This window comes from Micromesistius poutassou (assembly GCF_964030765.1).
Source record: "Micromesistius poutassou genome assembly, chromosome: 2".
Classification (NCBI taxonomy): Eukaryota; Metazoa; Chordata; class Actinopteri; order Gadiformes; family Gadidae; genus Micromesistius; species Micromesistius poutassou.
This window is the reverse complement of record NC_140272.1, coordinates 21,108,031-21,180,119: the sequence shown is the minus strand read 5'-3', so window position 1 is coordinate 21,180,119 and position 72,089 is coordinate 21,108,031. Positions and strand designations below refer to the sequence as shown.

The following is a 72,089-nucleotide window of genomic DNA, read 5'->3' as shown; positions in this document are numbered from 1 at the left end:
TCAAATACCCGAGACAGGACCAATAGTCAAAATTTCGGTGTCAACCACTCTATTTCATCCTAGACAAACCAGAAATGGGGCTCAATGTTCAAAATATCAGAATTGTCCTTTAACCTCTTCATCCCGAAAGGCTTTAGCAGGCTTTTTATTAACCTATTCATTATTAGGAGACATTATGATAGAGTTTTTTCTGAAAATAACATACCCAAATAAAATAGAGTATAACTCCACAACTGCAAGGGATAGTATATGTTATCTTGGTACCAAAACAAAGATGGTTGTGCAAGTGAAATATTCAATGTAGATAGTAATTGGTTGGAGTGAATATAGCTAGAACGCAGCATGAGTGGAAGATATAATTTCCACCTGAAATAAATTATGTTTTAGATTAATACCATCTTGTGCATTATCAGTTGTTGGCCCTATAGTTATATAGTTATAGTACAACATCTGATGAGACCCTGAGTCAACATTTGATGCTAATAAAGTGAAGTACAGCAAAGATGGAGGTTTAGAGTAGAGGTGGGTTAAGGTGAAATCTCAATAAAACAATGAATCTGTTGCAAAGTGACAGTAAAACCTTTATGAGATACAAACAGGTAGATCTCTTGGGAACCCATTGTACAATTTTGACACTTGAACCCTGAATTGAAGGTCTGGGCGAATATAATTAAATGACACCAAGCCAAACACTCGCAAATACACCATATGCCCACCAGATGGCGATGAAGGACCTCTGTTATGATTGATGGCATTTTACCCATTTCCTCAGAAACACTCTCCTAGTCATTGATTGTAAACACTGTGGCCCAATTCGGAAAGTAAAATCTCCTAACCTTTATGCCACCTTTCCTTAACCTTTGTTGATAACGTCATCGGGTCAAGGCGAGATGAAAAGGTGCTTCCTTTCGAAGATAGGAAAAGACAGCTCTGTTTGGGTTTACATGAGTCTTGACTTTCCTTGATAATTTTCCTCAAAGCCAAAGAACTTCCAAACAGCGTTCCTGCTGTTTTCTTTCTCTATCAAAACCAGTCGCAGAGGCGTTGCACCCATCATGAATGTTGGCTAACACCATCGAGCACACAGCGACTACTGCCGAATTACTGCACGAGTGCAAGTTTTAGTCACTCTAAAACTCACCATTTATTTCAGGCAGAAATAAAATCTGCCACTTATGCTGTGTTCTAGCTTTGTCCACTCAAACCAAGTAGTATACACATTGACTATTTCACTTGCAGAACAATCTCACCGGTGTTACCTTTCTTGTGACCAATATTTTATATTATAGCCCTTGCAGTTGTGGAGATACTCTATTTACTTAGGTTCTTTACGTACGTTCTTTTCAGAAAAAAACCTTGAAATAAGCCAGTGATGAATAGGTCAAGTGACTTCAGGGGTATGTCAGTTGCAGAAGGCACAGCCTATGCACAGGTATTGATTTAACCTTCGGTGCCCAGCTGTGGCGGGGCACTGTCTTCTTCTTTGCATAGCAAAGATAAGCTCTGATGACCAAAACAAGGCGGCTCTTTGACTGGGATTCTGTTGCATGCAATCACAACTAGGGATGTCACGAGAACCGATACTTCGGTACCAAAATTCAAAAAACGTGACGGTACTCGTTTTTCTTAGTACCGTAGGTACCGAGGATTCAATTCCTCCGGACATCACGTGGGCAGCATATACACCTACACGGGAACATGGAAGACGGCAACTGCAGCTGCAGCGAGTGCGACGGCTCCGCCTCGACTCGTCGATAAAAAGAATAGCAAGAGTCGTGTCTGGAAGTACTTTGCGTTTGGAACGCTGCGCCGCGCGACTGTTTCAGACGGGACCCGTTTCAATGTTGCGCTTCTAAACACGCATGGTACGACTGCGTTCGGCATCACTTACTTGATGTTGTTTTGATTGAAGATCGGCAGGTTGTAGTGGGTGCGGCGGTGAATGTGTGCGTGCGTGTGCAATTTCAAAGTAAACAAATCAACTCAAAGCCGATGCATGCATCCAAAATTATTCGTTCAAAACCAAATAAACAAATCAAAAACAGCGTTGCTTAATCGCTTCAAATACTTTTTCTTTTCAAAACTTGGTAATTAATACGGCGCGGTACCGAGTGGTTGAAAACAATGTTGGCGTCTCCTGTGGCTGCCTTGCGCACCTGCGTTATACTACTTAATATTAGGTTGGAAGTTATGTTTTAAACCCCGCCATGCACGCAACTGTAAACACGAGCCGCATAGCTGCATGACTGCCTGCTTTCAGCGCGTATTCTTTTTTTTAAATTATTATTATTACTTGAACGCTACATGCCACTGTTCAATGTTAATAGTGGTTTATTTTTATTCATTACTTGAAGGCTACATGCCAGTGCCACTGTTTTTTGTAATGTTTAAATGTTTTTAATAAATAAAGTACATGGGATTTATTGTTTTGTTTTTGACCGTGGTATCGAATTGGGTATCGAGAATCGTGGAATTTCACTGGTATTGGTATCGACTACTAAATTTCTGGTATCGTGACATCCCTAATCACAACAATCAATTGCATGCAATCACAACAATCAATTGCATAAAAATAAAAAAACAAGAGTAATTTAACATGCACAGCTTGACCAGATGTTTTTAAAACGTTCCAGATACTTTCTCCTGCAGCACTTGCCCGTCAAGGTACTCGGAAGGACGATCGACTGGACAACTATTAAGGTTCAGCCCAGTTTATAAATTGTATGAGATAAGGGGTGCGCTCCTGGCATAGCCTGTGTTTGGGCCTCACCTTGCGATGCTCGTGGTCAATCATCACGTTGTGAGGCTTGACGTCCCGATGCATTATTCCCATGCTGTGGCAGTAGTCCAGGGCCTATAGAGGAGGCAAGTGCAAATAAAAAGTGGAATTCTGTGTTATTCACTGAAAATGTATGACCGTGATCCTGCTCAGACAGTCTTGAAATATCTGAATTCAAGAATTGAGCAGCCGTCCTCTGATCATTGACAGATGACGGTGTTAGGGCCTCACCTTGAGGATCTCGTACATGTAAAACCGGATGTCATAGTCGGTCAAGGTCTGATACAGTTGCTGGGGAAAAAACAATGGATAAGCTTGGTAATTTCCTTAAGCAGTGATAATATATAATAAAATAACAACATACACCACACAGAGCAGTCTTTGTTTTATACTACCAACTAGGGCTGCTCGATTATGGAAAAAAATCATAATCACGATTATGTCAATATTGAAATCTCGATTATTCAAACAATTATTTTTGGGTTTGAAAACATGATGCATGTTTACACTTTGTAAATGAGAACTTTGAAATTTCCCCTTAAAAATATACAGAAAATGGTCAAATAGAAAACAAAGTCCAGATACAAATCCAGCTGTTCTGAAATTTCTATTAAAAAATATATATATATATTTTTGATTAATCGCCCAGCCCTACTACCAACCATTACTACCCACAAGTAGGAATATTTTAAAGAATGGATCTCACCTTGAAGTCTGTGTTGTTGACGTGTTCAAAAACCAATGCTGGAGTGCGGGACTAAACACAAATACAAAGAATTACAGTTGGGTTTACATTAAACACTAGAGCTGGGGAAATACTCAGTCTACTCCTCTTACAGCGGGCCTACTGGGCTTTTTGCTATTGCTGCCTTATGGGATCCCTACTATACAGGGTAAGGGTTCAACAATAAAAACTGCCAGTAGCTCTTAACATCAACTCCTGAAATAATGAATCCACTGAAAGAAATGTACTTGCTCCAATGGATGCTCCTTTCGATGGATGCATCAAAAGATTGAAAAGTCAGCCTCACACACTTGCAAGTGTGTGAGGGGACAGTAGCTGAGGATGTAGAGCGGGTTGGCTGGTAACCAGAAGGTTGCTAGTTCGATCCCCGACTGCTCTTGACGAGCTGGCTGTCGCCCTGCGTGGTTGACACTGCCGTCGGTGTAAATGAATGGTTCTAGCTAGTGGTCTAACATGACATTTTACCATTGAACCCTGTATAGATATGGGAATGAAAGCCAATAAACATAGCTATGTACTTACACAGAGATATTTCCACAGTGACACCGATAAGCATGTACTGGTGGAGAGCTTGCTATGCTATTAGTACAGTGGTGTTACTCAATACTTAAGTCTAGTACAGGATTGTTATACGTCAATATTGTTGAAATGCATCTTTTGTTGGTCCAGATATATGAACAGGTATGCCTGTCACGATTTCTGGGCAATAAATTGTCCCAGAAATTATTGTAATAAGCAATAATATTGCTGTTTTGAGACCATTTTCTTCTAATATAATGATAATGGCATAATCATGCAACTACTAATATAATGATAATGGGATAATAATGCAAGTACACTCTCTCAAAGATCAATAAACTGTTTCTAAAGAATATTTAATACTGGAACTGGAAGATATTTTAAATATTCAAAATAAAAAAACAAAACAACCAAAAACAATAAATAAAATGGACTATAAAAAGGAAATTGAAATAAAAACTACATGAAGCGAACTACACTGAGTGTGCACCATTTGTCCTGTTTGTACTTTGTACTACCGTTTTACAACAAATGCGACATACCGGCTAACACAGGTTAAGTGGTTCACCACAGTCATTCGGTTTGAACCCAAAGTGCTCCCACGCGGCAGCCGTCGCATTCGGCTTTGAAACCAATTCCATCTTTGTTTATTATTATTTAATAATTATCTATTATTCCTCCAAATCTCAACTAGTGTTTTCTCTGGCTTGCTACTCCTCACGGGGCTCTCATGCGGCATTAGGAAGACTGGTGTAGACGGGCTCTGACTCTGTGCACCGCCTCCCCACACAGAGACCATGCAGCTGACAAGTGTGACACGACACAAGGGTTAACTCCTCATTAAGCTAAGGAAGCGAGAACTCTTGTCGTCTCTTTGATAGAGAGATACACAAGTAAAAAAAAGTATGCAAAGGAAATTATTATTATTATTATTATTGCGACGGACATGACTTACCACGGGGTCTTTCACGATATCAATGAGAGAGATGATGTTGGGGCCTCCCCGAAGGTTCTCCAGGATTTTGATCTCCCGCTTGATTTTCTTTTTCTTCACCGGCTATGGAGAACGATAAGAGCCTTTAGCTGCAAAGGAAACCAGTTGCATCCAAGAAGCACTGGTTTGCCAGAGTAGGCCCCTTACCTTGAGGATCTTCACCACCACCTTCTCGTTGTTGGTGATGTTGACTGCCTCAAAGACCTCGCTGTACTTCCCCCGGCCTAGCTTCCTCACCAGCTGAAAGTCATCCTGATTCCTGAAGCAAACCAAAGCAACATTAAGTGGAAGAACTACCATATGCTACCATTTATGCAAGACTAAATGGTAAATGGTAAATAGACTGCATTTATATAGTGCTTTTCTAACCTGTGGCCACTGAAAAAAGAGCTTTAGAATATCGCCAAACATTCACCCAGAGTCAACCACCCAGGGTGACAGCCAGCTCGTCAGGAGCAGTGAGGGTGAGGCGTCTTGCTCAAGGACACCTCAACACTCAGTTGGGAGGAGAAGGGTATCAAACTAGCAACCGTCCGGTTACCAGTCAACCCGCTCTAACTGAGCTGCTGCTGTGTGTGGGCACTAGGACTCACCCCCATTCCACCACGTGGGACTCGTAGTCCCAGTACTCCCTGGGCCGGTGTGTGTTGACCTCGGTGTACACGCGGGCCCGGCTAGGAACCGGTCCAGACATGTCAGACAGCTTGGCTGCAGTCTGGAGGCCTCGGGGTCTTGAGGTCCGAGGGGAGGAGGAGAGGAGGTAGGGGGGCTCTGAACCTCAAGGGTGTAAAGAGGAGTAGAAAGGGAGGCCTATGTGGAGGGTGGGGCGGGGGAGCGGGACTGTGGGCACCTTGGGACAGCTGACAGAGAAGAGAACCCATAAATAAAGGATTAGATGAGCAGATAAAGAAATTCAGATTCCAATCCAACTGAACCTAAACAGACCAACATTTGAAATGGCTCCCATCTTCTGGAACAGTTTAGGTCTCCAACCACTGATGATACCAAGCTCCCTCTAGTGGTATACGGAGGATTAGCTAAAAATAAATAATACCATTAAATACAATATTTTAAATGAGAATATGCCTACTGAAACTAAGATCACTGAAATCCATCATCAATAAATAAATACAAGTTTTCAGTTTTTTCTGTAAAACTCTACTGTATTGTACCGCCTGTCATAACGGTGGTACTTGGAGAGCCTAATATTTTCTGAGGTGGTATGTGGTGTCAAAAGTTGGAGAACCACTAGTCTAGCCAATAAGTGTTTAGAGTTGCACAACGACCTAAACGACCACTGTGGCACAGAACACAGACTATAGTGAAACACACGAATAGGAATCTTGCGCAGTTGTTCCAAAACTTTGTGGGCCTGTGACACGATAACTTTTTATCCATCCCAGGGCTTAAATTTCAGCACAGGATTGCGGATATTGCGCATATTTTTTTTCAAATCCCGCAACTCAGGCCAGCATAATGCGGGACAATCCCGCACAAATTTCACTTGGTTGTCTGATCAATTTATAAGAACGCGACGTTGTGAATTCGGATCTATTGACTTCACTTGACGAACCATCTTCCGATTTCGGTGGTGCATGTCCTTTGTACAATCTTTGATCTGGCGACAAGCGCTCGCACGCAGGCACATAGAACCCGGTCGCGCTTGCTCCTTCTCGCTCTCTCCCTCTCAAAGGTTGTACACGACCCATGTGCTGTTCTTGGCAATTATTTCCATCGCTATGAGCTTTCATTAGGCTAATGCAAAAATGGACCGCTGACTTAAACATACCTCTACAATTTCAGCGCAGGATTGCGGGCATTGCGCAATCTGTACACATTCATGGTACATCAGGATACTGATGTACGAGGAAGATGTGACCAAGAAAGGAGAGGGAGAAACTAATAGGACTGTATATAGTTCAGAAAATAAGTCAGCAACTCCTGTTTCCATAGTACATGTAAAAATATTAAAAGTTAATGAATTCATTGAAAACAAAGGGTTTGATGTCTTCTTTTCTTCATTTTTCAACGGAGCAAAAATAAAGCAGAAGACAGAGTACAGTACACAAGAGTTAAAATAATATTTCCTGTCACAACCATCACGCATAATATTTGCCATGCCGTTTGATTCAAATATATTTCAGAATTATAGGGGGCGTCTAGACTCTCCCTGTAAAATAACATGTGAATGGTTTAATTTATGTTGAACCAATAGTTTCTCTGAGAAATTGTGTCAATTTGAGCACAGATGTCACATCCATAACGCTGGAATCGGTCTTAAGCAGTGTTGTGTCATGTTCATGGTGCATTTAGCACGTTATCGGTACCATACTCACCAATAACCTTTTGCAGCAAAAATATAACATCATGATATGCATGCAATGATATAACAAAATGTGGCAATAGGCAAGGCCATGGATTGATCAATGTGTATTCTTTCACGTTAGGTCACCGAGACAAATGGTAAATTGTACTATAATTATGTTGTCCTGCTCCCAGTTCAATTAATTGCCATAGTTCAATCAACTCCCATGGTTCAATTAACAGATCAATCAAAATATCTGTTGGTCGGATTAGCAATGAATGGTAGTACGAGGCTACAGCTAGGTGGAAGGGTGAGGTACCATCAGACTGTTAACAACCTCATGTCCAAATGACCGGAACGGTGAGGTACCATCAGACTGTAGGTACAGCCTCATGTCCAAATGACCACACGAGTACAGAGAAGGATCGAGAAGGATTGTTAACGTTATATTGTGAGCGAAACAGACGAATGTATAATTTCCTTGACGAGTGGACAGAGCTGTCGCTAACCCACTTTAATCTCCCCCTCATGCACCAACGTCAGCCCTCTGAAGACCAGGTCCACACCAAGACCTGGTCCACACCAAGACCCGGTCTGTAGCAATTCAAACTAACTAGCTCAGCTTACGTTCGCAAAAACAAGTAACTGCGGCTAAAGATCTAGCCATCCGATTCTATAACCAGGTAGCATAATGCTATAATCAAGTAGCATAATGCTATAACCAGATAGCATAATGCTAAAACCAGGTAGCATAATGCTATAACTAGTTAGCATAATGCTATAACCAGGTAGCGTAATGCGCTGAACCGCTAGCTCACGGAAGCTAATACCAGCTAGCTCCTTAGCCGAGTTAGGTCTCAACTCTTTCAGATATTGTATTTACTGAGGAATCACTAATGACGTTTGAGATAGTTAATCAGTGAATAAAAATACATACCCCCTGGATCAATTGAATGATGGACAATCTCGTCGAGAGCTGTAACAAGCTAACAACAAGCGGTCCTCTCGCCGGTGAAGCGCCGTGCGGTCGGTGTCGTCGCTCCGCCCAGATATCCGAGCAGCGCCTCCTGCGGCCCGCCGGCGGTGTGACGGGTCGATGGAGGCATGCATCACTGTTATTCTGGGAGTTGGTTTGAAATGAAGAGTGATATCAATGCAGGCGTGAAGCCCAACGACTCATGAAGCAGACTACAAAATGCAAAACTAGGAATAATAAATAAAATGGCGAATTAAATACCTGAAGCATATTCAGATCAGAAATAATTATGTTTAGCAAAGCAAATACCCAAACTCAATGAAAATCGGTAAAGTAACTACTAACTCTTAAATCAAACTCAAAATGATGCAGCCTTCATATGTTTTTAGAATAATTAAAAAAAAGTTTGTCTCTTGCTTGCTTTCATGTGAGTGAGTTGTGGGGGGGGGGGGGGGGGGGGGGGGGCTATGAGGAGGATACCACCAACATATTTAAATAAATCAAAAGGTGTTGCCGTCTTAAAATAGCCAGTGGCATGAAGATGGAACAATAATTGTTCACTTTCGGACATTGTTCATATGACGTCATGGAGTTTCTTTGGGAGTGGGAGTTAACTTTGACAAACATAAAGTAGGCAGGACAAAGTGGTTACCAGGGCAGTTTCTGTAAGGACTCCCCCTCACTGTTTGGGAAACTTGATTGAGGATATCCTCTAAATGATTGCTTCAATTGTCAAAACGCGTTCAATGTTTTTTAAGTCTTCCTTCCTTAACCAATGGAAGGTGTACTTTAGGTCATGTCTACTTTTTACAAAGATTCATTCAATGTTGTTTAACATGATTTATCCTGTACACACAACGGTATTAATACTGATTAACAGGATAAGGGACAAAAGGTGCCTAAGCAGATATACAGGTTACACAGGCTATAATCCATGTTACCCTTACCTCCGATTCCAAACAAGTCTTAGCTATTAGGTGAGATGGATGTTAATGCATAACATTTTACGGTTAGGGATTTGCTGTCATGATCATATTGTCCTTTATTTGAGATGGTTGAGTGTTCTGCTCAAAGAAGCCGTCAAGGTGCTAATTAACCAATTGACCTGTCGCTAAGCTCCGCCCTTAGAATGCAGATGAGCCAATGACATTCCAGCCTCAACTATACTCAGACATCGGCTCGGACATTTCCATTGAAAACAACAGGGAGGAGGCATAATATAACAATTAATGGTGGATTTATGTTGTTTGTGTAAAAAAAAAATAAACATGGTCAAACAATGTGCTTGGGGAACATGTAACACGGACAATCTCCTGAGAGGCTGCAGAATGGGGTAGCCTATATTTCATCCCTTTTCCCAAGTCACAACGGGACAAGAAAAAGTGTCTAATGTGGATCAGACTGTGCGGCAGGTCAGAATTTCGAATTTCGATTGATCCTGGAAGAAATTAAATCCTTTTTCGCCCAAATCTTCTCCAAAATCTCCCTTGATATACTGTCCGCTGACATTTTTCCATATGTTTTTGTTATCGAGTCTGGTTTGTTTGTCCGAGTTCGTCCTGGTAACGACGGGGGGCGTGACTTAGCAACAGGTCAATTAACAAAGTGTCAAAGGAAAAGCCCTTATTTTAGGGAGGAATCATCCAGTTTCTTATTGTTATAAATATGTGATGTTTTGGACACACTGGTTAAAATATCACATTGTGATCATTCTAGTAGATATTCTGATGTCTGAGATATATATGATGTCTAAACTGGTCAAGTACTACATAGCACTGTTGTCTGTGTCAGTATATAGGAGTCAGATATGCACCTCTACATTTCATTTTGTTGAGCAATGTGATACATCATTAACATTTACTTCTCAAATCAATGTATTTATTGTGGGAATTATCATATTAACAACGATTTGTGTTTCATTCAGCCTTCAGTGATAACAGATATTAAAATGTTGTAATATTGACACAAATCCAACCCATTGCACAACTTTATCAGATGCAGACCTCAGCCTGGGCCGATTTTGTCCTTGAGGTCGTCCTTTTGACCTGGGCTTTGAGGGTCCACACCCAGTCTAAGTATATAGTGTGGGAGCCCGAGCCAGGTCGAGGGAGGTAGAGTGTTTGGGGGACCGCCCCGGTAGACAGATATTGTCTGTGCTAACGTCTCAGGGCATTCCAGTGTTTCCTGTCTTTGCACGCTGTGAGGCAAACAATAGTCCCAGGGGTGTCGACTGCCTGGAGAAGAGTGTGTCAACAGCATGATCAGTACAGTACAGTACACTACAGACACACACACACGCACAAGCACGCACTCACACACATGCACACACACAGTCTACACTGTCTAGCCCTGGTCAGGCCTACTTGGCCTCCTGTGGGCGTCCCTGATGGAAGAGAGACTTGGCAGCACCAGACCTGTCCCATGAAAGAAGCCGCACTGCGTGTCTGGCAGCCATTATCCGACCTGACAGGCAGGTTGGCCAGGAAGCTATAGGGGTGAACAAGGGGCGGAAAGTCTGGAGGGGGGGGGTCAAACTTGTCATGCACTTGAGATACTGCTCCATAAGGGTAGGGTAAGGTGATTGAGGGCGGGGGTATTGCTGTACAGTGGTTCTCCTTCCTATTTGCCCCATGGTGTCCTCTCCCTAATGTCTACCAGATGGGATCAGGCAGATTACTGCTGACGGCTTTGACACAACACTTTATGCCAGAGATGGATTCTGAGGTTATATCCTGTGCTGAGATGTGGCTAACTTTTATTAGAAATCCCTGCAGTCAGAGAAGAGCGTTCCAAGCATTGTTTCGTCCCACCTGGACACATACAAAAAAAACGACAGTTTCTAATAAACCCTTGTTCCATCATTTGTTTATCAGGCCGGGTTTGACAGGGCTTTGGTCGTTCTTGAAGTCAGATATAGAATCAACACGTCCCTGGTTGATATCCACGGTGGTACTTACCTGGGGCCCCAGAGGGACAGCCTTGATGGGGTCAACAATTCAAGCCTTTCTTCCTTCCTGTCCTGCTATGACATCTTCCTGCCTCATGGACCTCTGAGAGCCATCCACTGCAGGTCCATTGGGGCCCTCCTCCCCCCAGGCCACACTGGACAGGCTAGCATATGGTAGCTTATATCAGAGTGTAGAACCGACAAGTGGGGAAATTAATAAATAAGACCGCAAGGATCGGTGATGCACGGATCAAATATGCCCAGATGAGGTATCTCTAACCATTACTTCATGGGTGATTTAGAAAATTGTGAATGTGATTTAAAGGAAATATGTTGACACGTACTTAAACGCCCCTGTTGTTTGCGGTTACAGCTGAGCATGTGACGTGTGTAACATGGCAGATTATGGGGGACCTTTATGGACATTCCTGAACCAGGGAAGTGATAAATCATTAATCGCTCACATCAACATACTTCAACATACATGCATAAATGTACACTGCACATGCATTGAACAAATATCATTTATATGATACTATATTAATACAGAGTTTGATCAACATAAAATATTACTTCTACTGCTACTACTACTATATGACGACAACTACTTCTAATACAAATAATAGTTATTATAATAATAATCATTATTGTTAAATATATTACGTTTATAATACGTTTTATAATATTATTTTACATACATGCTCATACCCTTCCTCCTTTTATGCTGGAGTGATCTATGGCATATCAGCAGCTGTGTTTGTCTGGAAACAGGGTGTGAAGTGATATTAGCTGTGACTGATTAGCAACACATGTAGGACCACGACCCGAGAGATTTAGGAGTTGAGACAAGTTGTGTCACGTCAAAGAGCCAGAACACTCACTATACCTACAGAGAAAAACAGTTATTCACAACCTCTCTCCATTCACTGTCCATCTAGTGGGTATACCAGACAAGGTGAGGCATTTTGTCAAGTTTGCACAGCCAGTATAAAGGGACACTTATAACACAGTTTTTTGGCTACGACACTTGAAAGGAAACTCTGCCTTTTCTGTTGTAATGTTAATCTTGCTGGGCAGAAGTCCAGCAGTGTGATACACTTTCTCTGACCATGATCACCCCCATGGGCAAAAACCAATCACCACAACAGCCCCTGCTCGCTTAATTTCTTTCCTGTTTTGCCTTTTATACATTTTTAAACCCACTGGCTGGTTTGAGTCCGAGTCTGAGTGATTCATCCTTAACTCACTGGGCCCCTCTGTGTCTCACTGCCTGGAAGAGGATTCCTGTAGTTGGGAAGCCGTACATACATTTCAGAGAGAAACCCCACTGTGAGAAAGATTCATTAGTTCCTGGTTGGAGATTCCTTGGTATTGCCAAAAGGAAAAGGAACATCTGTATTGGAATTCCCCATGAACCTCCCCAAACCACCACCTAGAGATACAACACAATGAACCCAAACCACCACCCAAACTACCACCTAGAGATACAACACAATGAACAACCTCCCAACCAAACCACCACCTAGCATTACAACACAATGAAAAACCTCCCCACCACCCAAACCACCACCTAGCAATACAACACAATGAACAACCTCCCCACCACCCAAACCACCACCTAGAGATACAACACAATGCAGAACCTCCCCACTACCCAAACCACCAACTAGAGATACAACTAAATGAACCTCCCCACCACCGGAACCGCCACCTAGAGATAGAACACAATGAACAACCTCCCCACCACCTAGAGATACAACACAATGAACAACCTCCCCACCACCCAAACCACCACGTAGAGATACAACACAATGAACAACCTCCCCAGCACCCAAACCACCACCTAGAGATACAACACAATGCAGAACCTCCCCACCACCCAAACCACCACCTAGAGATACAACACAATCAACAACATCCCCAGAACCCAAACCCTAGAGATACAATACAATAAACAACCTCCCCACCACCTAAACCACCACCTAGAGATACAACACAATTCACAACCTCCCCACCACCTAGAGATACAACACAATGAACAACCTCCCCACCACCCGAACCACCACCTAGAGATACAACACAATGGTCATGGATACTATTCATAGTTAGCATGACTTATTATTATAGGGTAGGCTCTATGGCCTTGTATAGGCCTACATATACACTACCGTTCAAAAGTTCAGTGTCACCCAGACATTTCATGTTTTCCATGAAAACTCACACACTTTTATTCAAGTTTTCAGCTGTGCTAACATAATTGCACAAGGGTTTTCTAATAATCAATTAGCCTTTTAACCTGATTAGCTAAACAATGTACCATTAGAACACAGGAGTGATGGTGGCTGGAAATGGGCCTCTGTACACCTATGTAGATATTCCATAGAAAATCTGCCATTTCCAGCTAGAATAATCATTTACCATTAACATTGTCATATTAACAAGTGACATTTGAACGGTAGTGTCTATCTCTTTAATTATTGGAATTAAATTATAATTGCGATGTAAAATCTGTTTTCATGATTAAAAAAAAGCCTTTATCCTTTAAAATTATTACAATTTAATCATGTGGCTCTGCAGTGCACAAACAACCCATGGTTGGCCATCTCTCCACACAACACAGTCGTACTGGTTCGTACCAGGCCCAGTGCACTTTACCATGCCCGACCACAAAGTAAGTGGAACCGAGCAAATTACTTGACAACATATTTTATATTCCAAAATATATTTATTTGAAAGGAAAATAAAATAAATGAAAAAATCAAGCAACAACCAGCAAGTCTGTTTTTGAAATAGACCACACCAATCACTGTTGAAGAAAACACAACAGAATCTATGTGGGAATAGTCTTTGTTTTGGTTTTCATGTTCAGTGGTTATCAAACCTCTGTTTGGCTCGGCAAAGATATTCTTTGATTGCCAAAATCATCCCAGTTTTCCGGTTGTGTTAATTTCAGGCCAACGATCAAAGAGCCTTCAATCAGGGTGGAGGGTCTTTGGTCTGAGGGGACTGTGTGATGGTGAATGGTCTGAAGAAGGGTTCTCCAAAGCAGGCTTCACCGCCGACTCAGTCGTAGTGTGTTGCCTCTGTGCATCTTCACACAGTCTCGTCTGTCTTTGACCTGAGGACAAAGCAGAACAGGCTCATCAGTCCTCTTGTGTCTTTATAGGAACACCACTATGTTATTATAAAATTAATTAAACAGGTTTAAATTCGGAAATGCTTCAATTCACAAAGAGGCATAGGCTAGACATATATAGCCTTAATCCATAGTGCAAGTAGGCCTTCTTGCTGTCCTTTAATGATATGCAGTACAATCCAGTGCAATATAATGTCAGTGATGAAGACGCAAATCAAATCCACAGTGCAACACGTCTTCTTATAACATTTCGATAAATTGTTTCTCTATGGGTAACACTTACATAAGACTAAATGTACACAATCAAACAGTCCAATTTGGCCTCATACAAGGACGCATGGAATCATGGTCCAATTTTTTTATTTATCTGTCCAAAAACAATGAAGGTCTGAAATGTATCCACAAAAACCATTGTTCAGTCTATTCTTAATTTATAGCTCACCATTTTCCGCTGGTTACTCAGACAGAAGGTGCAGATGGCTCTGGGGTGTTTGCGCCCCCCGTCCCCTCCCTGGAGCACCGCGCTCAGGCACGGCTCACCGTCCCCCAGCAACAGCACGTTGGCCAGGTGCGAGATGTAACTAGACGCCAAGCGCAGAGTCTCGATCTTTGAGAGCTTTCTGTCCACCGGTTCGGTGGGAATGAGAGTCCGCAACGCGGTAAACGCGCCGTTGACATTCTGGGTACGGTCGCGCTCCCGCGCGTTGGCCGCGTTGCGCTGCTTCACCACCACGCCGCCGCCCAGCGCGCGCCCCACGCGGCGGTGCGCCTCCGTCTCTTCCGAGCAGCAGCCGTAGCTCCGGTCCGAGCTGCTGCCGTCGCTCTCGCTGCGGTCCTCGTCGTCATCGTCCGACAACACGTTTACATCAGCGTGGTAAGAGAAGGCATGCGTCGACACCGGCCTCAGCATGGTGAAAGCCATGTTTGGTTGGGTTGTGTTTCGTTTGTAATCCTGTTGTTGCAAAACTGCATGCAGGCCAAGTAGAAAAAAAGTATAGAAAACTCCCCCTCCCGTCGTTTAGTTGACACATGGAACTGTCCAGTATGCGGCTCTGCATCTCTGGGAGCCTCTTATAGCAGCACCAGTAGCCCCTCAGCTGGGAGGGGAGGGGTCATGGAGGACATGCTGGGAATATCCCGGCCCCCAAAAGTTGTCAAAGGATGATTGACCTTCACCTTCTGCGATAATAGCCAACATGCCACAATAAATAGCTAAAACGGTCAGGTCCAAGCACATCTGAGTGGACCCTATTTGTATTTATTTATTCATGTTTTGTATGTGCAGGTCTTTGCGTTGTGTCTTTGTGTTGCCGGGGGGACCTTATCACACTGAAATGGAATGTCACGATACATTAGCAAATTGAATTGGGTCACTTTGAAACAATAGGCCTATGGTGACACTGATAAAAGAAGGCACCACGTTGGAACCTTCCGCACTGTCCAGGCTCCTGTTCAGACCGGGCTCATCTCTCCATGATGATCCTCACCCTGTCTCTGATGGAGGCTGCAGAGAAATGCACTTTCGCTGTGGAGACGCAGCAAATGGCTTCCAGATTGACTGGGGATCTGAGGAGGATAGAAGGTACGGCAAAGAGAGAGCGACAGAGACAGTGCAGAGAGAAAGTGAGTGCAGAGAGAGTGACTCTATGTACAAAGGTGCCAGTTTTCACAAACACCCTAACAAACACACAACACAACAGGGGGGGGGTCACAGGCCTGGAGTGACCCCACCCCCCCCCTCCGGCTCAGCTGTACCAACAACAGTGACCCGGGCTCATAAAGAGGAGGACACTGTGGGGTGTTTAGCGCGCCCAGAGCACACCAAGCGCTCCTCCCAACACACGTCACCGTGGAGGAATGCCCTTAAACACCCTGTAGAGGGGATCACCCCTGATGGACTGTGTGTGTTTTTGTGTGTGTGCGCACATTTGTGCTTGTGTCTGCACACGTGTGTACGTGTACGTGTGGGCCTCTTCGTGTGTGCGTGTGCCCGGGGAGCAGGTGGGGGTTTCAGGTGCCTCGCTCAAAGACACCTCATCCATGGATGAGGACGTAGGAGAGTGCTGCACAACTACTCTCCCCGTCCATTTTTTGCCTCCCAGTCGGGATTCGGGATTCCTCCGGTTGCCGGTCCAACTCCTTAACCAGTAGGATGCCCCATTATAACATTACATGTGCCCCATTATAACATTACATGTGCCCCATTATAACATTACATGTGCCCCATTATAACATTACATGTGAGAGAATCTCTAGTGAGAGCACCAATATTCAGCACCAATATTCAATAACAACATTCTTACACTTCTGTTACATATTACTTTCAACATGGAAGTCATAACATTTTCAATCTCAGTGTAACATTTAAGTTTAAACATTACTACTCCCATAACACATTCTGCATTGTCAATCTCATAATATAAATTAATTTCAGAAGAACATTCATTTCATTCTTTCATTTCATATTTTTCTTACACCCTCCAGTATTTCAATATAACAGGCATATTCAATGCCAATGCTAGCCGTCAGCGCAGCCGTTAGATTTAGAAGTCTGTGACAGAATGTGTTTAGCGCTACTGTGCTGCTCTGACGTCATGACTTGTGACCCTCAACTTTCGAAAACGAAAAGGAAATTAAATATTTGTTCTACTTTATTTCGGGCAAAAGTAATCGCCTATGCTAGTAATTTGTTAAAATTTATTTTAGGATTATTTGATTTTTTTTTTTTTAATGTCTATTCGTACACCTGGTACTTTTTACCTTTTAGGAAATCTCCCAGCCTTCTTGGAACTCCCCCTTTTGGCCGGTCCCACTCAGAATTCTGAGAGTACACCGAGTTCAGTGAGGCAAACAAAAACAAAAATGGCTGCGCCCGTAAAGATAATTATTTTCTTTGTATTTGTACCACGTTGGTCATTTTAATGTTGATTTTAAATATTCTTACACACTTGATTACATTGCTACTTTATTACAGTCACCAATTTATGCATTGCACAGTCTTGCTGTGTAAAGTTACAATGTAAAGTTGTTTGTTTTCGAGCTGGTTTGCTAAAGAGGCTAATGTAGCTAACAATAACAACGACTAGCCAATGACATGACATGATCACAAAGACAAACGGGAATGCTGTTGCTAAGTGCTACGAGACAGGAAATTACGTCACAAGTGCAACTCGTAAGGCTGTAAGAGGCTTCTGGAACACACCATAAAAACACTTTATGGTGCACTTTATGTATTTATGTATTTTTGGTTTTATTATTGGTTAACACAATAAACTAATCTTTGTGTTGTAAGTACATTGACTTTTGACTTGCATTAATGAAATTAGTCTCATCAGTGTAAGCTACAATACACATGTAGTAGTGGTGAGCAGTAGGCAGAGGATGTAGCAAAAGCAAAAACTTCAGAAGTGTGTGGTGCTTAGTCAGTGATACTTAATAAAGTTTCAAATTCAGTGCCTCCCTGATATTCTGAGGACAAGCCCTAAGACTTGGAGAATACACATTACATCTGAATCGATAAGTCAAACATTAAAGTAAGCTGTTTTACTTGCGTGTTCTATTGAGAAGGCTAACCATGCAAAATAGTGTAGCTATTCCCAATGCTATCATAGGCAATCATGGGTGTTTACAAATGTATTTGAGGAGTCTGATCACCACACTTTAAAACGTTCAGGGAAGATCTTGTCAGGGTATGCCGCAGTTTTTTTTTATTACATTGTGTGATCAATATGCCAGGGTAAATGCAAAGGGGTGAACATAGCATACATTGAAATTTGCACGGGGGGGGGGGGTATTAATAGAACACATTTCTGTGTGCATATACTGACAATTGCACCAGGGTACAAATAGCATATACTGATAATTGCACCAGGGTACAAATAGCATATACACAGGGACAGGGGCACAGGTGACCAGGGACACAGGTGACCAGGGACACAGGTGACCAGGGAAACAGGTGACGAGAGACACAGCAGACGAGGGACACAGCAGACGAGGGACACAGCAGACGAGGGACACAGGTGACCAGGGACACAGGCCGGTGGGTTTGACAAGCTACGGAATCATGAGCACTCATCATGAGCACGAGCATGAGTTCTGGAAAACTAAGTGGTGTTTTATATCGCTTACTGTCACATCACAGCAAAGATCTTTTTCAGTTACTACTAATCTACTACTATTGGCATGTTTAAATGAACCTCACAGTGTGTTTTTGAAATCCTGCAATGATTTAAGACCCATGCATAACCCATTATTTAGACCTACCCAATATGAGGGATTACAGTAAACAATATATTAAAGTAAATGATGATTGACTTTTGGTTTTAGGGTTATCTATGAGATATACTTTTTGATACAATACAATTTGAGGGAAGCAAGGTAGAGCCCTTACAGTAGCAACACTATTATCTTTCAGTTGACCCTGTCGCGTGACCCCGAGATAAAGCCCGACCTCCCCCCGCCCCACACCAGCAGACACTGATCATCTTACAGCGGCTCTCTACAATCTGAGCCGTCCAAACAGGTGGCCGAGTCCGTCTGTCTGTTCACCCTCGGTTCAAAAGTTGAACAAATGGTCGCAGCCCCACACTCTCCTCCCCTCTTCACCTCTGGTTGGAAGCGTATCTCAGACCTATCTCCATAAAATGCTCGACCGCTGAGGCCAAAGGATCCGGGGTCTGGTTTATTAGTCATCATAATGGGATCCTTCGGGCCAGAGTGTGAGAATGACACACATGGCTCCAATTTTCCTATTTTTCCTTGGTTTCCACGTGAGGTTGTAATGGGTGACATCAGAGCCAAAGTCAACATCTCAGAGCCAACTTTAGACTAGTAGGAAGCAAGCAGCAGGTGCGTGGTGATCTCCTAGCGGATGAGCTGCTGTGTTATCTTCGTCCCCTAAGACTGCCCCCCATCCCACGGGACCCCCCCCCCCACCCCCATCTCCTCCCAACCCCCAAAGGATCCACAGCAACCCCAGCGCCGTCACCACAGGAAGTCTACTTGCACGCGATGATACATCTCTGTGATACATTTCTTTTCCTCTACAGCTGCAGGCTCCAACAGCTCCCGTTCCACCCTCTTCCTTCTCTGCGTCACCTGAGATCAACTCCCAGCCCCTCATGTTAACCCCTCAGCGGGTTACACTGGAGCTCTGGTCAGTGCAGGAGACATCTACCGATTGGCCCTAAGTGAACCAGTCCATCAGGAAGGTTTAGATAAGAGACGGTAAAAGGGCCATCCATTCTCGTGCTTTCCAGTGCTTTTGGAGGACAGCATCGCTGTTATATGGAATGACAATGTGCACTCCTTTGTTCATTGTGGACATGTTGTAATTTTGTACATGCGGTAAAGTCGTCAAGGTAGCCATATACCTTTCAAATGTCTAAAGGGTAAGGTAATGTTGTGTGTTACAAAGGTACACAGTCACTACTAATGATTCATTACATTTTTGATTCCTCTATGAATCCATTCCTTTTCTATAAATTATTGTTATGTTAATATTATAATCAATTACCATTTTTATGGGCATTTAGTTACCAGAGACCAACCGTATCTTACATATGCTTGCTTATTCTGAACAGAAGCCATTAAAAAATAAACAATTTAATTTCAAAGATTTGATAATTTCTTACTTTTGGAATTTTGTAATCTTAAGTAGAGAACATCAATCACAATTTTTGACTCGATTCATGGATGATCAAACTTGTAATTGCTACAAATTCTGTTGACCACACGGTATACATGGTGTCTGTGTTTGTTGGCTTAGCCCCATTCACTCATGCATGCGTGAGTACATGTGTTTTCCATGAATTGCATTGCATTGTGTCTGAAAATAGTATTTCCCCATCTCCCCAGTCGTCCACAGAGTTGCATAGTTGCTTATCCCCTAAGGGCCGATGTGGCTGGGGGCCAGGTTGAACCAGGGGCCCGGGTTCTCATGACACCTGACCCAGAGAACATCCTGTCTGCTCTACAGAGGGGCCAAAATGGGTGCCAGTAGGGGACACTTGGACACCCAGAACAGGTGTGGGTCGAGATACTGTCCACCACTATGTGCCCTGCCAAGGTGGGCCGATGAATTAATGCAGGAAGCTCAGACCTACAATTGAAATGTGCTGCGGGAATTGAGTGAAGGATTGATCCACATTTGAGTGTAGGACTGTAGGACTTTTATCATGAGGATTCAAATTTTCTACATGAAGTTATATTGTGTTAAATAGAGTGTCAATATTGTTTTTACATGCAAAATAAAAAAAATAAGATCTGATAGTATATATTAGGTCTGACAAGTTTATGTTTACGTGTGAAATTGGTTGAAGATAGTTAACAGGTAGACTGAGGTAGATGAAAGAAGCAATACAGATTGCATACTGTTCATTTCCAGCATTCACATGTTATTAGCATAACATTGTTTTATGACTAGACTGAGGTTATTCTGGAGCTCTGAAGTGGTTTCAGGTTTGGCTCCCCCTGTCGGCAACAAGATGAAGTGCAGTTATAAAACGGCTAGTTATTTTTTCTGAAATAATCTTTTGATAGCTGTATTTTGTCGAAAGATATCCTTGAATTTTTTTTTAGGATATAGCCTATTATGGTAACATATTGTGAAAATTATGAAATGCTAGGTGGAGGGTGGGTTATAGTCATAGACAGGTACAGAGACAATGAAGAAAACAATCGTATTTAATAAATAATGAAGAATTACAATTTGAATAAGTTCTAAATCAAGTATAAATAGTCTTTTAACTGGACAGGTAGTTCAGAGCTAGCTGCTTCAATAAAACAATATTTCATCTTGTGCATAGATTCATAGGGGAAAAAACACTTTTCGGTAATTATTTAAATGTTCTTTATCATAATCATCACCAAATTGAAGGAATACTCTGTTTCAGAAATATATTAACCTTTCCCTTATGTTCTTAACAAAAAAAATCGAATTATGTTTCTTATAAATACATGTGAAATTCAGAAATGCATAAACAATAAATAAACATCTAAATTCGTCAACAAATACTTAAATAACTTAATAAATACGAAATTAATTAGGAATAAATTAGGAAGTGTCTCAAATAATTTAAGAGCTAGGTGGTATACAAAATAATACTTAAATGCAAATTATTGCAATTGAATTAATACAAACAATACAAAAATATTTATGTGTGTGTTCAATACTTGCATCGTCATGAATTCATATTCATATTTTATTTACTATTTGAATTCGAAACAAAACCATCTAGTCAAGATTATTGCTGCTCTCATAAGGCAGAAAGAGTTAGAAAAATGCATGCATGTGGGCATCGATAAGCGCAACAAGTGACCAGCGAGTCTGAAGGCCTCCCCCAGCCTGTCCACCTCACTTAGGTTCAATTCAGTCCTAAAAAAAATGTTTTACAAAAGTGATGAAGTGTCAGTCGTCGGAGCCGCACTCGTCTGGCGTGCCGTCACTCTTGTAGCAGGCCGACTCGTAGTGCTTGTTCAGGTAGGACTTGAGCGCAAAGCTCTTGTGGCAGCGCTTGCAGGCGTAGTGCTTGAAGGCAGAGTGCGTCTGCATGTGAGCGCGCAGGTTGGAGCGGTCGGCGAAGGCCTTGCCGCAGTGGGCGCACGCGAAGGGCTTCTCGCCCGTGTGCGAGCGCATGTGGCCCTGCAGCAGCCAGGGCCGGCTGAAGGCCTTGCCACACACGCCGCACTCGTGGCGCAGGTCGTGGGTCAGCATGTGCATGGCCAGCGCGGGCATGGAGACGTAGGCCTTGTGGCAGGTGGGGCACTTCCTGGCCTGCTGGCCGTGCAGGCTGCGGTGCGTCTGCTTGTGGCGGCTCAGATTGGACGAGGTGGCATAGGACTTGCCACACTCGCTGCACGCGTGCCGCCCCTTCAACTTGCCGCTCTTAACTTGGACGTGGCGGTGCTCCTCCTCCTCGGCGTCCTCGTCCAATTGGCGCCCTCCCTTGCGCGGACATCGCTGCTTGATCTGGCGGCGGCGGGAGCGCCCGTCTGAGACCAGAAGGGCGTCGGTGTCACCTCGGCAACCAGCTGCCTCGGCGTCCAATGAGAGGCTGCTGCTGTCGGAGTCTGGGGTGGCGCTGGAGACAGGGCTGTCGGGGTCCTCCATGTCATGGTCTGAGAAGTCCTCCCCGCCGCTGCCCCCTCCAACGACCCCCCCCCCCTGGGGAGTAAGGGGGCCCGGAGGTGAGGCCGGGTGAGTGCTGCCTGGAGGCCGCATCCTTGGGGCCCGGGCACACCGAGGGGAGGGTGTAGTCATGGATGTAGCCTGGAGAGGGAATGAAAAGCCATGTCATATAACAGCATGGACAGGACCTCTCTGACCACACACAGGGACATGGCCTCTGTTGTTCTGAGGCGTGTTAGCAGAGTTCACCTGCACCGTCATCCTGTGACTATAATGCAGTTTGTTGTGATGGAAGGTTGTTGTTTGAGTTTTTCTTTGTATATGTTCTGCTAATCGAAACTCAAGGTTGAAAAGTGATCTTGATATACACAGGCTGGATCAATATGAAACAGTATACAGGAAACCATTTGTGAGTGGCAGGTGGGTGCGCTTTGCAGATTAAATATTAATGGCGTGATCTGTGTGCAGAGCGCTCAAACAGCAACACTAAAAAGCACAATCGTTCCTCTCTCTCAACTAATAGAACAGTGAACCTCATCCATGATGCAGGGCAGGGCAACCCAAACACTGATTCCCTAGTATCGAAATCCTGCAATAAAAGACTAAATGGCTTTAATCAGATCCTCCTCCATGTATAGCATAGAGTGTGTGCTTCATTCAGTGAGCATGAGTATGGTAATGAGGCCGAGTGACAGGTGGGATGTGATTTGGTGATGGAAAGAGTGGGAGGGGATTGGTTGGGAGTGTGATCTTGATCTCAAATAGTATATTGTTGCCCCCCCCCCCCCCCCCCCCGCCCCACACACACACACACACACACACACACACACACAAAGGGAGCCAGACAGCTGGCATCCTAAATCTGGGGACAAATGATCCAACCCAAGCGCAAGCTCTGTGAGAGTCGCGTGCATGTGGGTGTTTGTGTGTGTATGTGTGCGCTTGCGTATTTGTGTGTGTGACTCCCCAACTGCAGAAGCTGCAGCAGCTGAGTAGGACCATCTTATGAAGCTAGATTGTTCCCCAGATTGTACCCCCTAGAGACACACGCACATACACACACCCACACACTCACACACAAACCCACAGCCCCTCCCCAGGCCTGTGGACGTGGTTTACAGCTGAGAGTGTGTATGGTCTATGAATACGTTGCTCATGTTGCGTTTTATTGAATTACCTGCAGCACTCTAGACTTCCAGTCAATAACCATTCTCTCTCTCCCTGGTGCTCTCTCTCTCTCTCTCTCTCTCTCTCTCTCTCTCTCTCTCTCTCTCTCGCCCTATCCTCATCACTCAAAAAGAAAGAGACCAAAGAATTGCCATTGCTCCATCACCTTCCCCTGTCGCCACACGTGTATTGTGTTGCTGCAACCCTAGCCCTCCTGGCTGTCACACATCCTGTAGGATGAGATGGTAGAGAGAGAGAGAGAGAGAGAGAGAGAGAGAGAGAGAGAGAGAGAGATGAAAGGTGGGGGTGAATGGGTGATGATAACAGAGACTCAAGGGCAACTTCCCCATCTAAGGACAAACGGGTCTCTTGTGGTGATCTGCTCTCCTCTCCCCCTCCTTCATCCTGTTCTCTCTGCTGCTCTCACACTCCCCATCACCTCTCTAACGTCCATCCCCTCCAACCAACATTAGCTCCAGCTCCATGTGTCCTCATGTATATATCCAGTGTATCTATCTCTGTGCATGTACACAATGGCACTACAGCCTGGGTGGGTCTGCGGCCGTGTGATCTCTGCTGCTAAGCTGATTGGGAGGCTGTGACCTGAATACTATCAGCCCCCCGGTGGAGTTAGCAAACAAAAGTACGCCAGGCATAGGGTTCGGCAAGCGCGCGCGCGTGTGTGTGCGTGTGTGTGTGTGTGCGTGTGTGTGTTTGTGCGTGTGTGTGCGTGTGTGTGTGTGTGTGTGTGTGTTTGTGCGTGTGTGTGTGCGTGTGTGTGTGTGTGTGTGTGTGTGTGTGTGTGTGTGTGTGTGTGTGTGTGTGTGCATAAGTGGTGGTAGTGAGGGTGGGTGGATGGGTGGGAGGGGGGAAGGGTGAGGAGAGAGGGGGGGGGGTTAAAGGGGTCCGGGGTCACAAAGGAGGATTGAGTCCCACAACAACAATGCAACCCTTCTGTTGGAGTTGTCCTTTTCCCCGTTATTCCTGATCCTGCATCCTGCCCCGCTTCTCCTCAACATCCAAATGTGGATTTTCTGTGCCTAAAATCCACATTGCATCAGTGATGTTCCAAAGACAGCGGAACACCAGAGTGCACCATAACATACACCGTAGCAGAACAATGGAGGCAGAGCGTGCCACACACAAACACACACCAACACATACACACACTGGAAGCCATGTTGACTCACCATTTTCACTCAAGCGGACCGCCAAGTTGGCAGCGGACTCCCGGATGGCATATGTCACTGTGTAAGACCCCGCCGACTCCTGAGGGTAGTAGTTTGAGAAGGACGCATCGTGGACCTTCAACTGTTTCACCAAAAAGGAGCGCGGCATGCTGGTGATGGCTAGGACCGACGCTGCATGGGACAGAAATATGAAGACAAAAAACTGAAACCTGACTTGCACGCTTTGCTGCTAGTTTCAAAAAGGCCAGCACTTTCACCCCAAAAAAACTTGCAACCAAAAAATGGATGCAGAGGTTCTAAACAATGTTTTTTTTCTTTCACCAATCTACTCTGTCAACAGAGTCAGAAAGAAAGAGAGTGAAAGAGAGAGTGTACACAAGAGAAGGAGAGGACAGGAAAGATGGAGAGGCAGCCAGCAGAAAGAAATAAAGAAAGTGGCAGAGAGAGAGAGCGAGAGACAGAGAGTGAGAGAGAGGCAGAGTGATGGCAACGAGCTTCAGACTAGCTGAGCTCAGCACTCTGTCCTCTTATATAGACGGGCTGGAGCCGCTTTAGAATCAGGTGGTGCTGTGGAGGAGGAGGCTGCTTAACATTAATCCATCAAACATCCCCGGGGACAAACATCAAATTACCACGAGCCGTCTGTGCAACCGCCGCCCCTCCTCCCATACCGACCGCACGCCACCGTGCACCCTCTCTCCCCCTCACACACACACACACACACACACACACACACACACACACACACACACACTCCTACACACAGAATGAAAGGATTGCTCGTACATACACACGCACACACACACACACACACACACACACACACACACAGCCAACCCGCTCCCTCCCTCCCTCTCGTTCTTTCTCTCGCTCTCTTCCTCTCTCTCTCTCTCTTGCTCTCTTTCTCTCTCTGTCTCTTGCCCAGGGAAAGGGAGCAGACAATAGCAGTGCAGAAGCACGTGGGTGACACCACACTCAACATCTTGTCCTCTATTGTCTTACAATGAGGTAGCTTACACAAATTCACCCCCCCCACACACACACACACACACACACACACATCAAACCCCAGAGCATCCTTTTTTTTACATCTCAGTTCTCTCCATCCTACTTTTGCTTTTGGATCCGTCTCCCTAACATCAGCTTATCAGGCAAGTTTATCAAAGATAATGCAGAGGAAAATATGTTGTTTATGTTGAGTGCCTCCATCTCCTTATGTCTCACTCTCCTCACTCTCTCTCCAGGGGAGAGAGAGTGAGCAATTGTGTGTGTGTGTGTGTGTGTGTGTGTGTGTTCATATGTGATTGACTATATGTGTTACCATGCCTGTGCTAAGCCTGGACCTTAATACAGACCTTAATATAGTCAATTACAGATGCATGAGGTGTGTTCATGCGGATTACAGACAGGAATCCTCAACATGTTGAAGGGAGAGCAGCACACGGACACAGCAAATATCCGCTCGTTTCTCATCCCCACTGAGTGTCTGTGGCATTTTTATGCCCCTACCTAAGGGTCTCTCTCCATCCCCCACAAAGACCCCTCCCCTCCCCTCCCTCCCCTCCTCAGGCCATCTTGATATGACGGTCCCTGTGGTGACTTCCGCTCTGGGCTCTGACAGGTTGACCCCTGTGTGTTGCAGGGGTCGTGGGGTCAGATTCTAGGCTGGGTCATGGAGTTTGCAGCCTTTACAACGAGTCACTGGCCCCCAGCCCGGCCGGTGGCCCCAGATGGCTCTGAGGACAGATGTAAAGGGTGCAGTTTGGGCCGGATCATAAAAATGAATAACTAACTCAAATGTTTGAAATGCAGACAGACTCTGATGGGCTGAATTGACTGCCTAATATCAGTCAGTGGCTTGTGGGTGAAACCTTTGTATTGGGAATTTACAATTGCAAATATACAGTATTTAAGGTCTTCATAGGACCAAAGCAAATGTGAAAGAAAACGGCCAATATAAAATACATATATAAAAAATATGTGAAAATCTGAATGTCAAAAGCTCTCAGGGACTAAGTTACACACACACACACACACACACACACACACACACACACACACACACAGGGCTGTGTTGGAGCTATCTGATTAAAGGCATTGAACGCAGGCCTGGGGAGATCACAGTCAGAGCTCAGCTCCCAGTGCTTGTTTAGCTGTGATAACTGGGATAATTCCTGCTAATCACATCCAGTCATTACTGATATCCCCTGCCCCCCCCACCGGTTTAAGACAACAACGGAAGCTCCTCTACACGTTGGGGGACTCCTCCACACCGCTCCCGTCTCAGCAGGGGCCGACAGCGAGAGGCAGCTGCAGGCGGAGCTGAATGAGGAGGATTGTCTCTTCTAATCAGCGGTAAGTGAGTGGGTGAGGAAAAGGACAAAAATAAGGGGGAGATGGGTGGGGGGGGTAGGGATATCTCTTCAATTTGCACAGTTCTCTCAAAGTGTACAAAGTGTGGTTGGTTTGCAGAGTGGGACTGTACCAGAGTCCATTGCGACACGCCACCTAGGTGGCTTATAGTGGTCTCCTGCAAACACACGGACCAGGGTGGTGGCAGTGAAAGCCGCTTTGTTGCACGGTTTGCAGATAATGATACTTGGTTCTGGTGCTGCATGTTACCCTGAGTGTGTGTGGTGACTGCTGGTTTAACCTGTGAACATTGAGCAATCAATGTGCAACAGGTGTGCAGCCTCAGCCAGCCCCAGAGCCCAATCAGTCTGACTCAGGCCAGGTAAGGCTGTAGCCACCATCCACACTCTCCACAGGGACACATCCTTACTGCTGTTCTTACTCTTTACAGAAGGGCTTTTACACAAATGGTGTCACAAAGGGTCAGAGCAAGCAAGGTTTTAAGTTAAGTTAAAGGAGAATGGTTAAGTCCTGCAATCAACCATGTGTGTATAGAGCCTAGTCAGCTCCAGCACGGAGGTCAGGGAAGAGGGGGTGGAGAGGATTAGGTGATGGACATGGAGCAGAGTGGAGAGGGTTAGGTGATGGACATGGAGCAGAGTGGAGAGGGTTAGGTGATGGAGCAGTGGGCAGAGGGTTAGGTGATGGACACACAAACCTAATTATCAACCCATGGATTATGAGGCAGCAGCCTTTGTTAAAGAGATGCTGAAATCAAGCTGTGAAACAGCAAACCAGCAAAACAGCAAACCAGAGAGACATCCGAAAGACAGGAAGGACTAACAAACATTTTCTCAGAAAGAGTTTTAAAGAGTGACCCTCTGCATATGTTCCCTCAGTTCCCATCAACTCACTGGCAGGTTTTTATAATGATTGTTTTTTTCTTGAAATGTTATCAATAAAAACACGCTCATAATAACTTCCAATAGCACGTAAGAAATACTGCTCATTAATGATTCGTAAAAACGTCCCTTTTCATTGGCTGAAAGCCCTCTGCACGTCCTTGGCAGAAGATATTGATGGAGGGAGCTCCACTGAACCAGATGATTCTCTTCTTTTCAAGGGAGACATTTCACATTGCCAGTAATGCTGCACAATCTTTGGCAAGGGGTATGGGGGGGGGGCATAACCCTACATCACTCCTCTCCATTTCTATTCAATATACAATCAACTGATGGTGTCACGGGGGAGGGGAGGCGGTGACTCTGTCTCCACAAGTGTCATTCGGTGGCCATGAGAGCACTTCCACTAAATGGCTCTTTGCCAAAAAGCCCCTCATCGCTGGCCAGTTCAATGCACTGTGCAGGAGCATTACGTGTAGAACCAAGGAGAACGAGAGCGCCCCCCCCCCCTCCCACTGGGCACCACGGATGGACAATCATTAGGCTTATGTTTTTTTTTTGCTTTTCTTCTAATTTCATCAAAATGACAGTGGGCGTCAAAGGGAATACAAACGGCAGCATCCGTGTCAGCGGAACAAGAAAATGATCTGAAATCAGAGCGAGGGGGACGTGTGGAGGTTGAATGAAGTGTTCCAAGGACTGTGATGAAGGGCAGCTGTGGAGCTATGCCCATACAGACAGACGGGCGGCTGCGCACAGTGTAAAGTTGGGGGATAAGGGGATGTGTGAGGGTGGGGATAAAAGGGGGGGGGGGGGGGGCTGGGGAGTAGTCTCTGTATTAAGAGTGTGTGTGGGAAGGAGGAGGGGGGCTGGGGAGTGTCTGTATTAAAAGGGTGTGTGTGTGGGGGGGGAGGAGGGGAGCTGGAGGGTGTCTGTATAAGAGTGTGTGTGGAGAGTAGGAGGAGGGGGGCTGGAGAGTGTCTGTATTAAGAGTGTGTGTGGGGAGGAGGAGGGGGGCTGGGGCCTCTCACCCTGACACTCTTTGTCTCCGAGCCATCTGCTGGGTGTTTCATAATGGTCTGTGAGGCCGTGTGTGTGTGAAGAAGTGGAGTGAATGTGTATGTGTGCGAATGCGTTGGTGCGTATGTGCATGTGTGCGCGTGTGTGTGTGTATGTGTGTGTGCGCGTGTGGGTATGCGTGTGTGTGTGTGTGTGTGTGTGTGTGTGTGCATGTAGCGAGGGGGGAAGGCATTCGGTCATCTTACGGCCATGCCTGTCTGTACCTCAGCTGGGCCAATCCAGAACCACAACCCGTGTGTGTGTGCATGTGTGTGTATGTGTGCGTGTGTGTGTTCGGCTAACTCGTGGAAATTTTTGGATGAGGTTGTGGCTGTGGGTGTGATATCACACACATACACACACTCAGTATGTAAAGCACTTTGGCTGTCTTGAAAAGTGCTACATCAATTAAATTAATTATTATTATTTTTGGGTTACTAAACTGGAATGGAGGGATTGAGATGCAATTATGTCTTGGGAGAAAGGTTGCAGATGTATGTGCCGGGGTCATATTGTGAAGGTTCATATGCCTTTACAATAAGCACATCGGTGTCCTTTGCATTCATTTTACTGGATAACAACGATTGGGAAAACAGTTTCATGATGCTTATTATATATCCTCAGCATTGAGTCTTCTACAGCTTCTTTATTTCATGAAATTGAATGCAAGATTTGTTATTTTTATACCCCAGCCATTAAAACCATGTGTCGGCCATAGAAAATGCAAATCAACACAGTGCAAACAGTCCGTCTCATTTTACTAATTGGCATTCTCGCCATGGGGTCCAGGCCTGTGTCAAAAGTGTGTTTGTGAGTTATATTGACCCGGTGAGCAGATGGGTTCTCCAAACTGCTCTGGCCCAGGCCTTGCACACAAACACACACATAAGGTTGAGCGAATAAAAGTGGGAGGGTGTGTGTGTGCATGTGTGTGTCAGGGACCATCTGATTCTTCCCACAACTGGTGCACTCATCACTGCATTTTACATCTGAATGTAACAAATGGAGTGCAATCAGACTGTGGAGTTAATTATGGAGATGGCGCATGACTGGAGATATTTCATATGTTAATTGGGTCCTTCTGGATATAACAAGGACATCAAGTTCACTGCTCAAGATTTGGCCAATTTGTGAATATATTTTCAAATACAGCTACATAATAGGACACATAACGTTTTATTTTGGAAATTAAAGATTTGATATTTACCCAAAAACGTTATCTTGCATGTGGCAATAATGCAGTAGTTACTTTAACTCAATACTTTAAACTAAATAAACTATTGAGTGTTCTCTCTCAGTGAGGACAGACAGGTGTGCCATAGACTAAAGGCTGGGGGGTACCCTGATTGAAAAGGGGGAAGCTGCCATTACCTCCTTTTGTTTTTGATACAGTTTAGAGCGGCTGGACGGCCTGGCCATCACAGCAGATACAATTACAGTGATTGAGGAGCTGTCCATTTTAGTTTTGTCTCTGCGCTTTGTTACGCCGTTAAAGAGAACTGCAGAAAGAAATGTGAACTCAGACAGGATGGCAGAGAGAAGTTGAAGGAGATTGTAGGCTTCATAGTGACTTGTGTTGGTGAATAACAGGGGATGATGCAGAAGACACCATGCCACTGGCAGGGGGTCAGATAGAACCGCAGCAAGCTGGGCCCTGCACTAGCCTGGCCTGTTTCTTATGGATCTCTGCAGGAACGGTGGGGGAAAGCCCAAGAATTGTAGGAGCAGCAACAGCTGTTAAATGAGAGGGCACGGTTTAGGGCTTCCTAATCCTCCACGGCGTATGTGACAACCCAAAGACAGACGAGAAGAACCCCCCGCCCATTCCCCAAACCTCCACTGCAGTTGAACAGCTTGTAGACTGAAGGCTGTCTGCGTTTGATGGATGAGACTGTATTCTTTCACCCGGTTGCATTACTTTCACTGGCACAAGCCTGCAACAGCGATGATTCTGTTCACCAGAAGAATGTGTAATAAAGTACAGAAGGAAATTTAATGTACATATTAATACGCCGACTTTTGGTACCCCATTTCAAACGGCGGTTAGACTTTAGTTTTTAACAAAGACATGAATTAATTTGTGTTCATTATCTCTCTATTACAAGCTCCACTAAAGGATTTTTATCTACCTCTTGTAAAGCTAGAGTGGGAATATTATTGAAATGGCTGACGATAGGGTTAGGATTATTGTCCGTTGGTATAGGAGAAAGGAAAATACAGTAATCCGTTTCCAACAAATAACAGACCCAGCCGACCAAGAAGTGCAAAAGTAATGAATTTTAATTCAAATAAAAACCATGCAACAGGTTCCCGTCATCCTGACTCGATTCACACCCTTTTTAAAACATAGAAGCCGTATGCTTAGCGTTCTGTGGGGTTTGCTGTAGCAGGGATTTCACACATGGTGACAACAAACACAGGTCAGCCATGATCAAATAAACAGCAAAAAACTAAAATCCCCAGTAAACAGAAACGTCCCCCCACTACAGACACTGGCGCCCAGACGGCGGAGTTATCATCCTGGGAGGAAAAAACATTATGTCACACATGGACGTGTTTGACGAACACATGGGGAATCCTTGGTGTGTGTGGTTAGCAACCTCAACGGCCACAAGAACCGGATTTTAATAATAACCCATCAGCATCACAAAGCGCTATGAAGCATATGGCACACACAGAGGACAGAGCATGAGTGATGAGCTACGAGTGGCCTGATCATACGTATGCTGCTGGACTAAACACAGTGCCCCCCACCCCCCCCCCCCCCACAATGTACCGCACATGCGCTCATTCAAATAGGTCCCCGCTAATTCACATCATTGGGATATCAAAAAGTTGAGGACAAACAACACATACATTCAAAGAAAATAAGGAAAGTGCCTGGGGACCCTTTGCACAATAAAAACGGATCTCTACCCCAAAACAATCATCCAGACCACAAGGCGGAACAGCAAGACCACCGCTTTCCAATCCTCAGCAGAAATTGTAAAGTAGAGAGGAACAGACAGCATTGTCCACTTCCAGCGCACCGTCCATATGCATGAACTTGTTTTTTTTTTTAAAATATTATCTGGAAGTGGAACAAAAAAATTATGGAAAGAAACCCTTCATTCTTGGACTGTGCTGCATGCACCTTTAAGAGGTAAGCGGTGACACGCTGAAGGTCAGGACCGTGGATGGGGGCGGTAAACGGGGCTGGGGGAGGTCCGGTCGATGGGGGAGGTCCGGTCAACGGGACTGGGCGAAGGCCAGTCAACGGGAGAGGGCCAGTCGACAGGGGAGGGCCGGTCGACGGGGCCGGGGGAGGGCCGGTCAAGGGGGGAGGGCCGGTCAACGGGGCCGGGGGAGGGCCGGTCGATGACCCTGCCTCCTCCAGCAGCTGCTGTGTGTGTGCGTTCCACATCCGTGGACAGGAGGAAGGGAAGTGGGAGGGGTTGAAGTCAAGTGGGCGGGGTCTTGGAGAGCCAATAGTCTTGGAGAATACAAGGAGTCAGTCTAAACAACATTGTTTTTAGTTTTTTTTTTTTTAAATAGTTATCTTCATAATGTGTTTGTGATTTTAAATAATAGTCTGCATAATGTGTGTATGATTTTTATAAGTAGTCTGCATCATGTGTTCAGGTTAAATAGTGGAGTGCTTTTAATAGATAGATCATGTTTTTAAATAATACTCATATGCATAATGTGTGTGCATGTGGGACCCTTGCAGCACCTGTATTCCTGTGTGTGTATGCCTGGGTTTATGTGCATGTTTTCGTCTGCGCTGGTGTGTGAATGTGTGTGTGCGTCATTTTGGATCAGCAGTGGGGAGCCTCAGTTGTTGTACATCTGGCCCTCAGGGGGCTGGGGCAGCTTCATGTTCTCTTTGCACATCATCAGGTTCCTCAGCTCCTGTAGCACCTTGCGGATGTTGTAGGAGTGCTGCCACTTGGCCAGCACTGGCACAGCCTTGGTGTCCACCTGCAGGGAACGGAATGGCAAATGGTAAATGGACTGCAATTATACAGTGCTTTTCTAACCAGTGGCCACTCTAGCGTTTTATTGCCTATGATTCACCCATTCATACACACATTCACCCATTCATGGACACATTTAAAACACACTGACGGCGGTGTCAACCATGCAAGGCAACAACCAGCTCGCCGGGAGCAGTCAGGGTGAGGTGTCTTGCTCAGGGACTCTTCGACAGAGGAGCCGGGGATCGAACTAGTAACCTTACGGTTAGCAGCCAACCTGATCTACCTCCTGAGCCACATGCCTCCATGGTCAAGGAATGCAGGGTTAGGATTAGACCATCGGCCATAAATTCTGTATGAACAAAAGTAGACTATTTAGCAAATGCAATCCTAAACCTTTAGCTGCATGCCTGTATGGATATATGTGTTTGGCCATATACAGGCATACATGTATGTGCATCTATGTTCAGTACATTAGCAGTCTATATGTTTTTGTGTGTTACACATGCATTTTTCGCCTAGTTATTTGTGCGTAACCAATTTCCAATTTCCAAATCCGACATTCTCCCATTCTCCTATCACCCAAAACGTGCGTGCATGACTTACCACACCGTTGGTGTGCACTCCACTCAAGTTGATCTTAGTCACAAAGCGGACCACAGGAGGGATCTCGGGGTACTTTGGTCCACATTCAACCTTCAAACTGTAGATCCGGTTCTCATAGATGGTCTGCAAAGAAACAAAGGACAGTTTGCATTACAAGTCCAGTGCACCGTCAAATGCAATTGCCATCAATGCCGTCAAACACAGCTGCAATTCAGGTTTCCAACCCTTCAACCAAACATGGACAAACAAACATGGCTGATTATGCTATGGACAGAATCATTAATTTTAGATAGAGCATTTTGGTAGAGTAGTGTTGTCAAAAATATCGATATTTCGATAAATATCAATGTTGAATATTTGCAACTGTTTCAATATGCAGAATCGATACCCAAATACCTCTCGGACAGCGAGTTACAGACACACAGTGCTACAACATAGCCCTGCCTCCTGTCACTCACTCGTTGTCTCTGGCAGTGCACTACTCTCAATGCTCTGTGACGGTGTTAGCTTAAAGTTAGCCAACATTCATGTCAGGTGCAGCACCTCCGTGACTAGATTTGGTAGAGAAAGAAAACAGCAGGAGTGCTGTTTGGAAGTACTTTGGCTTTGAGGGAAATGACCAAGGAAAATCAATAGACACATGTAAACCCATTCACATGTGAGGCTACACTGTTTGAGAGAGTTTGTCTGTTACCATGTCTCGGTAAGGTCCACTAGAATAGCTTCTGTACATAGCTGCACTGTACCCTTTCGCTATTCAGCATTTGGACAGGCAGCCTTCTCTGTTAGAGCTGTCACACAATGGAACACAATTCCAGACAACATAAAAAACTCTGACTTGATTGGTGCCTTTAAAACTAATATAAAAAACACTTAAAACTCTCACAACAATGCACCCACTAACTTGTTAGTAACCAACATTATTTTTTTTCAGTCACTTTCACCTTCCCATGGGGCTGAGGTGTGTGTGTGTGTGTGTGTGTGTGTGTGTGTGTGTGTGTGTGTGTGTGTGTGTGTGTGTGTGTGTGTGTGTGTGTGTGTGTGTGTGTGTGTGTGCGCCTATGAGGGCTACTTCATGTGTGATCTATTGCTATATGTTACATGTCCTTGAATAATGTTTGATGGTTGATGTTTGACATGTTGCATATGTTTGATGTTTTTATCTGTGCTGTATTTATTTGTGCCTGGGGACTGCAGATGCAAATTAGCCTAAGGCTAACTCTGATGCAATGCATCAAATGTTTACATTTATGTTTTTAATTGCACATGGTCCCTTTCAAATCAAATCAAATCAAACAGAGACACATTTAGGGAAGCATCTGAAGGAAATGTTGACATCTTCAAAGAATTTGATATGTTGGTGAAAGCTCCTCTTTTAACATCACTGAAGCATTGTCCGGGTAAAGATGTTCTAAGGCATTTAAAGAAATCATGTGAGCCAACACTAGAAAGATTAATTTCTCAACTTTTAGTCCATCATAGCCATTATTAGCTAAACAAAACACGATTCCAACCCAAAGCAAAATAATAAGTATGCAAAAGTTTTGTGTTTCAGAACTGTGCACATGCACAGCAACAGCAATCTTTTTCATGTTATTTGACCTACACAATTACACAAATCATTATATGAAAGCTGAGCCTCCACTGATTCCAACAGTCCAAACCATATCACTCTGACTAAAACAATTTTGCCACTAACATTGTGCTTACAATCAATGACTAAGAGAAGGTTTCTGAGGAAATAGATAAATTGCCTTCAATAAGAATACGTCCTTCATCGCCATCTGGTGGCCATATGATGTGATGCTATTGTTTGGCTTGGTGTCATTCCGTTATATTTGCCCTGAACTTTAAATAGACCTTTCAAGTGTCAAAATTGTGCAATAGTTTCTCAGGATAACTACCTGTTTGTGTCTCATAGTATTACAGGGCTACCAACTGATAATGCACAAGGTGGAAATAAATCTAAAATATTAAATTTATTTCAGGTAATCTCCACTAGTCCTGTCCTAGCGTTATTCACATTTACCAATTAGTATCCACATAGAATATTTCAGTGACCAAGGTCAAATATTATAGCCCTTGCCGTTGTGGAGATACTCATTTTTAAATTTATTTTTTACTTTGGGTATGCTATTTATTGAAAAAACAACACTGAAAATAGGCTTTGAAAAGAAGAGGTTAATAAACATCTATAATTGTATGCCCTTAATGTAAGGTATAGTATCAAAGTTAGAAAATCCAGTATCGTGACAAGACTAGTAAACCTTTTCATTTATACTCACAAAAGAAGGTTTCATATTGTAGTATGAAAGTATGAATACAGGCAGAAACGTTTACTTCATCATGTATCATCACAGATGTGATTTATGTGCGGACTCTGCAGGCTCATTCTGAGTGGAGCGCCACTATGTCTACTGATGCTGGGGGCCACTACTCAGCATTGTACTATTACTATACAGCTCTAGTACCAGTACATTACAGCTCTAGTACCAGTACACATTACAGCTCTAGTACCAGTACACATTACAGCTCCAGTACACATTACAACTCTAGTACCAGTACACATTACAGCTCTAGTACCAATACACATTACAACTTAGGCCTGGGTGATATGTCTGAAAGACATATCTCGATATAACATGATCATATTGATCGATATCGATTACTATTGATAATTCTAATGACCTTAAAAGACTAGGAATTACCATGCTGGATTTAAACACTTCTGTTTAACACTTAATATGACCTTCCACTGTTCTTCATTGATAAATAATCCAATGTCGATACAACAATGAAAAACAATGAAAAATATTGTAAATAAGTATGGAACCGTGTTTGCGTAACAAACCCAGCTACTAAATTCGGTGGTCCAGTCTCTTTGATATATATTGAACATGTTTTATATTGATATTGATCAAAAGTCTATCACAATACGAAAATGTATTGATTTATTGCCCAGGCCTATTACAGCTCTAGTACCAGTACACATTACAGCTCCAGTACACATTACAGCTCTAGTACCAATACACATTACAGCTCCAGTACCGATAAAAGCTCTAGTACCAATACACATTACAGCTTCAGTACACATTACAGCTCCAGTACTAGTTCACATTACAGCTCCATTACACATTACAGCTCTAGTACCAGTACACATTACAGCTCTAGTACCAGTACACATTACAGCTCTAGTACCGGTACACATTACAGCTCTAGTACCAGTACACATTACAGCTCCAGTACACGTTACAGCTCTAGTACCAGTACACATTACAGCTCCAGTACCAGTACACATTACAGCTCTAGTACCAGTACACATTACAGCTCTAGTACCAGTACACATTACAGCTCTAGTACCAGTACACATTACAGCTCCAGTACCAGTACACATTACAGCTCTAGTACCAGTACACATTACAGCTCCAGTACCAGTACACATTACAGCTCTAGTACCAGTACACATTACAGCTCCAGTACACATTACAGCTCCAATACCGATAACAGCTCTAGTACCGGTACACATTACAGCTCCAGTACCAGTACACATTACAGCTCTAGTACCAGTACACATTACAGCTCCAGTACACATTACAGCTCTAGTACCAGTACACATTACAGCTCTAGTACCGATTACAGCTCTAGTACCAGTACACATTACAGCTCTAGTACCAGTACACATTACAGCTTCAGTACCGATTACAGCTCTAGTACCAGTACACATTTCAGCTCTAGTACCAGTACACATTACAGCTCCAGTACACATTACAGCTCTAGTACCAGTACACATTACAGCTCTAGTACCAGTACACATTACAGCTCTAGTACCAGTACACATTACAGCTCCAGTACTAGTACACATTACAGCTCCAGTACCGATTACAGCTCTAGTACCGGTACACATTACAGCGCCAGTACTAGTACACATTACAGCTCTAGTACCAGTACACATTACAGCTCCAGTACACATTACAGCTCTAGTACCGGTACACATTACAGCTCCAGTACCAGTACACATTACAGCTCCAGTACACATTACAGCTCTAGTACACATTACAGCTCCAGTACACATTACAGATCCAGTACTAGTACACATTACAGCTCTAGTACCAGTACACATTACAGCTCCAGTACACATTACAGCTCTAGTACCAGTACACATTACAGCTCCAGTACACATTACAGATCCAGTACTAGTACACATTACAGCTCTAGTACCAGTACACATTACAGCTCCAGTACACATTACAGCTCCAGTACACATTACAGATCCAGTACTAGTACACATTACAGCTCTAGTACCAGTACACATTACAGCTCCAGTACACATTACAGCTCTAGTACCAGTTCACATTACAGCTCCAGTACACATTACAGCTCCAGTACCAGTACACATTACAGCTCTAGTACCAGTACACATTACAGCTCTAGTACCAGTACACATTACAGCTCTAGTACCAGTACACATTACAGCTCTAGTACACATTACAACTCTAGTACCAGTACACATTACAGCTCTAGTACCAGTACACATTACAGCTCTAGTACCAGTACACATTACAGCTCCAGTACTAGTACACATTACAGCTCCAGTACACATTACAGATCCAGTACTAGTACACATTACAGCTCTAGTACCAGTACACATTACAGCTCCAGTACTAGTACACATTACAGCTCCAGTACTAGTACACATTACAGCTCCAGTACTAGTCCACATTACAGCTCTAGTACCAGTACACATTACAGCTCTAGTACCAGTACACATTACAGCTCTAGTACCAGTACACATTACAGCTCCAGTACCGATAACAGCTCTAGTACCAGTACACATTACAGCTCTAGTACCAGTACACATTACAGCTTCAGTACACATTACAGCTCCAGTACCAGTTCACATTACAGCTCTAGTACCAGTACACATTACAGCTTCAGTACACATTACAGCTCCAGTACCAGTTCGCATTACAGCTCTAGTACCAGTACACATTACAGCTCTAGTACCAGTACACATTACAGCTCTAGTACCAGTACACATTACAGCTCTAGTACCAGTACACATTACAGCTCAGCAAATGCAGATTTCCATATGCCAGGAATTTCATTATTTATCAATGTGAGGTTAAAAATATAAGTGAGAGTTCCTGCTATAAAATCTGCTGCAATCTTCAAAAAGTATGGCTCGACAAGATCAGGTCCTGGATGTTTTCCAGGATTTAAAGCTTTTAGGGCTTTATGAACTTCCTGTTTAGTGAATGGCGTAAAATTAAAAAGGCCTGCAGAAACTGGAACATCAGTACAGGGCTTTACAGTTGCAGAGCAAGTGTTATCAAACAGAGAGCCAGACAAAATAAAGTGTTCATTAAAACAATCCCAACAACTCCATTGTATCACTATCACTTTTTAGGCTGTGATAGCAATAGGATAGGATAGGTACTAGGATAGCTAATTATTTATCGTGTTTTTCACCTTTGGTTGGTAGTTTGGTAGCCAGCGTGCTACCAGCGTGGTTGGTTTGGACAGGGGCCTCTGAATATGTGTTTTCCTTGGATTTTGGCACAAGGGATTATAACATCTGATCCTGTGTATTAATGAAATACTGAAGCTAGCTTAGGCTAGTGACTGCTGTGAATACGGCAGCTGGCAGCTAGGGAAAGACCTTGTGACAGCACGGAAAGACGGCTGACAGGAGGAAATAGACCCCGCCGGGGCCGCAATGGGTTAGCAGCCCATTGTGGCAGTAGCCCAGGCTTTATTAAGCTATGGGTTACACCCTACCAAGCTACTAAACTATATAATGGAAAAATACCCCTAGAGTCAGTGAGAGCAGGGGCGGAAGATGACTCACCTGTGATGGACATGGTTAATGACCCTGGAACGAATTCGACTATGTAAGGAAAGCATGTCGGTGGAAGCCATTAGTTCAAATTTAACTGAGAAGAAGCTGCAGGTGTGTGTGTGTGGCTGGCAGAAGGTTACTACTATGAAGGGCCTAAGAATCCATCAATGTAGAATGAAGTGCTTGGTAGAGGGAACACAGGGAACCCGCATTGATAGCTACTTCTTAAGAAGTGTATTGAGTCAGTCGGTTGAAGTCCAGCGACAGGAAGTAACCCACAGTTCGCAGGACATCAGCACCCCTGATGTTGTGGAGGTAGAGTCAAGCACTGAGGCAGAAAGGGAGGCCGGCCATAGGCCTGGGGTCAGGTGGCCAGGCGCAGCAGAAGGTAGGACTTGGGAAGATGTTAATAGCGATCTGGTTAGCATTCTGGGACGGCTTAAAGGGACGGCTGAAAGCAAATTAGAGAAAATGGGGGACATTATCTACAGCTACGGTGAAGAAAGATTTGGGATTGTTGAGAAAAGGACGAAACGGCAACATGAGGTAGTCAAGTCTAGGCGCCAGCAAGAGATAGATAGACTCATCCAGGAGAGGAGGCAGCTTAAGAAGCAGTGGAGAAAAGCTACAGATGACGAGAAGGAAGGTATTGATTGTCTACAGGCAAATGTGAGGGAACGATAGGCAGTGCTAAGAAGAGCAGAAAATATTAGGAAAAATAGGAAGAAGAAATCGCGAGCTAGAGTAGCATTTTATAAAGATCCATTTACATTTGTTAAGTCATTATTTGATAGGCAGAAGAGTGGTAGTCTCATGGAACCTAAGCAGAAGCTTGAGGAGTACTTGGAGGGAGTGCATAAAGATGGGGAGAGGTTCAGAGAGATGGTGCTTCCCGCAGATATCCCACCTATTGGTGAATTACGTAGTCTGTGTGACGATAGCCCACCAAGGTGGAAAGAGGTACAAGAAGTAATAAAACGTGCAAAGGCCTCTTCAGCACCGGGACCCAATGGAGTGCCCCACCGATTATATAAGAGCACGCCAGATGTTTTAAGATTCCTATGGAAGCTAATGAGAATAGTTTGGAAAAAGCAGAGTATTCCCAAGGCGTGGTGTAGGGCTGGGGGAATATTTATTCCCAAAGAGAGGGACTCAGTTGAGATTAATCAGTTTAGACCAATTAGTCTACTGAATGTTGAAGGGAAGGTCTTCTTCAGTGTTGTGGCTCGGAGATTAACAAGTTATCTTGAAAAGAATAGACTAATTGATACCACGGTTCAGAAAGCTGGAATCCCTGGTTTCTCCGGATGCTTAGAGCATACCAGTATGATTTGGCACCAAATTCAGTTAGCGAAGCGCGAGAGGAGAGACCTGCATGTTGTATTTTTGGATTTGGCAAAAGCCTTCGGGTCAGTACCACATAGTCTGTTATGGGAGGCCTTTGATTACTTTAGAATCCCAGGTAGCATTAAAAGCCTAGTTAAAGCTTATTTTCTGGATATTCAACTTTGTTTTAATACGGCAGAGTACACCACAGGGTGGCAACAGCTCGAGATAGGAATTATGGCAGGATGTACAATCTCCCCACTCGCCTTCACAATGGCGATGGAGGTCATTATCAGGGCCTCTAAGTGGGTAGTGGGTGGGGAGAAGTTGCAGGGAGGGCCACGCCTCCCCCCAATTAGGGCTTCTATGGACGACATGACAACCATGACATCAACCGCTCCGTGCACCAGCAGTTTGCTGGATAAGTTAAATAGCAATCTGCAATGGGCTAGAATGAAGGTGAAGCCAAGTAAGTCTAGGAGTCTCTCAATCGTTAAAGGGAAGGTAGTAGATAAGAAGTTTGCTATAAATGAAGAGGTGATGCCTACAGTTTTGGAGAAGCCAGTGAAGAGTCTGGGAAGGTGGTATGATGCAAGCCTTAGTGATAAGGCACAGGTTGAAGGATTGAGACAGGAAACTAGACAAGGTATTGCAAAGATAGACAAGTCAGGGCTGCCAGGTAAGCTTAAGTTGTGGTGTCTGCAGTTTGGTCTATTGCCCCGGCTAATGTGGCCATTGACAGTGTATGAAGTTCCTCTGTCAAAGGTAGAAAGGATGGAAAAAATGATCAACTCTTTTGTCAGAAAGTGGCTCGGAGTCCCACACTGCCTAAGCAGAGCAGCCTTGTATGGGAAGGGCATTGTAGAGTTGCCCATATCTAATCTGACAGACTGGAAATTACTCTTACTCAGTCCAAGGACCCAGTGGTGAGGAGGGTTGCACCCACAGTTAAAGCAGGGAGGAAATGGAAACCAAAACAAGCGGTCCAGCAAGCTCAATCGGCACTTAGGCATAGGGATATTATGGGCCATGTCAGCATGGGCAGGGGGGCTTAGGGAGGGACGTAGGTAAACCCTCATGGGGTAAGGCTTCTGCAGGAGAAAGGAGGAAAATGGTAGTGGAGGAAATACATAGACAGGAGGAGACTAAGATGTACTAAGGCAGTGTCGCAGGCTAAACAAGGGCAGTGGGTGAATTGGGAGGGAGTGGAGAAGAAGAAGATAAAGTGGAGAGATCTATGGAGCATGGAGGCTAGCAGGATCAGAATTATGATAGGTGCCACTTATGATGTTCTCCCATCTCCCCAGAACTTAAATCAGTGGTTTGGTGAGGATGAGACATGCACACTATGTTCCTGTGTGTGCAGCCTCCGCCATATCCTATCAGGGTGCAAGGTAAGTCTCTCCCAGGGGCGCTATATGTGGCGTCATAGTCAGGTATTGAAATGTTTGGCAGAGGCTGTTGATGTTAAACAGAGAGAAGCTAATTCAGCAGCTGCTAGTAAAGAGGGTAGGCAAATTAACTTTGTGCGTCAGGGGGAAAAGGCTAGACCATTTAGAGGCAGGCATAGAGTCGGGCAGCTAAGTAATGGAGGAGCCTGGGAATTGAAGGCGGACCTTATTCAGCAGGTTGTTGTGCCTCCACACATCGTTAGCACTCGGCTAAGACCAGATATGCTATTGTGGTCAGACTCAGAGAAGATTGTTTATTTTATTGAGCTTACAGTTCCTTGGGAAGACAGAGTTGAAGTAGCCAATGAGCTTAAGAAAGCGAAACATGCTGAGATGGCTGGAGAGGCAGCACAGCGAGGCTGGACTACGCGACTAAGGCCTATTGAAGTCGGTGCGCAGGGGTTCATGGCTAGATCTGCTATTAGCTTGCTGACTGAACTGGGTATTTGTGGACGAAGTCTGAGGCAGGCGGTTAGTAACATGTCCGTGGCAGCAGAACGAGCAAGTGAATGGCTGTGGATAAGGAGAAAACATACTTCCTGGGGTTACCAAGCTAAGGTAAGCCAGATGTGCTAACATGTGCTATTGTGCTAACGTGTTTGTTTGGTCAGGGTTAGCGGTAGGGCTAGGGGTACGATGCAGGAAAGAGAGTGTTTAGATGCATTAAATGTGGCAATGTGGTGGCAGCATTGAGGGGGGTGAATCCAGGACGCTGGTTTCATTGTTATGCCTTCAGGAGGTGTCGTGGGCCTAACTTAACGAAACATCTGTGAAAGAGGGTGCCCACTTGATAACCCCAATGATATTCTGCTTACTGCATACTGCTGTATTTACTGCTGTTAGTTGGGCTAGTTGTCTTGATTTTTTCACCTTTGGTTGGTAGCTTAGTAGCCAGTGTGCTTATAAGTTTGGTTTGGTCATGGGGGGCATTGTCACTACCTGGAGCTCGCACTTAAACTGAGCCTGGGTCTGTTGAAGGTAGCATTGCTGTTTTTAGGCTGTGATAGCAATAGGATAGGATAGGTACTAGGATAGATAATTATTTATCGTGTTTTTCACCTTTGGTTGGTAGTTTGGTAGCCAGCGTGCTTGTAAGGTTGGTTTGGACAGGGGCCTCTGAATATGTGTTTTCCTTGGATTTTGGCACAAGATTATAACATCTGATTATAACATCTGATCCTGTGTATTAATGAAAAACTAACAGCAACAGAATCCTTCATAATAAAAGCTGGTAAAACATTAGAATATTTGCTCACAGAAAGTGATTTTATAGCTTTCCAGAATTTCCTCAGGTCATTAAGGGTTTCGGTAGTGACAGACAGATAGTAATCTGACTTAGCTTGCTTAATAAAAGAGGAGCATCTATTTCTAAGTTTTCTAAAAACAAGCCAATCTGAGGAAACTCCAGTTTTCCTTGCCTTAGCCCAAGCCGAGTTACGTTGGTGAATAATGTCTGCTAGCTCAGGGGAAAACCATGGATTATGACGATTCTTTATTCTAAATCTCTTGAAAGGAGCATGTCTATTTCTGATTTGGGTAAAACCATCATTAAAAAATGTCCAGGCTGACTCCACATCAGGGATTAGCTCAATTCTACTCCAGTTAAAATTAAACAAATCATGAAAAAAACCTTGCTCATTAAATTGTTTGAGATTTCTCTTACAAATGACACGTGAATTGCCATTCAGCATGAATACATGCTCAGTAACTAAATGGGTGGAGGGATTGATGCTACAGTCAAGGTAGTTTCATCTTAATCCTGGATAAATACAAAGGAAGCTGGTCAGATCGGCAGCTAAGTGTGACACATCGGCACCAAGCATGGACCCCAGAGGCAAGAGTCTACCAATTGTAATCCAATGAGCAATCAATCAACCACCCACCCTTGAACCAATGACAGAGTCTCATAATATGAGGTCAATATTAGGCACTGACTGAAGTAGGGCTGGGCGATAAAACGATAACGATATGTATTGCGATAGACACGTAATCAATATCAATAGAAAATGCGTTCGATAGAAGGTTTTGATAATTTTTTTCCTCGTTGGAAGTTAACGGAGCAAAGAGTCTAGCTCCGCTTTGAACCAGAGGTTGCGAAGCAAGGTTGGTTGCATGAACAAAGGCACGCGTCCTCTGATACCTGTGGAGAGCAACGTATGGAGCGACACGCCAATGGCCAATCATGTAACAGTATCATGTTTGGCTGCACCATCTCGTCTCGCGTGTGTTTCGTAACAGAAACAGCGCGATGTGAGAAACAAAAGATGAGTACCGCAACGAGTGAGGAAATTGTAAATAATATATATGAAGATAGTTCTTCTCAGATCTCAGGCGCCACGGTCAGCATTATTCTGTTTAATGTAGGCATTTTCGTTATAACATGGATAGCAAGCATAACAACAAAATCGCTAATAGGCGCTAATCGCTAGTTAGCGAACATGCTAACGAGCGATCTTTACAACATGGATGATGGTTCATGACAGAACTGGACATATTTCAATGTCCCAACAACAATGACATCCATATGTTCCATGTTCTAGGGACTGGAGGTTGAAGATAAGCTTTAATCCACCTACCAAGTAATGCAATAGTGATCTCATGATCTCATCTCTTATGTTTACATTTAACACTGCAAATGTTTTTAGAACACTTTTTTGTAGCACATGTTTTTGAGCACTTTATAATTGATAATTGTTAAGTTTTCATTGTGATGTTCATTTTCATTCAGACTTATGTTTATATTTATTTGAGTTTTCCATGGTTGTGTTGACATTCCTTTCCTTATTCCATTCCTATTTTTTCTCCTGGTCCTTTAAAAATTGTTTTTATCAATAATTATCAATATCGACCGATATGAAACACTTATATTGTGATACAGTTTTCAGCCATATCGCCCAGCCCTAGGCTGAAGCACAGACAACGATCAGCATTTCATAAATAATGTTTGTTACATTGTTTGTAACATGGCTCTCACCCTGGAGGGCCCCAGGATCATCCCGTTCCAGTAGGTGAGTGTCATGTCGTCGTCATCCTCCAGACCCCAGCTCACTGTGCCGTCCCCGCCTCCCTTCTGGCCCTCCTCCAGCTCCTCCATCAGCCGGAAGTTGCGGGGAACTTTAACACCTTCACAACAAACACAATGAACAGGGCTGATGAACAAATTAACAATAAGAATCATTATTTCAATTAGAAATAATGATTCTAGATCTTTTACATCCTTTACTTGTGCATTCATAAATCAGCAGTGATTATGTATGAATCAGCAGTGATGTATGAATCGGCAGTGATGATGTATGAATCAGCAGAGTGATGGATGAATGAATTGGCAGTGATGATGTATGAATCAACAGAGTGATGATGTATGAATCAGCAGTGATAATGTATGAATCGGTAGAGTGATAATCTTTTGGCAGAGCTTCAAGTCTTCGAGTCGCTTTAGGTCTTGTTCTGAATTTAATAAAGTGTGTGGTAATGGATGGCGCAACCTCCTAGGTTTTGTTCAATGCTGGAAGTTATAGTGCAGCTTTATTGAGGCGCCGTTGTGAGTGCCCTATTTGGAAACACGACCCACTTAAGTTTCAATGAAGATACACTGCCTTGATCATAAAACAAAAGCGTTTGTAGATGGTCCAAAGTTTTAATGAAATTGCACCGCAGCACTAGCGCAATTCCAGAGCATGCGAAAAAATGCACTATTCTGGAAAAGAAAAGTAGTCTTAATCTGAGAATATTACCCAATTAGAAGCCTGATATTATTAGTAGGTGTTTCATATAGGAGAAGGAGCGTGAAGAGTTAGTTTGTGAGGAAAGGTGTCGAGGCAGTGGCATTAAAATAGCGTAACCCCCCTTTGCCATAAAAACATTTTACAACTTATTAAAAGTAAGGGAATCTGCTCAAATGAATGAACACCTATAGATGGTACGTGGCAAAGGACATTTTCACGCCTAATAAAGGGGTGCAACCAAATTTGTTAGGGTACCACCAAATGAAGTCTTGAGCCCTGTTAATGTGCAGAGTGGTAATGTAGGAAACAGTGTGGTAATATGTAGCGCCGACTGAAAATGATGCTAAAGCTGATTCATCTGACTTGATTTATTTAGCCTGATGTTTTGTAGTTTTCAAAGCAATTTTATTTGTGATTGTATTTCATTATATATATATCTACAAAAGGCAAAATGTTATAGAATTTTATGCTTGTTGTGAATTATTAATAAGGCTGACTAAATGTTTTTTCAAACTATCTCAGCAAGCTAAAAAATTGTCATCAAGAAATCCATTTGGTTAGTAGTACACTTTTGGCACAAGATTAGACTACCTTGGAGACAAAGGACTACGTTATAGAATGCTCACACACACACACACACACACACACACACACACACACACACACACACACACACACACACACACACACACGACTGCTTGATGAAACGAAGGGGGCAAAGAGATGAATCACTTAATTTGATATTTGTAATTGGCATGTAATCAACAGAAGTATTCCTAAATAGTCAACAGTAAAATGTTGTCTTATTCCATGCTAACTAAGTCATTTCTAATCCGTCTTTATACAACGTTTAGAATCATGACATTTTTGTCAGGAGTGGTATCCATAGAAAAAGACCAATGTTACACCACACAAGACATTTACCTGACTTACTATGCATTTCAGGTAGTGAATAACCTCAGAAAAGAGTAGATAATGGGAACTATATAAAACGAAGAAAATACAAATAATGCCTGCAGTTGACTCGATATGGGTTCGACCATATTACAATTATTTAACATCTAACTTAATTGAGGTTAGAAAAGTAACTAAATCAGTCAAATTGAGGTTAAAGATTGATTTTAATAACAAGCACGAGACCTTTTATCTGTCCGAAGGGCTGCTATTCTCATCTTTTCTCTGAACCCTATTCCCCCTTTCGACCAACAGGACGGCTGTGGATGATTCGAGTCCACTGCTGCACTGCTGCTCCCAGGCTAGCTATGGTCCTTATATTGCTTCTTTAAAACAAATGTTTGTTATAGTCTGTGCAATACCACGGCGGGTCTCTTGGACCGCATTTTAACGACAGCATATATTACCTCTTATTTAGGCTTGGCATTAGTAATGCTGATAATAATAATACAAATGGAGGCAAGCTCACCTGAACCGGCGGCAGCCGCCATCTTTGTCATTGATTAGCGGCTGGAGTGCGCACGTCGCAACGAGTACACGGGAGCGCGCACGTCGCCCAGAGTACACGGGCGCGCTAGCTCCACTCAAGTGACCACAGTGAAGCGTTGTCGTCATTACTGTGCGTTCACACCAAAAGACACAGTTTTCGCCTGTTCTATCTATCTATCTATCTATCTATCTATCTATCTAGATAGATAGATCGATGAGGTTATTTTTTCCCATCACACCCACGTTACCCACAGGGAGTGAACGCTGATTGGCTGTCTCACGCGAATGCCGCGGAAAAGTTGAAATATTTCAACTTCCGCGAATTTGTCGCACTGCAAATCCACGTGAACGCGCTCGCCGTTGACGTGGAAAAATGTTGCGCCGTCAATCAAATCTTGTCGCAGGTTTCGGCGACCAAAAAATTCGCCCGATACACGTCTCTACGTTCACTTTGCATTGAAACGTGTCGCGGGGCGAATTTTGTCGCGGAGTGTTTTGCCCGCCAACGGTCATTCATGCCACTTCAGTCTCATCAACCATGGCCAAGATAACCACCATTGCGTGTCTGTACCTGTTGTGGAAGAGGGAGAGACGTCGGAATGCGAATGCAAGCATGTGCTATGAGGACAGCATTCTGATGTGTAGAAAATGCTTTTCAGAGAGAGAGAATCACTTTCTGACCACAATGTGTTTCTGAGCTTTTTTGTCGTTTTGTCTTGTGTTCAAACCGATCGTGCTTCACTTCCAGACATTGTTATAAGGTATAAACAATCCTTGGCAAGCTTCGTAACACGTTTCCATCAAAAAGGAGCGAAATATAAATGTATATATATATATGTATATATATATGTATATATATATGTATAGTATATATATATACAGTATATATATATATACATATTTAGCGAAAGCGACAGAACACTATAAATAACAATCTTTATGCGAGGAAGGGATCTTTATGGTGGATTTCATGATTTGTTTGAATGAATCAGTTCGCGTCGGTCAGTTCGCCAAGAAGAGTCGTTCATTTGTTTGTTCGTTTGTTCGCATTTCCGGTAGCGGTGAATCATGATTCTCAGTCACTGAGTCGGTCAGACTCGGCTCCTCCCTCGTTCTCGTTCAAACGAATCGCGAATGCACATTCTCAACCAAGTCGGTCAGACTCAGCTCCTCCCTCATTAACTTAGTTAATGTTGTGTTGATTGATGACCGTTTGCACCATTGCATGATCATGATTCTCAAACGAATCATGAATCAGCTACTCTGCTGTTGGCCTTGATGGGGAGATAATTTTTTGCTGCCACAAAATATAGTTTAATCCAATTTTCCTTCGACATTCCTTCGAGCTCCCCTACCGAGCCCATTTCAGCACAGTGTCAGTGGACAGCTACAAGCCTACGACGTCGTAAGAGCAGTGTACACGCGTTCATGTTAAGGAGTTTCGGGAAACGCTCGCAAAAAAGTTACGATGCATCGTAAGATCCATCGTGAAAAGGATCATACGAGCATGGATTCATTGTTATCGGGAAATGGGGCCCTGGACTCTGACAGCCAGAAAAGTCTGGAAGAGCTCCAGAAGTGGCGCACAGCAGAGACAAAGGTTTGTTTACAAATAATGTTTACAACTCCAATGTTTACTGTTTACAATTGTTTACAACCCAATAAGATATCAGATATGCAAGGGATAATCACCGAGAGGCAGGGCAATAAACTGTTTGATATGCCTGGCTAATGCACGGCTTACCGGTAACCTTCCACGAGCCGGGCATATCAAACTGTTTATTGCCCTGCCTTGAGGTGATTATCTCGTTTATTCTACTTCTTGCTTGCCAACATCATAAAACAATTCAAATACTTTAATAATTCTGCTTTTTCTTATTCATATTGCATGCTTAATAAATGTATACTCTGTTTGAGTTCATCTCCCTCAAAAAGTAGTCCCCTTTAGAACTACGGTGAATAACGTTAGCAAATTTTTCGGAAGTGGAATCATGAATATTAGGGTTACGGTTATGGTTATGGTTAGGGTGAGGGTTACGGTTACGGTTAGGGTGAGGGTTACGGTTATGGTTAGGAGTCAGCGTGTGAGTTTGCCTGTCCAATCCTAGCGCTTGAGGCTATTGAGGTTATTTATGCCATTGTGCACTATTTGGAAGTGAAAAGCATTGATTTTGAGCACAATTTACGTGTTAGGGTCAAAAACACATTGTTGGTCAAAAAGTGCTTCTCTCGCTCTGAAAAGCATTTTGCACGCATAAAAACTGGAAAAGTTGATAACTCAGTCCCTTTCAATGAAAACGTGTAACTAAGCTTAAATAGGGTTATTTATGCCATTGCGCACTATTTGGAAGTGAAGAGCATTGGTTTTGAGCACAATTCATGTGTTAGGGTCAAAAACACTTTGTTGGTCAAAAAGTGCTTCTCTCGCTCTGAAAAGTATTTTGCACGCATAAAAACTGGAAAAGTTGATATCTCAGTCCCTTTCAATGCAAACGTGTAACTAAGCTTAAATAGGGTTATTTATGCCATTGCGCACTATTTGGAAGTGAAGAGCATTGGTTTTGAGCACAATTTACGTGTTAGGGTCAAAAACACATTGTTGGTCAAAAAGTGCTTCTCTCGCTCTGAAAAGCATTTTGCACGCATAAAAACTGGAAAAGTTGATAACTCAGTCCCTTTCAATGAAAACGTGTAACTAAGCTTAAATAGGGTTATTTATGCCATTGCGCACTATTTGGAAGTGAAGAGCATTGGTTTTGAGCACAATTCATGTGTTAGGGTCAAAAACACTTTGTTGGTCAAAAAGTGCTTCTCTCGCTCTGAAAAGTATTTTGCACGCATAAAAACTGGAAAAGTTGATATCTCAGTCCCTTTCAATGCAAACATGTAACTAAGCTTAAATAGGGTTATTTATGCCATTGCGCACTATTTGGAAGTGAAGAGCATTGGTTTTGAGCACAATTTACGTGTTAGGGTCAAAAACACATTGTTGGTCAAAAAGTGCTTCTCTCGCTCTGAAAAGCATTTTGCACGCATAAAAACTGGAAAAGTTGATAACTCAGTCCCTTTCAATGAAAACGTGTAACTAAGCTTAAATAGGGTTATTTATGCCATTACGCACTATTTGGAAGTGAAGAGCATTGGTTTTGAGCACAATTCATGTGTTAGGGTCAAAAACACATTGTTGGTCAAAAAGTGCTTCTCTCGTCTGAAAAGCATTTTGCACGCATAAAAACTGGAAAAGTTGATAAATCAGTCCCTTTCAATGCAAACCTGTAACTAAGCTTAAATAGGGTTATTTATGCCATTGCGCACCATTTGGAAGTGAAGAGCATTGGTTTTGAGCACAATTCACATGTCAGGGTCAAAAACACATTGTTGGTCAAAAAGTGCTTCTCTCGCTGTGAAAAGAATTTTGCATGCATAAAAACTCGAAAAGTTGATAACTCTGTCCCTTTCAATGCAAACGTGTAACTAAGCTTAAATAGGGTTATTTATGCCATGGCGCACTATTTGGAAGTGAAGAGCATTGGTTTTGAGCACAATTTACGTGTTAGGGTAAAAAACACATTGTTGGTCAAAAAGTGCTTCTCTCGCTCTGAAAAGCATTTGGCACGCATAAAAACTGGAAAAGTTGATAACTCAGTCCCTTTCAATGCAAACGTGTAACTAAGCTTAAATAGGGTTATTTATGCCATTGCGCACCATTTGGAAGTGAAGAGCATTGGTTTTGAGCACAATTCACATGTCAGGGTCAAAAACACATTGTTGGTCAAAAAGTGCTTCTCTCGCTGTGAAAAGAATTTTGCATGCATAAAAACTCGAAAAGTTGATAACTCTGTCCCTTTCAATGCAAACGTGTAACTAAGCTTAAATAGGGTTATTTATGCCATTGCACACAATTTGGAGGTGAAGAGCATTGGTTTTGAGCACAATTCATGTGTTAGGGTCAAAAACACTTTGTTGGTCAAAAAGTGCTTCTCTCGCTCTGAAAAGTATTTTGCACGCATAAAAACTGGAAAAGTTGATAACTCAGTCCCTTTCAATGCAAACGTGTAACTAAGCTTAAATAGGGTTATTTATGCCATGGCGCACTATTTGGAAGTGAAGAGCATTGGTTTTGAGCACAATTTACGTGTTAGGGTAAAAAACACATTGTTGGTCAAAAAGTGCTTCTCTCGCTCTGAAAAGCATTTTGACCGCATAAAAACTGGAAAAGTTGATAACTCAGTCCCTTTCAATGCAAACGTGTAACTAAGCTTAAATAGGGTTATTTATGCCATTGCGCACCATTTGGAGGTGACGAGCATTGGTTTTGAGCACAATTCACGGTAACACTTTACAATAGGGTATACAAAAACTTGTGTAGTTGTACTGAAGAACGAATGAGTAACAAATGATGAATGACCAGGGCCCTAACTGGGGCCCTAACGGTGGCCTAACAGGGCCCTAAGTGACAGTTACTCAGTAACTACTTAGGAGTTACTGGTAAACAGACTGGGGGACTAATGTATTCGTTACTGAGTAACGAATGATGAACAACCAGGGCCCTAACTGGAACCCTAACAGGGCCCTGAGTGACAGTTACTCAGTAACGAATACAGTAGTCCCCTAGTCTGTTTACCAGTATTTCCTCAGTAGTTACTGAGTAACTGTCACTTAGGACCGTGTTAGGGCCCCAGTTAGGGCCCTGGTTTTTCATCATTCACAGTAACGACTTTATCAGAAAGTACATAACAGCCCAAATGCCTGATCCAAACACACACCCAGATTTAGTATACAGTAGTCCCCTAGTCTGTTCACCAGTAACTCCTCAGTAGTTACTGAGTAACTGTCACTTAGGGCCCTGTTAGGGCCCCGTTAGGGCCCCAGTGAGGGCCCTGGTCATTCATCATTCACAGTAACAACTTTATCAGCAAGTACATAACAGCCCAAATGCCTGATTCAAACACACACCCAGACTCAGTAACGAATACAGTAGTCCCCTAGTCTGTTTACCAGTAACTCCTCAGTAGTTACTGAGTAACTGTCACTTATGGCTCTGTTAGGGCCCCGTTAGGGCCCCAGTTAGGGCCCTGGTCGTTCATCATTCATTACTCATTCGTTCCTCAGTAACTACACACGTTTTTGCGTACCTTATTGTAAAGTGTTACCTTATTTCCCATCATAACCTTTCCCGGGAATCAGGAAATAGGTTTGATCATATTCAGATTTCCCGGGAATCGCGTCTCTCGTGATTAAAACCTAATGACGACCCGCCCATGTTGGAGAGGTTCTTTTCTAAGACTCGCCCACGACCCGCGACCTGCCCACATTGACATTAATTACATCCGTATACAGTCTTATCCGACTTGTCATTCTGATGGCACTGACATGTTCATTGACACAGATATTTACATTTGAGAGATGAACTAAGGATTTTGAGCAAGAGACTGGCTTTGCAGGTAATCCATGGTGTTTTGCTATTTGTTTTGCCACTTTGTTTTTGTCACTTACTGTTTTGCAAATGTCGAGGATGATTCGAGAAATGTACCAAAGCGACTGAGAAAAACTGTAAATCACTGTGAACGAGCTGCCCTCTGGTGTGACATTTCTAAATTATACTATTACTTGCCAGCAATAGGCGATTAAGTTTCATTGATATTGAAAAAGCTCTTGGCTTTTAAGAATGTTTTCAAAAAATAATAAACTTTTGACCTCTTTCCTAACAGGGAGGTAGTTATCTGGAACTGTGCTGCAGAACCACTCCATTCCCAGATACCTGTTGGATTTAACTAAGGGGGAGGTGAGATGCAGCCCAAAGCACCTGATACCTCCTCACACTCCCACACCAGACAGGTTCTCCACCACACGGCTCAGGACCCAACTCCTGAGCGGGGTCGGGTAATGACCAGAGGCAGAGCTCATGTCAATAGAGTTTCATATTGAGTGACGTTGTTTGTAATGTTTTTAAAACCTTAAAAAAGGGTAACATTTATCCATATCAAAATCTAGCCTTAATAGGTGTCAAACAAAACCAATTTTAAACATTTGATTTGCTACATAATGAACGTAATGTAACAGGTTTCATATAGATTACATTTACATTTTTTATTTGACATGAAATGTGGTAAACAATAAGTAATGGTTTCTATAATTATCATTGTCAAAATAAATATTTAAGCACCACCTTTATATAATCTAGATGCAACATTGCTTGATGAAGTTCTGTGCTATCTGGGATCATGTCTCTTATATGAAGAAAATACATTTTGAATCACATCCATCATGTTCTTAATCTGTTGTGCAGTAAGCCTCGTCATGAGGGCTAACATGAGGAAGACTACTTTAGTTGAAGGGAAACCTAATAAAGTAGGTCATATATTCATGTTCACAATGCAGCGATTTCATAATGAAAAACAGTCAGAAAGCAATCAACAAAGATGTTGAGAAAACACTTGGTAAAGTGTAAAGCCCCCTGTGGGTTTAGAGGCGATACCCAAGAACTCCGAGCTGAATCAGCCAAGGGGCACGTTATTATTAATAGATCAGTCAGTACTCTTTGTGGCCTCATATGCACCCCACGGTTGGGAACCACGGAGACACACACGTATGTATTGGCATTAAATACTCAAAGGTAAATTTTATTAGCAAGTACAGATAAATTAAAAAAATCAAGTCAGCACAGTTTGAGGGAATAAACATTTACACACACATACAGAGATTCAGCTCAGCTGATCTAGTTACTTTTTATTACAACATTTTAGAAATGTTATCAATACCTGCTATAAGACATTACATATCCTATGAGCAAATGAAAGCATGAGACAGTCAATAAATGGTTATAGTTGTGATGCAAGAATATAAAACAAGTAAGAGGTATAAAAGCAAACATTTCCACAAAATGTTGTAAAACAAGTTCAGACTTCGAAACAGGGTGCAAGGCATTTCTGACTGCAAAAACAAAACAAATATTTTACTCCTAACAATTTGACTTGCAGTGTATTCAAGAGAATATACAAAAATGTCCCAAAGCAGTATGTTTAACTTAGAAGAACTTAGGTAGAACATAAATGAAGTGACAGTATTTATATAAAGGATAACTAAACAATCTGTGAACTTCACATTCAAACACATTGAATAGTTTGCGTTTATTTTTCTTTCAATACTGTGTAGTCATCCAACTTTTAAGTATATCCATCATTGGAGAAATGGAAATAAAATTTGTACTTACAGACCTAATGAACGAAAAGGATCTCAATTCTAAATTAACAGTATTTGCAAAAACAATCACTTGTAAAATGCCTATATTTGTTATATAAATCTTGTATCTATATAATGTTTAATATCTTGTTTGCAGTAGGGGGCACTGTCCTTAATGAAACCCAGATGGAGGTGAAGGCTTGATTTTGAAGACAAAGATGCGCAGATGGGATGCAATCTGGTTGCAAACGCTGACACAGTAACGCAGCAAGTCAAAGAATGAAATGATCTGTTTAAAGAGAGGGGTAGGGTAGTTAAAAATACATTTCCAATAGCACAACATAACAAATGAAACACTAACAAAATCAACTAGAAATGCAATTCCTGAAGGTATTGCGGTGTGAATGCTGACACTGAAAACACAGAATTCACTGCATGAATTCTGCTGAACATTTTGAAGGTAGAATGAAGTCTGTAGAATGAAGTATGAATGAGTTGAAGGGTTTTGAAGTCATACTGCTAACATCGGCTGACGCTGAGATGCTCCGCTCCACTGCTGAAGCTGAATGTTGAATAATTATAATTTAATAACTACTCTCCCCCCTGCAGGACTTATACACCAGTAGGTGCAGAACCAGAGCCTGTAGGATCATGAAGGATTCCCATCACCCCAATAACGGACTGTTTGAAGTGCTGCGATGAGGCAAACGAGTTTCTTTTCCCAGGCCATCAGGACTGTAAATATTGATCTCAACAGGGCCCCCAACCAAGTCACACATGCTGTCCTACTCATGCACACACGCAGACAATAGTTATAACAGACTACCTGAACTTACTAACTTATTTTATTCGATTTACTGTGTAGTATATCTCTATTTATTGTTTTTTGCACATTTGTCTTTTTCAAACTGTTCCAGATTTGTATTATATATAGGGATAATTAGTTGAATTGTTATTTTATTTCTTATTTTTATTCTATTTGTCACCTAATTTTCATATTTGAATATGTTTGAATGTTGCACAATCTCTGCAGGCACTGCCACTTTTGTATTTCACTGTGCTTCTTGTATGTGACCAATACAACTCTTGAATCTTGAAGCAGTAGTGGTAGCTGATGTAGTGCTTTATTCAAGTTCCAAAAAATGTTATTCCAAATGTTAATGTGTGTGCGTGTGCGTGTGCGTCTCTTAAGAGAATGGCGGAGCCATTGCGTGTCTATGTGTGTTTCTTAAGAGAATGGCGGAGCCATTGCGTGCGTGCGTGCGTATGTCTCTTTAAAAGAATGGCGGAGCTATTGTGTGTGTGTGTGTGTGTGTGTGCCTGTGCGTCCTCACTCTCTGACGTCAACGGAAATCAATGAGAGCAACTGAAAACTGCCGGTAAGAAACAAAAACTGTGATTCTGAAGTGTGTAGATGTGTTCAATGGTTTGAACGGTAATTGGTTGAAAAATGATTTAGTTACGATGTATTAAGTAATTGAAGTGTCAGAATGGGCAGACGGTTTTTAATGGGACCAACTGACGAATACAATGTTTTAAAACTAAAACTGTGATTCTGAAAAAAGTATAAATGATATCGAAATTCTGTTTAAATATTATTGAAGATACAAATGTGTATATTTGTTTAATTGTTTGAACGATGGTAAACGGTTGAATTTTGACCAAGTTATGATGTATTAAGTGGTTGAAGTGTTGAAGAAGATGAAGCATGAATCAGCGTGTTTTGAATTTTCCAATGGAAATGAATGGGCGAATTTTGGGCGAATAACCTTCCCATATCTCGGGAATTGTGAACAGTGTTGGGCAAGTTACTCTAAAAAAGTAATTAGTTAAAGTACTAGTTACTTCTCTAACTAAAGTAGTAACTGAGTAGTAGTAGTAGTAGTAGTAGTAGTAGTAGTAACGGAGTTACAAACTCTAAAAGTAACTTTGGAAAGTAACTATTGCGTTACTTTCAAATATTTTTTAAATACTGATGTGTCAAATAATTTGGACCCCATCTCCATCCCTCTTCGAAAGAACTTAAAAAAAAATGTGTGTTCAATTATTTATGATAAATCTGAGTATTATAATGAAATGAATACTCAATACATTACAAACAGAAATCCACAGTGCACAAATCTAAACAATTTTAACGTTGCTGTGGGAATGTGAGACTACACAATATATATTTTGGAACTTGATGACGACGTGGACAGGTACTTGACTCCAGGGCATAATGTGCATTTCACGCTTACACTTGTCCCCTTAATTTCTTGGAGGGAAAAGTAATGGCTATATTTCCATTTAAAGAAAGCTGCTTTTGGACTACTTGGGCTCGCCATCTCTTTCTAGCTGATTCACATTAACGCCTTGTGTAGTCGACCACTCTCTCTGAGCACCGACACATGCTCTAAACTATGGATAATTTGTGTTATTCAATAACTTTGCTATTGCATTGTTGCTTTTGCGTATTGGATCATTATATCATTCAATCTTTGAGTAATTCCCAGCACCCTATCATAATTCGACAAGCACAAACAAGGCAGCCCCCGTCATTTGTTTACATCTGAGGTCGGCTTAGCTCAGGAGGTAGAGCTGGGGGGTATTCCATCAACCAAGCTAAACCCAAAGCCGGGCTTATTTTGCTTAGCCTGGCTTCTTTCAGCTAGAGTTGCGTTCCATGAACGTCACTTAAGGGAATCTCCGCTAAGTAACCATGGCAATTTATCCGACCAAACTAACCTGGTCGGGAGCAGGTTAACTGTCAGGCTAACTTGAGCGGTGTTTCAGAGAAATCCATCTGTCAGCAACAATTGTACCATCAGAAGGTTCCGCCAAGCCCAGTCCTCACAATTTTGTCATAAATGTACATATATGAAGTACAAACAGCGTATATTTTCACTAAGGGTCTAAGATTAAATGACGCAAATGAAATAATTCAATGAATTGCTATCTATTATTACTGTGGCTATTTGTTCAACACATTTTTACACAAATCTATGTATTATCGGGTTATCAGTAATCAGCGGCTGGGTGAATGGTCTAGCACTTGCCCTGTGATACGTGCGACCCGAGTTCTAATGTGTAGTATTCTTGGCGTTGGCTTCATTTTGTAATTCCCTTTATTAATTTGATTAATTACCTAATTAAGAATATTCAAAGAAATGGAAAATAAATGGCATGAAAAGTTATTTGATTTCTCTAGTAATGCTTCCTATATTACTATTAGCCTACTTGCGTGGGGATAGAACCCCGGACGACCGGGTACAAGTCCGACATGTTAACTCGAGACCATCTCCCTGCTTTTAAATCCATGGTCAATATTAAATTAAAATATGTTACGCTTAATACTACTTATGCATTCAACAGATCGCCGATTTTTGTGCCAGGCAGCCTCCCTGTTTCTATTAATGGTTACGGTGTTCCCTTTTTGAGTTATTATATGCGTGTACTCCTCATAGACCTCCACAAGCAGCTTCTGTTCGCCGCTGGAAAAGATCCCGCTCGGTCCTTTTCGGACATTTGATCCATGATTCGACATTCACGGTTCAATGCTTCAATGCTTCATAAAAAGCTTCATTTGCCATCACTACCGATGACCTCATGACCTACCCAGAGCCTCAACCAATGGCCTGAATCTCGATGACCTCATGACCTACCCAGAGCAAACACCCTGAACCTCGATGACCTCATGACCTACCCAGAGCCTCAGCCAATGGCCTGAACATTGATGACTTCATGACCTACCCAGAATCAACGCCCTGAACCTCAATGACCTCATGACCTACCCAGAGCTAACCGTTGGAACCTTCAACACCTACGAGAGCCCTCCTCTGCCTAATGTCATCAATTATCTCTTGGTGGTTTAGTATATCATTCAATACAATGAACAAAAGTATGGTTACAGGGTGCAGTAAGTGTAGGTTTAATAAACTGCATCCTTCCCACCCCAAGGGGTGGGAAGGATGATCTGGTGGTTTACCTTAACAGTTTAGATTTACTTTGTTTTTGTATTTTGGGGAAACGACTCAAGAGTCAGACTGCGTGTTTGGTCAGGGAGATCTCTGAGCTTATGTTTCTTAATAGAGAGACATGTGCTATAAATGGTGAAGCCTAACGGGCCCGCCCCACCAGATGTGCCGCCCCATGTTAGGCTACTGCCTCCTCGGTATCGCGCGGGGCAATGGCTTGTAGGTAGACTTGCATGGGGGCAGGGCAAACTTCAGTTAACTTTATGCAAATGAGCGCGTAGTGCAGCGTGTGTTTGGCCATGTGATTGGACAACCGATATTCAGTGAGCACTGAATCAGTGAACACCCTACGGACTGTTTTCATTTCCTGGTTTTAAGCACTTCCATGGACAACGTGGTGAACTCCCACAAGCAGCCACTAGAGGGTGCTACAAGGTGACAAATCATATTTTGTTTGTAACTTAAAGAGATGTTTCATAGGTTAAGGCTAATATAATCTGCTATTAATTTGAATTCTAACACACAACAGTATTTAGGGAACATTGTTTTGAGGGAATTGTTAACTTCAGGTAAGCTCAATGTTTTTAATTACTGTTAATCTTATTTACACTATGCTTAAGACCGGGTTTTACATTGTTTCAGTTTCAGCCAATTAACTGGGATGAGATTCTGGGATATCATTCACTGTATGGATCATTATACACCAGAACTATCATTTTGCATCAAATAAAATAATTTATATAAAACTAGTGACTTTTACTCACACACACACACACACACACACACACACACACACACACACACACACACACACACACACACACACACACACACACACACACACACACACACACACACACACACACACACACACACACACACTTTCAATAGTAGGAAGGTGGCGTCTCGGTGTGATTTTGGGCCCCCTATAGTCGAAGTGGTGCACTATGCTTATGAGAAACAGTACAACCAATTTATGACAACCCCCACACCCAGTTGGTCCTCATGAAAACCACAAGGGTTCCACTAACCATTCCAGCTGATCCTGACAGGTCGCTGCTACAGAATTAACAGAACCCCATTCCCAATAATCGATACCGCCAACGAAAGAGACCTCATCCTATACACCTCATCTCCCACATATACCTTCCTTCAGGGTTATGTGGTTAGTGTTAGGTGGTTGTTTTCTCAATCACTCACACTACTCACACAAACACACTTTTCTGTCAATTATGATTAACAAACAAAACCTAAATCTGAACCAACATAATGAAACCATTATTTCTTATATTTATGTTATAGTGACCATTCAGTTAGAATAGGCATTTTGAACGGCTGGCTAGTTAGTCTACTTACCAATGCAATCCACAGCACCAGGTACTCGTCGATAAAACTGTTGAAATACTGATTTAGGAACAGCAGCCCTGGTCCAAGGAATGCTAAATCATGGAGGTGCATCTCACTTTTTGTCATATGAGCGACCTAGGAACAAAATACCCATTAATACAATGAAGAGTTGCATAGAAACTTGGCATGGAAGGAAGAGGTCAACTTACAACTAATTTATTGGTGATTTTGGCTGCTACAAAGCCAAAGGCCAAAATATAAAGGCATGGGTGTCTCTCGAAGAGCTGGACAGCCGATTTCTTGTATATCATCATAGCCAGCATTATAACAGAGCCGATATGCAACACAGGAGACAGAACACTGGTTCCCTGGGAAGATAGAAACATGTTAGTTTAAGCTCACAGTTAACCAGGGTACAGCCATAATACCAGCATACTTTCATATAAAAGCAGGCGTATATATTTATCTTATGTGAATATTCAATGTCTTGACTATGCCTAAAACAACTGTGTGCTAAACATCTGCAGAAACATTGTAATAAAAATGTGTCACAGTCCTTTAAGGTACTGATGCCCATTAAAAACATTATATTCTGTTGTCTGTTATATAATAGATATAATAACACAGAATTGACTAAATTAATGCAAGATAAAGAGGGAATAAAATTATGTGTGATTATTAATCAAGCCATTAGGTACAGTTAGCGCGCACACAAATACACAGACATACGTACAGCTATTGTGGATCCATTTTTGCCGACACCTCCAGTAAAGATTACTCTGAAGTAATTTGTACAGGAGAATATAGCCCCTATAAAAGTGCAGATTGCAGGAACCATTTTCACTTGGACATTTACTACTGGAATCTGTGGTGTGAAGAAAATACACAAATTAATGTATTTCGGTGTCATCATGAAAGGATTGTATGTACAGCGTGTCAGAGACAACAGTATCGTCATCTAGTTTAATAAGAATAGCAAGTCTCTTAATCTTAACGTAAAAAACTAGGTTATGACAAGATAACTAGGGATGCACGATAACTTTTTTTTTTAACCGATACCGATAACCAATAAATTTCAGCTCCTAAAGGCCGATACCAATAACCGATAACACACACACATACACATATATATGATCATGCCCTAAGATCATGACATTGTCACGCAGACATCAGTAGAATCAACGGGGGGTTTAGGGGGGCTGGCTTGCAAGGGGCGGGATATGACGTAGGGTCGAGGTTCACAGGGTCACTGTCACTCAGGTGTGTTTTGGTCTGACCGCAGACAGCAACGGAGGCAGAATGGGCAGAACTCATCGCCTCATCCTCATCCTCATCCGCTTATCCGGGGTCAGGTCGCGGGGGCAGCAGCTCAAGCAGGGGGCCCCAGACTTCCCTTTCCCGGGCCACATTGACCAGCTCTGACGGGGAGATCCCGAGGCGTTCCCAGGCCAGTGTTGAGATATAATCTCTCCACCTAGTCCTGGGTCTTCCCCGGGGTCTCCTCCCCACTGGTCATGCCTGGAACACCTCCCAAGGGAGGCGTCCAGTGGGCATCCTTATCAGATGCCCGAACCACCTCAACTGACTGAAGCAGAGGAGCAGCGGCTCTAATCCGAGTTCCTCCCGGATGACTGAACTTCTCACCCTATCCCTAAGGGAGAAGCCAGCCACCCTCCTGAGAAAATTCATCTCGGCCGCTTGTATCCGTGATCTCGTCCTTTCGGTCATTACCCATCCCTCATGACCATAGGTGAGGATAGGAACGAAGATCGACCGGTAGATCGAGAGCTTTGCCTTGCGGCTCAGCTCTCTTTTCGTCACAACGGTGCGGTAAACCGAATGCAATACCGCCCCTGCTGCTCCAATTCTCTGGCCAATCTCACGCTCCATCGTACCCTCACTCGCGAACAAGACCCCGAGGTACTTTTCCTGCTAAGAGTCATGGCCTCAGATTTAGTGGTGCTGATCCTCATCCCAGCCGCTTCACACTCGGCTGCCAGCCGATCCAGTGAGTGCTGAAGGTCACAGGCCGATGATGCCATCAGGACCACATCATCTGCAAAGAGCAGTGTTGAGATCCTCAGATCACCGAACTGCAACCCCTCCCCACCACGACTACGCCTCAATATCCTGTCCATGAATATCACAAACAGGATTGGTGACAAAGCGCAGCCCTGGCGGAGGCCAACACCCACCGGGAATGGAACTGACTGCCGAGAACGCGGACACAGCTCTCGCTTTGGGAGTACAGAGATTGGATGGCCCTGAGGAGTGAACCCCTTACCCCCGCAGCACCTCCCAGTTTCATCACGATCATCTTAAATGTTGCTGCAGCGATGCATCATATACCGCTTTATTCCGACCATAATCCGACCATATTCCAACCTATAAGCAGACCCACTGCCAGTCAAAGTGAAGGGTGGTACCCCCGAGAGAACATCGACGCTGTGCTCCTCAACTACGGCCTGGGAGCCGACAGCAGGAAAGGTGTAACATAATAATAAAAAAAAACATTTTCTATATACACGTGCAGTTGTGAACTTATGTATTGTAATGATTGTATGATGTGTACTTTTAGGGTTACGATAAGACCTTTCATTTAGAGTTAGTGCGAGTGGGGCACTGAAATTATATAGGCTATGTTATCGGGGCTATTCGTCATGATATCGGACTTATCGGAATGACGTAATAATTTCTGTTATCGGCCCGATTTATCGTGCACCCCTAAAGATAACTATTCATTATCATGGCAGAATCAAGCTGGTTATGTCTTCATAACAAGTTCTTACCTCATTATCACCAAAAGACGAACAAACAAATATTCTACCACAAAGGACTTCTGAAAATCCCTGATCCTTTATGATCAATAGCAACATATGTAATATATAGTAATATTCAAAGCTGATCATTTATGTCCCATAGCAACATATATAATATAGTCATATTCAAAGCTGATCATTTATGTCCCATAGCAACATATGTAATATATAGTTATATTCAAAGCTGATCATTTATGACCCATAGCAACATACTGTATGTTCTTAAAGTGAAAGTATGAGAATCTGAGATGAATTACCAGTGATTGCCACAAAGAAGATCCTCCGATGGCAGCCAGCAAATACATGATTATAATAAAGATTTGTACTTCAGTCACATCGATGCTAAGTAGGAGAAAAAAAAAGAAGTTTAGTACAATTCTTTTTCAATTAAAAAAATAAAATAATAATATATATTATTATTATAACGCAATCTTATTTTAACGCGATTAATACAAATTGATTCTGTTTCATATTCAACCCACACTCAGTGCGTTTACATGACACTCAAGAAAGTCGACTTATTGGCTTAGTCCAACTATGATTGGATTACTAAGATGCATGTATACACCTTAGTCAAGCTATACTCGAATCGAATTGGCTTACTCATAGTCGAGTTAAGACCCCTAGATAATGCGATTCATAGTCGAGCTAAGCGTGCATGTAGCCAATCGAATTGGCTCATGCGTTGATTTGCGTTCTGCGCATGCTCGAGATCTTTTCCCGGGGCCGTGAGCCGAAAGTAGAAGGAGACGATAGTCTTGTTGTTGTTGTCGCCGCCATCGGATAAGGGATAACGAGAAACGGCGATTTATTTAAAAAGGTGGCGCAGAAGATGGAGGAAGCCGGTGAATGTAGTTACCCCCTATAAGAATTGTGTCCCGGCCGCGGGAGTGCGCATGGCATGCATTCATTAAAGGTGGAAGCACACGGACACTACGCTTCCATTTCACCCAAGGCTGAATTAAAAGTACATATTTTTCTAAATGTGGGTCATCAACGAGGTTGTAAAGTAGTAACTTCGGGCACATCTGTCAAAATAAATGTTTTTTTCTCCCGACGTGTTTATGATCTTTATTCATTCATTGCGCCGCGGCGGGGAATGTATACGGACGGGCGGCGGAGGGGCTGCTCCGGTGGGAGAAAGATGTTTTCAGCAGACAGCTGTCAACTAACTTTGGGTCTGCGATTTATTTAAAAAGCTGGCGCAGAAGATGGAGGAAGCCGGTGTCATGCTAATGTAGTTACCCCCTATAAGGAGTGTATCATCGTCAACGTGCATTGAGTACACACTACGCTTCGATTTAACCAAAGGCTGAATTAAAAGTCCATGTTTTTCTAAATGTTGCTCATCAACGAGGTTGTAAAATAACTATGATCTTCATTCATTCAATGCCGCGGCCGAACTGACGGGGGTATTCTCTGATATTGTGAATCTTACAGACTGCGTCGGGTTCTCCGACTCTCTGGTACTTCCACAACAAGTAAAGACTCCTAGTCGGGTTTATCTTGCCCATGGGGAAAAGGAATTGGGGGAAATTAACTTTGGCTTTGACTCTCCGAAGTCCAGATTGAAACGCGACATGGAGGAGAAAGCGATGTTTCAGCAGACAGCTGTCAGTTCACTTCGGGTCCATATAATTTCTCAGACGCTCCATTGTTCCGACCTCTCGGTCGTATGCGGACTGCTCCGCCGGCAGAGCAGCCGGAGGAGTCGGCTGCTCTGCCGAATGATATGGACCCGAAGTGAACTGACAGCTGTCTGCTGAAACATCGCGTTCTCGAATGAGTTTGTTGTTGCTGGTGACGTAAAGAGGTCAACCGGTGGCTCTATTACCACTAGTTGAAATGGGCACAGCGCCACCTATCGTACCGGGGAATGACACGCTTTGGCCAATGAATCGATATACTCACCACCATGTATACGCGGACAATTGCAGTTGTCCAATTGAGGAGCATAATTGAGCTATGGCTTTAATCGAATTAAGCTGTGCATGTAAACGTACTGACTGAGTGAGTCAATAAAACTCTCTCAAGATCAATTGGTCTAGTTTTTGCTTATTAAGTACATTTGGTATGAATGATAATGTGTCATTCCATTTGATAATCTCATTTAACTACAATTGGAGTGGATTTAAAATAGAATTTTAAAAGTGTGATTAATCGTGAGTTAACTCACCAATACTATGTGTTTAATCTATTAAAACTTTTAATCGTTGCCCAACCCTTATATATATATATATACACATACATATACACACACATCCCATTAAATGTCCTCTTTTGAAACCAGATCCCCATAATATGTACCAGAACATACATGCCGAAGCGCAGGGTGCCGGACACGTAGGTCTGCCAGTGGGCGCAGTAGAACATGAACATGCCGGCAAAGCAGCAGAAGAACATCCAGTCTGGGTTGGTGCCCAATTGGACCGCTATACTGGTGCCCAGCACTACAAAGACTGGACAGGGGGTGGAGAAAGAAGGTCACATGGTCTGGTACGCGGAGGCTAACCAATAAGTCTTCAACTGAAGCATTGCTCAGTAACATACCTGTGGAGAGAGAGTCACACCCGTGGTCAAACAGCTCCCCTAGAGGTGAGCTGCTGTTGGTACGTCTGGCCTGCTTCCCATCAATAGCGTCCAGTGATTGGTAGACAAAGAGGCCCACAGCACACAAGAGATACGCCCACAAAGGAGCCTTGAATAGAAGGAGGGAGAAGGAGTTCAAAATTCTGCAAACTTAAATATTGCATATAGTCGAAAGACATTCAAGTCTTGTATAATGTCTTCTGTTCCTGCAACAGTATTTCCACGTGAACTTTACAAGAATTTAAACAGCTAGCAATGTTTTTGTGTGAATTATAACAATGAAAGAAAAATAAAGCAGAAATGCAATGTGCTCCAGACAGCAGCAGAATAATGGGCGATTTGCAGAACCACTGCAAAAATGCTCTCCAGATAAAAACATCAGTAGTGTCAATCAAAACTACAGGTTCACAAATAAGAATCTCTTTTAATTTAAAGAACAAATAGTAGCCCACACACAGGGGACCATTAAACACATGTTTTATTGGCTCAAAAATATATTTACTTATTTTTGACATTTGTCAAAATGTTAATTTGAGAAATATGTATGTGCCGTTTGTGAATAGTTATGTACTGATGTGGTTGCAAATTGAATCGTTTTCAAATGCTTTCCTACCCAAGGACCACAGTTTCAAACGAGCCATCGGCCTTACTCTGGCCAGACTACCTTGCTGTTGTCCATTCATGTTATTTAGCAGATTACGCTAGCCAATTCTTTAGCTGGGTTCTTTAACGTCTTTATTTTTAATAATGAATCATACTCAAGTCTGATGACCTACCTGTTCTGTAGCAGTGGGACAGTAATACACAAGCACCAAGGTGGTGAAGACATTGGTAGCCAACCCCACCACCGTGATGAGGTTAGGAGCGATCCAGGCCGGGACCCGTCCCACCAGCCACTCCCAGTAGTGCTGCATCATGGGCTCCAGCAGGGAGCGGCCAGCACTGCTGTATCTGCAGTGACAGCAGCAGGGCCACTGGTTCATTACACAATCACATGAATCAATCAGCTCTACATTCATGGGCCAACAGTCAATGTCAAAAATAAACTATATACTTGATTAAATAAAAAATTGTATTTGACTGAAATGGTGGAGGATAACTTGATTTTCAAAACAATAAACTTCAGGTGTGGCATTACTTCTTATTTTACCAAACCATGGAGAAGAAGACAATGCTGACAAACCCATTTTTAAACTTCTAAACTGCCTCAAGCGTATTTTTCTTCTTGTGGTCTGAATGTTGAAGAAGGGACAGATTCTTCTGGACTGAATCAATGTCTGATGGATTGAGTATTGTTTCTACACTGTAAGCCCATCATGCCTTAAGATGATTTTCGGTCAAAGGCTTTATTTATTTATTTTTTTAGCTTTTTTTCAGAAATCTGAATAGCTTGCTTCAAAATGCCAAAGAGGACACTGCAATGGTGATCATTATTACCTGCAGATGACCCCAAATAAGGGTTGACAAGTTGTCACCAACTGGTGAGACAGATTTCACCTGGTAAACAGCAGGGCTAATGGTGAGGAAGGTTAATCTACCTCCAACATGTGTGTTGACTATATCCTAACAGTTGGTGGATCATGAGACAATGGGCCCCTGAGCGGTAACCTCTAAATCTGTTCCTAACTAAAGCTAGTTGTTTCTAAACAATATTTTATATTAATTTGTTCCAAGTGAATCTGCAAGCTGCTGTATTTTAATAAATGGATTGCATTTGATTAATAAATATAACTAAAATGCAAACTAAAACTAAAGTGCAAACTAGATATTACCACTGTTGAAAGGTGAGGTGCCCACCATGTGACTTCAGGACCACCTACCTCCAGTGATAACAGAATAAATCATGTAGTCTCATCACTGAGGAGAATTATTATTTTATTTTTATTTTTTAATTGGACAGCATTTGTTAATTTGTTTGTGATGATGTATTAATTATTTTATCGCTGAGCCTTACGGTAATGACTCATTCTTATGGGACACAGTAGACATGGTGGCAGGACGCCACTAACAAATCAATGATTGGGAAACAGTACAGATCGTGGAAGGCGGAACCCGGAACCCACTATGGTACAAATCTGAAATACAGCTCGAAAAATGAAAGTTACAAAACAAGGCTGCAGGCTGTTGCCTTCAAGGAAAGCTAACAATCATATTGTTGACTTACGGTGGCTCACTTACCCCAGAGCTCAACTGAAAACGCTGACACAAAACGCTTAAATTTACATGAAAACAATCACTGTCCTCCAAGTATATATATATTTATAAGTAATAGTGGTGAGTTTACACTAGTCTGACTAGTTTTCCATCAATTACTGAAGCTTTTGCGTTATTTCTAATTTGGATGGAGCCATCGGACACATTGATTTGTTATGGCAGGATTTCCCATCTGAATTAAAAGGTTGATGCAACAATCATTAGACATGAGGCTTCAGGCTCTGGCGGAGGGGTTACTCTAGTGTTAAGGTCAATGTACGTGGTGACACTAGATGGTGCCTGGTGGCTGTCGGAAGCTTAATGGAAAAACATCTGGTTGGTGTCAACCTGATGCCAGTCCTGCAGACCCCCTTTGCCAGCTCAAGTAGTCAGACTCTGCAGAGCCCTCCCATCTGAGCTTTGTTTTCCCTCCCTGGCATGTCCAGTCAAGCAACGCATCTCGTCACCGCACAGTGCTTATTGATTTAGTTTTCTTAGGTGAACGTACCCATCGGCTAGTCACCTCAAGAAATCCTACTTTTTTTGGACAGTTCCACCGGCTCCACCTCCGGTTTACACTAATCTGATGAAAACATTCTTGGGGCAGGGTGAAAGAAGTTACTTGGAAACCTTTTCAAAGACATAACCAATATTATATGATGAGGTCATTTTGTACCAGACCTAGTTTGGATTTTATAGCCCTTTAAATTATCTGTTGCCTACACGTTTACATAGTTTTAAACCTTGAGACATGCCTGATGTGATATTCCATAATGGCGACACCGGACACAGGTATCCACAGTATTTCAAAGGCAACACCAGCAACAGGAAAAGTAGACCAACAAGCCTATGGGGTCACCTGTGTTCCTCCAGTCTTTTCAGCTGGTGTCGAGAGAGCGGAGGTGAGGGGAGTTCAATCAGCCTACGCAGCGTGCCAGGGGTAAGCCAGCAGGTGGCCTCCATCCCCATGCCCTGCACTGGGTCTTTGTCCCTGGCCAGGCCTCGCCGCAACCGCAGGCTGCCCTGCTGCTGGTGCACCTTGGTCACCATTGAGCTGGGTAGCTCTCTGCCGCAGAAGACTTAATTCACTCCAGCCACTGTCCACTTCTGCTGGGAAGCCTGGAACCCTAAGGGACTGAAACCAGAACCAGGATTAACAAGCTACTTACAATAATCCTATGGACAGTTGTGGATTGGGCCAATGGGAAACTAGGTAGTGCAGAAGCCGATACGTAGACAACTACAGCTGTGGATAAGAAACCCACTAAAATAGCATGCACTGTGGAATACTCTCAGAATAGCTAAACACAGAGCATCATACAATTGGGGAAACATTGATTATGCCTTATGGAACTGATAGTGAGATCATTATTTGGAGAGAAAAGAGAAATCTGTGCAATTGGCCAAAAATACCATTTCAAATGACATTTCATGTCATGGATGTCTGAAGAAATAAGAGTCGAGTGCCCTGCCCTTTGTTACAATGATATCCAAATCAACAGGCATGTCCAAAATGGTGAAATGAGATACACAAGGTTTTGTAAATAACTGCAAACCACAGTAAGAGAGCTTTTTGAAGCATTGAGTGTCAAGTCAAATCGAATAAACTGGACTACCTGCACTGAACATGAACAGACTCAGAAGTTCAACAAAAGAAAAGCTGTCCCGTGTGATTTGTTATCTGCACAGAGACAAGCTTGCTGCAAAGGACATGGAAGCCGGTCTTTGACAGCACTGTTAAAATGTTAAAATTAGTCAACAAACTGCAGATGAATCACTGCACTCTGCAAGGAGATGGGCGCCGACACCCACTCCTGCAAACAGCGCTAAAATGGTTATCCAGCGACGGATGCTGACGCGTCTGTTCGGCTTGAGGGAGGAGCTGCATCGTTTCCTTTTGGACAGGAGGCCTGATCTAGCAAAGTCTTTGGTGGATCAGAAATGGCTTGCTCAACTCCGCTACTGGCAGATATGTTCAGTGAAACCAAAAAGAACAAAGCAATGCAGGGTGCAAATACAACATTATCCAGCACCAGCATGAACAAGGCGAGGCTTTAAAAAAGATATATACAAACTATGGAGAACTCGCCTTCTCAGGAATCACTGACATGCTTGAACAGATAGATGAACCTTGAGGATGACAAGCCTTATAAAAATCCCTCCACATGAATGATCTCATAAGTGAGCAGCAGCAGCTCAAACTGAGCGAAGAGCTTTGCAAATTTAGATAATTAACTGTTCAATGTAAACTCTGGATTGTAGAAATGTGTTTACTTTTTTAGTTTACCAAATTTTTCTGCACATGTTTTGAAAATGCCTATTCATCTTGTCATATTTTGTTAAAAAAAACAATAATTAAGCAATGTAAAGAACTTTTATTTTTAGTTTAGTTTGTTTAGTATTTATAATTAAAACTTTTTTATATATTTTTATTTTTGTTGTAATGACAAATGGCTTGTGTAATTGTACAGGGGGACGTCGGAATATAATATAATATTTACTACCTTCTTGGTAAAAAGGTTGAGAACCTATATGAAACCTTACCGTTGTTGATACGGTGCAAAACAACATGAAGTTTAAAATCCAAAAATACCTGCAGGGAAAGGCTGCCACCTCAACAACCATGGACGTCAACAACCATGCACGTCAACAGAGTAATTCCTGTGCTGTTTACATGAACACATGCATGGTAATTTCAAATAGTCCATAGGACTCCATACGACTTTGGGAAGTATTTTAAAGGACTAATGTAGTTTAATCCCAGTGATTGGGATTGATGACACCACTAACAGTAGCTGTTAGTGACAGTAGCTAGTAGTAGTAACAGTAGCTACTGCACCACCAGCTTCACCACTTACAGTAGAGGCTAGCACCACCAGCTACACCACTAACAGTAGAGGCTACCACCAGCTACACCACGAACAGTAGAGGCTAGCACCTGCTTTAACAGTCACAATAACCCAGTCCGTCATAGATAACGAGGGTCACGGCGACCTCTTTCGCCAGTACTCGTATCTTACTTGGTGCCGCCAAGCAGGCAAACGTGAACGTCCTCAGTGCCTCCCTAGCTGTAATACCATATAAACCAGTACAGCTGCCCAGCTCACAGGGTATGACCACATTAACCAGCACAGCTTCCAGCTCACACGTTATGATCATATAAACCATACAAACCAGTACAGCTGCCTAGCTCACAGGGTAAGACCATACAAACCAGTACAGCTGCCTAGCTCAGACGGTATGACCATAGAAACTAGTACAGCTGCCCATCTCACACGGTATGACCAAATAAACCATATAAACCAGTACAGCTTGTTTAAACGTGTTGTGGAGCCACTCCAGCACTGAATGACTGGTGCATGTCTGACCCTTCTGCCTGTGAACCAGTACTGAGCCTTTACTGAGGGTTAGTGTGTGTCTACTGTATGTGTGTGTATAGTGTATGTATATTTATAGTGTGTGTGTGTGTGTGTGTGTGTGTGTGTATAACGACTGAATCAGCGCTTACACCATTGGTGTACTGGTGACATGTCTAGTGAGCCCCACAGCTCCCAGACAGAGGACCTGTCCTGGTCCGTGACAGCTTTAGCTAATCTGCTAAAATAGCATGCTATAGCTAGCTAGCTGAAGCTATGTACATCACACAGACCCACAGGATCAACCCACAGAGGACACACCCGCCCACAGTACCATGACACAGACGTACCTGCGAGCAGAGCCTGTGTTACCCTCGGCGATCACAGTCTGACCAGTGCCTTTACCCAGTCTGACCAGAGCCTTGACCCAGTCTGACCAGTACCTTCCTTCAACCAGGCGACTAGTTGAGGAAACACTGTTTCCGGTGAGGCTCGCCTTCAAAGTAAAAGCATAAGAAGCTCGCGGATCCCTCAGAGCGTGCGGTGGTGGGCTGCGTTCCACCAGTCTCAATTTCAATTCAATTCAAGCTTTATTGGCATGAGAAACCAACTTTTGCATTGCGAGAGCGGCTGAACAATAAAGAAAACAAAATATAAAACGCTCAATATAAAATATATATACATATCAGATATTACCCTATTAAATATTCAATATATAAAAAGTAAAATGTGGGATCTGACAAATATTCTGGTTTCTATTAATATCTAATATTATCTATCTAATATTCTGGAGCGTAACAGTGTGGTTCCGGAAGTAAAAATCCCATTAATTTTCATCATAGAGATTTTTATTAAAAGCCATAATGTCGTTACCATTGTCGTAGATAAAATACAACATCTAAACAAAAACTAAGAGAGATCGAGGAAGCCGAAGGTTTGAGTGCTAAAGATTTTATTATCACTTGAGAACAAGCAACGACAAAATCCTGAGTTGGTTTGACAAAGAACTGAACAGCCACTCTCTGGCCCCTGCTCTTATGCTCCATTGTGCCCATATATCATCCATACATTGTTACCCCATCTCATGCATTTTCCCTTATTGGGA

General features: G+C 43.0%; 5 protein-coding genes across 6 annotated transcripts in view; all 5 read right to left on the bottom strand.

Moving 5' to 3' along the window:
* Positions 1-8,404, bottom strand: part of LOC311339042 (casein kinase II subunit alpha-like) — a 14,808-nt gene extending 6,404 nt beyond the window's left edge. For both annotated transcript variants that reach the window (XM_084464401.1, XM_084464402.1), the window contains exons 1-7: positions 8,280-8,404; positions 5,631-5,897; positions 5,185-5,296; positions 4,999-5,100; positions 3,486-3,536; positions 3,011-3,070; positions 2,771-2,854 (exon numbers count right to left, since the gene is read on the bottom strand). In XM_084464401.1, coding sequence (XP_084320527.1) covers positions 2,771-2,854; positions 3,011-3,070; positions 3,486-3,536; positions 4,999-5,100; positions 5,185-5,296; positions 5,631-5,731 — 510 coding nt within the window. In that variant the 5' untranslated portion in view covers positions 5,732-5,897; positions 8,280-8,404. The remainder of the gene's footprint in view (positions 1-2,770; positions 2,855-3,010; positions 3,071-3,485; positions 3,537-4,998; positions 5,101-5,184; positions 5,297-5,630; positions 5,898-8,279) is intronic.
* A 5,704-nt stretch (positions 8,405-14,108) lies between these two features.
* On the bottom strand, positions 14,109-15,396 carry LOC311339433 (transcription factor 15-like). The gene is made up of 2 exons (XM_084464824.1): positions 14,844-15,396; positions 14,109-14,383 (listed from the first exon to the last, which is right to left on the bottom strand). The coding sequence occupies exons 1-2, from the start codon at positions 15,321-15,323 to the stop codon at positions 14,318-14,320; spliced, it is 546 nt and encodes a 181-aa protein (XP_084320950.1). The 5' UTR covers positions 15,324-15,396; the 3' UTR covers positions 14,109-14,317.
* A 6,413-nt stretch (positions 15,397-21,809) lies between these two features.
* Positions 21,810-25,034, bottom strand: LOC311338253 (transcriptional repressor scratch 2-like; the record flags this gene model as incomplete). The annotated part of the gene is given in 3 exon segments (XM_084463482.1): positions 21,810-22,565; positions 22,567-22,670; positions 24,887-25,034. Coding segments are annotated over 3 exon segments (1,008 nt in total).
* Positions 25,035-31,988: 6,954 nt separating this feature from the next.
* Positions 31,989-47,559, bottom strand: ube2v1 (ubiquitin-conjugating enzyme E2 variant 1). The gene is made up of 4 exons (XM_084464084.1): positions 47,526-47,559; positions 45,352-45,500; positions 33,762-33,884; positions 31,989-33,159 (listed from the first exon to the last, which is right to left on the bottom strand). The coding sequence occupies exons 1-4, from the start codon at positions 47,554-47,556 to the stop codon at positions 33,013-33,015; spliced, it is 450 nt and encodes a 149-aa protein (XP_084320210.1). The 5' UTR covers positions 47,557-47,559; the 3' UTR covers positions 31,989-33,012.
* Positions 47,560-54,155: 6,596 nt separating this feature from the next.
* cept1b (choline/ethanolamine phosphotransferase 1b) lies at positions 54,156-71,456 on the bottom strand. Its single transcript, XM_084463845.1, has 10 exons — positions 71,335-71,456; positions 68,488-68,763; positions 66,212-66,386; positions 65,397-65,544; positions 65,164-65,305; positions 63,104-63,188; positions 60,761-60,892; positions 60,237-60,395; positions 60,037-60,162; positions 54,156-55,016 (listed from the first exon to the last, which is right to left on the bottom strand). Exons 2-10 carry the CDS (start codon positions 68,676-68,678, stop codon positions 54,900-54,902), a joined length of 1,275 nt encoding a protein of 424 aa, XP_084319971.1. The 5' UTR covers positions 68,679-68,763; positions 71,335-71,456; the 3' UTR covers positions 54,156-54,899.
* Positions 71,457-72,089: the final 633 nt, after the last annotated feature.

Coding starts and splice junctions, on each gene's coding strand:
- LOC311339433 (XM_084464824.1), bottom strand. CDS start 15,323: ATGGCTTTCACCATGCTGAGGCCGGTGTCGACGCATGCCTTCTCTTAC. Junction 14,384..14,843: donor TGAGTAACCAGCGGAAAATG/GTGAGCTATAAA, acceptor CTTTGTCCTCAG/GTCAAAGACAGACGAGACTG.
- ube2v1 (XM_084464084.1), bottom strand. CDS start 47,556: ATGACAAAGATGGCGGCTGCCGCCGGTTCAG. Junction 45,501..47,525: donor GGCGGCTGCCGCCGGTTCAG/GTGAGCTTGCCT, acceptor TTTGTTGTGAAG/GTGTTAAAGTTCCCCGCAAC. Junction 33,160..33,761: donor GAGTGCACACCAACGGTGTG/GTAAGTCATGCA, acceptor CGTTCCCTGCAG/GTGGACACCAAGGCTGTGCC.
- cept1b (XM_084463845.1), bottom strand. CDS start 68,678: ATGGTGACCAAGGTGCACCAGCAGCAGGGCAGCCTGCGGTTGCGGCGA. Junction 65,545..66,211: donor GTCCCACTGCTACAGAACAG/GTAGGTCATCAG, acceptor CTTCTATTCAAG/GCTCCTTTGTGGGCGTATCT. Junction 60,396..60,760: donor AAAATGGATCCACAATAGCT/GTACGTATGTCT, acceptor CTATCTTCCCAG/GGAACCAGTGTTCTGTCTCC.